The sequence below is a fragment of the Vitis vinifera genome, chromosome 15, assembly GCF_030704535.1.
Source record: "Vitis vinifera cultivar Pinot Noir 40024 chromosome 15, ASM3070453v1".
NCBI classification, from domain to species: domain Eukaryota; kingdom Viridiplantae; phylum Streptophyta; class Magnoliopsida; order Vitales; family Vitaceae; genus Vitis; species Vitis vinifera.
The window spans coordinates 17,346,682-17,407,629 of NC_081819.1; the positions used below are offsets into that span (position 1 = coordinate 17,346,682).

The following is a 60,948-nucleotide window of genomic DNA, read 5'->3' on the forward strand; positions in this document are numbered from 1 at the left end:
CATGGACCGCATCGAGCAGTGTATGAGGCAGATGAGAGTGTCAGATGGATCGGTTGTTTGGGATGATTTCGGGGGTATGCCGGTAGCCAGCTTGCCGGCTAAGTTCAGGATGCCAGATATTGAGAGGTACACTGGTATTGGTTTTCCGCGCATCCATCTCCGACTGTACAGCACCGTGATGAGGGCTCATGGACTAGACGAGCCTCAGATGATCACTCTTTTCCCCCTATCTCTGAGTGGGACGGCTCAACGCTGGTTTGCGTCTCTGGAGTCCTCGAGACGTCGTACATGGGATGACTTGGCCCAGGAGTTCCTACGACAGTTTTCGTTTAACACTGTTGTAGACGTATCGAGGAGAGAGCTCGAGGCTCTGAGGCAGAGGACAGAGGAGTCCGTTTCTTCTTTCATTTCCCGCTGGCGCGGGAAGATAGCTGAGATAGTGGATAGACCATCAGAGAGAGACCAGATTCAGATGGTTTTGAGGAGCCTACAGCCGAGGATCGCCAGACATGTGGTCGGGGTCCCGTTCACAGATTTTGGGTCTCTGGTTATGGCTTTATATGATGTCGAGGACGGCATCACGAGAGGTTTATGGGCAGATTCTTCCCCTAGTGATGTTAAGGGGAAGAAACCATTCATAAGACCGAGACCGACAGAGGTTGGCGCTATCAGTTCATCCAGTCAGAGGCCTTTCAGACGCCATCAGCCGATCCCACAGTTTTCCGAGCCTCATTCTTCCTATGCATCTCATCAGTACAGGCCACGGGCACCTCGTCCAGCTTACGATCAGACACACATGCCACAGACATTGGTTTTACCTTCTTATGCCACTCAGGGCATTGAGAGACCCGCGGTCTCCTACACAGCCACAGGGCAGCCATGCTACGCTGCTCAGTTCACCGCGAGACCTGCGGCGCCTTATCCCCGACCTGGAGCCCAGCAGACCTCTGCACCCTTTGCTTTGAGGACGCAGAGACAGTTTTCACAGATAGGCATGCCGTTGAGCCAGGCTCTTCGGAAGCTTACAGAGGCTGGTTTATTGACTGCTCTCACTCCTCGGCCACTACCTCAGCCGATTCCAGCTCAGTTCAGGATGGATTTACACTGTGCTTATCATCAGGGGCCTGGACATGAGACCGATCGATGCACTGCTCTGAGGCACGCTATTCAGGATCTGATAGACCAGGGTTTGGTACACTTGGGTCAGCCGAGTGTGACCACAAACCCGTTGCCGACCCACACCACACATGCAGTTCCTCCACCAGCTGGTGGTATTCATTTCTTGGACTTCGATGAGACTGATGATCATGTCCATATGTTGAGTTGGGATGATCTAGACCCAGAGCCTATCATGCCAGTTGGGATTTACGAGACGAGTGGGGTGACTCTAGAGCCACAGATGCCTGCTCCATTCCGATTAATTCCTGAGGCAACATTTGTACAGGCGGCCACTTCCGAGCCTCTGACATTCACACGCTATAGCGTTCAGGCGCCGTACATTCTGATCCCAGATGTTGAGGAGGTTCGAGCTCCACATGTTGATATTTCTCAGACTCCGGACATCTAGTATATCCTCCGAGGAGGGAGAGTAGTGAGACAGCCACCTCCCGCGGCAGCTAGGCCAGTTGAGGGTACATCTGCTTCCCAGGAGGAGGTCAGAGCAGAGGATGACGAGATTTTGAAGCAGTTGCAGAGCACTCAGGCTCGTATTTCTATCTGGAGCCTTTTAGCGTCCTCCAGTACCCATCGGGATGCACTGACTCGAGCTCTGAGCCAGATCAGAGTTGATACCACGACCACTCCCGAGGGACTCATTCATATGATGACGGCTGGCAGAGCCACTTGTATTGTCTTTTCTGATGATGACTTGCCACCGGAGGGCTCAGACCACACTCGCCCGCTCTACATATCTGTTGGCTGTTCAGGCCGTCGAGTCCCATCTGTCCTCTTGGACAATGGCTCGGCCCTGAACGTATGTCCTCTTGCCACTGCCATCGCCCTTGGATACGCTCCTTCTGATTTTGGTCCCTCTACTCAGACCGTTCGCGCATATGACAGTACTCGGAGGAAGGTCATGGGTACATTGGAGATCGAGTTGCTGATCGGTCCGGCCACTTTTGTCGCTATATTCCAGGTTTTGAGGATTCCTACATCCTTTAACCTGCTTTTGGGCCGACCATGGATCCACCGAGCCGGGGCCATTCCTTCTTCCCTTCATCAGAAGGTGAAGTTTATTCACGATGGTCAGGTCGTCGTGGTGCAGTCTGTGGGAGACATGTTCATTGCTGCCGAGCCTGTGCTCGAGATTAGTCACACTGATGACGATCTTTTTCTGACTGGATTCACCTTCGATGAGGTGCAGACTGTGGAGATAGAGGATTTCTGCCGGGATTTTGTGGCTATGTCCTTTGACCGGCATGGGAGCACAGTGGTGCTCGATATTATGCGGAGCATGTCCTATCTACCCGGCATGGGGTTGGGTCGACGTCAGCATGGACCGAGCGAGTTCATAGCCATCCCTGATCACGACGTACCGTTCGGACTCGGGTTCATCCCCACTGAGGCCGATTATCTCTACATGGCGTGTTTGCTCAAGGAGAGAGTGAGGGCTCGACTGACCCACACACCCTTCTACTATCCTCTTCGCCCATACACCAGGAGCTTAGCAGATTACTTTGTGAGGGCATCGGAGCCGCACGCACCATCTGATGGGATCGTCGGAGGACTTAGCACCACCCAGGAGGCCGAGCTTCAGTGCCTTGTCCAGCAGTTACGATTGAGAGATGGAGCCCCTGGTCCTTCGACTTCTGTGTTGATTGCTCCTTCTTCTCCGGATCGCACGAGCCTTATGACGCTTTGTTTTCCTGATGAGATCGATGAGCATGGGACCCTTGCTGAGGTCGGGGATGTAGTGGACTGAGCTGCCCCACGTGACGAGTACATCGACGAGATGCTCGCCCTGAGCCTGAGCCAGATTGAGGAGACTATTCAACCTGGACTTGCTTCATCATTTGATCTCTTCGGGGTATTCGTCATTGAGCTTGCTGAGGAGAGCCTGACTGTCCCTGCTCTGGAGTCCGTTGAGGACCTTATAGTTTTTGATGATTTGATTGATAGCCATGTTGGCATTGTTGAGGGAGCGTCCGACTTTGTGGACCCACCTCTTTCATTTGACGTTCTGTCGGGGTTCGTCTCCCATTCTGACTATGTTTCCGACTTTTCATCTATGGATTTGAGCATTTTTGAGTATCTGCCTGTCTCTTGTGATATTGATTTATCTGCACCATCTTCACCCACATCACAGATTTTTGATATTGATGATGAGATTGCACAGCATGACTCAGATGATGACTCATCTTCTGTTTCCGATTCGGATCCCGTTGATCAGAGGGTTTCACCTGCCATAGGAGACACAGAGATTGTTGATTTTGGCACTGCAGATCAACCTAGGGAGTTGAGGATCGGGTCAGATCTATCTACAGATGAGAGGGACAGCCTCATCCAGTTGCTCAAAGCATATTTGGACGTCTTTGCATGGTCCTATGAGGACATGCCGGGCCTTGATCCATCTATCGTCCAGCATCGTTTGCCACTTCTGCCCTATGCCAGACCGGTTAAGCAGAAGTTGAGACGATTGCACCCTCGTTGGAGCTTGCAGGTGAAAGAGGAGATTCAGAAGCAACTCAGTGTGGGATTTCTATCAGTGGTCGAGTACCCGGAGTGGCTGGCCAATGTCGTCCCTGTTCCCAAAAAGGACGGCAAAGTGAGAGTCTGTGTTGATTTCCGAGATCTCAACAAGGCCAGTCCTAAGGATGATTTTCCTCTCCCACACATCGACATGTTAGTTGACAGTACAGCAGGTCACTCGATGTTGTCCTTTATGGACGGATTTTCCGGGTACAGTCAGATCTTGATGGCTCCAGAGGACATGGAGAAGACGTCCTTCATTACCGAGTGGGGTACTTATTGCTATAGAGTCATGCCATTCGGACTGAAGAACGCAGAAGCCACATATCAGAGAGCAGCGACCACCCTCTTCCATGACATGATGCATCGGGATGTCGAGGTTTATGTAGACGACATGATAGTGAAATCCCGAGGTAGATCAGATCACTTAGCAGCTCTAGAGAGGTTCTTTGAGAGGATCAGACAGTTCAGATTGAGACTGAATCCCAAGAAGTGCACTTTCGGAGTGACTTCTGGGAAACTCTTGGGATACATGGTCAGTGAGCGAGGCATAGAGGTAGATCCGGACAAAATTAGAGCCATCCTTGACATGTCTGCACCGAGGACAGAGAGGGAGGTCAGAGGCTTCCTGGGCAGACTTCAGTACATCAGCAGATTCATTGCCAGATTGACAGACATTTGTGAGCCCATTTTCCGACTCTTGAGGAAGAGTCAACCTACTGTTTGGGATGATCAGTGTCAGCGCGCATTTGAGAGGATCCGAGAGTACTTGTTGTCGCCTCCAGTTTTGGCTCCGCCTACACCAGGCCGTCCTCTACTCCTATACCTATCAGTTTCAGACGTGGCTTTAGGTTGCATGTTATCTCAGCTCGATGATTCGGGCAAAGATCGAGCCATTTATTATCTGAGTAAGAGGATGCTAGATTACGAGACGAGATACGTCACGATTGAGCGCTACTGCTTGGCATTGGTTTGGGCCACTCGCCGATTGAGACATTACATGACCGAGTATTCAGTGCATTTGATATCTCGTCTTGATCCTCTGAGATATTTGTTTGACAGGCCCGCTCTAGTTGGTCGCCTCATGAGATGGTTGGTACTTCTGACTGAGTTTGACATTCATTATGTCACTCAGAAGTCCATCAGAGGGAGTATTGTCGTAGATCACCTAGCCTCATTACCAGTTTCTGATGCCAGAGCTATTGACGATGATTTTCCAGACGAGGATGTCGCAGCTGTGACTAGTCTGTCGGGTTGGCGCATGTACTTTGATGGTGCAGCCAATCATTCTGGATACGGGATAGGCATCTTGTTGATATCCCCTCATGGTGATCACATTCCCAGATCTGTTCGTTTGGCATTCTCAGATCGACATCCGGCCACGAACAACATTGTTGAGTATGAGGCATGTATCTTGGGGTTAGAGACAGCCCTCGAGCTTGGGATTAGACAGATGGAGGTGTTTGGTGACTCCAATCTGGTATTGAGACAGATTCAGGGCGAGTGGAAGACTAGAGATGTGAAGCTTAGGCCTTACCACGCGTATTTGGAGCTACTGGTCGCGAGATTTGAGGATTTGAGATATACACATCTGCCTAGAGCGCAGAACCAGTTTGCTGATGCCTTAGCTACTCTAGCTTCCATGATCGACATTCCCGTTGATGCCACTGTTCGCCCTTTGTTGATTGAGTCGAGATCTGCTCCTGCGTATTGTTGTTTGATTGATGATATGGAGATAGACGATGGTTTGCCCTGGTATCATGACATATATCACTTTTTGAGACTCGGCGTATATCCTGAGGCCGCCACGGCCAAGGATAGGAGGGCATTGAGACAGTTGGCCACCCGATTCGTGATTTGTGGCGAGACACTATATAGACGATCACCCGATGGGATGCTGCTATTATGTTTAGACCGCGCTTCTGCCGATAGAGTGATGCGAGAGGTTCATGCGGGAGTCTGCGGACCACATATGGGAGGGTATATGTTGGCTCGTAAGATCATGAGGACCGGCTATTTCTGGTTGACTATGGAGACGGATTGTTGCCAGTTCGTCCAGAGATGTCCTGAGTGTCAGATACACGGAGATCTCATTCACGTGCCGCCCTCCGAGTTGCATGCACTGACTTCACCATGGCCATTTTCTGTGTGGGGCATCGACATCATCGGGAAGATTTCGCCGAAATCTTCCAGTGGTCATGAGTTTATCCTTGTTGCTATTGATTACTTCACCAAGTGGGTGGAGGCCACCTCGTATGCGAGATTGACATCATCTGGAGTTGCCAGTTTCATTAGATCGCACATCATTTGTCGCTATGGAGTCCCTCACGAGCTTATTTCAGACAGAGGGGTGCCTTTTCAGCAGGAGGAGCGTATGAGAGAGGGTGATTTTTTTTAGAGATACCTGAGAGAAGGAGACTGGTTTTTCTGGGGAGTGAACTAAGAAGAGAACGAGAGAGAGAGAACAGAGAGGTTTTTTTTGGGAGAGTTTAGAGAGACATAGGAGGAGCGTATCTGCAGGAGAGAAGTGGTGCGTTTTTCTGGAGGTGGAGTGCTTTTCAGGTGGGGGCTTTTCCATTAAAGAGGGGGCTGCAGAGATCTTTTGAGAGGGAGGGCTTTTGTTTGGTTGTTTTTAGTAGAGGGAGGAAGGATTCCAGGGGGCTTCTATGGAGAGATTTTGAGCATTGCATCTTTTCTCGGGGGAGCTCAGGGGAAGCTGCTAGAGAGAAGCTAGGTTTTTGAGAGGGGACTAGAGAGGGTAGCTGAAGGAAACGGAGGAGTTTTTCTGGGAGTTTAGTTGGAGAGGGAGGAGAGATCCATAGAGGAGAAGATTAAAGAGGGCAGAGGAGATATTGTTTGGATGGAGGTTCATCTTCCTGAGGTCTTCGTTGTCATCTGGTGAGCTAGTTGCAGAGAGTGAGGCAGCTGCATTGAGGGGAGGAGCATGGATCTGAGGAGAGGAAGAACATAGTAAGAAGAGGAAACTTTCAGGTACGCATCCACTTTCACTTCGGTTATCCTCTATTGCATATTCTGATACTCATATGTGCATGATTGATTCGAGTATTCATTGATTTTATCATTGATTGCCATGTTAGCTTCATCTCATTAGTAGAGACCCGACTTTAGGGACTTAGAGGGGTGCTACGGTTTTTACCGTACCTTCCCGATAAGTAACCTGACCCCCGAACCCGATCCGGTTTTTCACAGACCGTCTTTTCCAAAATAAGGAGTCACACTTAGGGTTTTTCTTTCTTATTTTGTTTACCCTTTAAAAATAAAACAAAAATAAGTGGCGACTCCAAGTCATTTTTTCAAACAATAAATAAAATCAATTTTTCAAATAAAAATTCGAGTTTCGCCATTCGAGTGGGAAACGCATTCGAGCGATCGAAAATGCGGGGTCCACAATACCTCATAAAATTTTTTTTTTTCTAACTTGTAAATTAAACACATGGTGTTTGTTATTTCTTAAACAATGTAGACACTCACATGTGTGTATATATATATATATATAAAAGACAAATTTACCACATTTTCAATAATTTTATGGGTATAAATAGAGTAATTGACATAATTAAAGTTTTCAAGATATTCAAAGTTTCTCCATTCCAAAATTACTTAATTGCTCCTTACACTAATTCTAAATATTTTAAATAAAGATTTAAATATTTAAAACCATTAAAATAAATATTTTCTTATTAAAGCAATTTTTTAAAAGTAATAAGATAAAAAAATGAAATCTTCAAAACTATAATTACAACAAATATTTTTAATTTTAAAACTAATTTAATAATTGAAATTAATGATTTTAAAAAATAAAATGTTACAAAAATAATTTTTATTTTTATTTTTAATTCCACTTAAATATGATTTTGAAATTAAGTTTATAAGGGCAAAATAGTCAAAATATATATTTCATTTAGTTTACTTATAATGAACAATTCAAACATAATTAATTTTAATTTTAATTTTATTTACTATGTGTTAATTTTGGTAAGGAATGTCTTAATAACATAGTTTGGTAAAAAAAAAAAAACTATTAATAATCATCTTAATGTCAAGCTCAAGTTGTTTAAAAATCATACAAAACCTATTATGAGTTTTATACACCTTTCTACAGTTGGCACATTTCCATTGTACAGATAGAGTAATACCCTTGTACAATGGCTCAAATTCCATATCCCTCCTTAGTTATGTGTTTAGATAGGTATGTTAACCATATTTTCAATTGTTTGGTTGAGTAAAAGGTGGATGACTTAGGGTCAAAGTATTTTCCCCAAACATTATCATTGGGAAAGTATGCAAATTTTCATGTGAGAGTTAAATAAAGTGCATACCATGGGTGTACAATCCTTGGGTGACAAGGAAATTAAATGAGTAGTTCAAAATCAATTAAAATCTTTTAAAAATGGTAGTCTTATACACTCTTATACACTTAGTATACTACTATTATACAATGACACAAATATCATATCATTTCTAAGTTATATATCAAAGTGGGTGTGTTAACAATGTTTCAAATTGTTTGGTTGAAAAAAATGGTGGATAACGTAGGGTCAAATTATTTTCCCCAAACATTATCATTGGGAAAGTATGTAAATTTTCATGTGAGAGTTAAATAAAGTGCATACCATGAGTGTACAGTCCTTGGGTGACAAGGAAAATAAATTAGTAATTCAAAATCAATTAAAATCTTTCAAAAATGGTAGTCTTGTACACTCTTATACACTTAGTATACTACTATTATACAATGACACAAATATCATATCCTTTCTAAGTTATATATCAAGGTGAGTGTGTTAACAATGTTTCCAATTGTTTGGTTGAAAAAAATGGTGGATAACGTAGGGTCAAATTTTTTTTTCAAACATCATTACTAAAGAAAGTATTGAAATTTCCATGTGGAAATTAAATAAAGTGCATAACATTAGTGTACAATCTATGGGTGACAAGGAAAATAAACTAGTGGTTTAGAATCAATTGAAATATTTCATAAATGGCAACCTTGTACACCTTTGTACATTCAGTACGTTTCCCTTATACGGTTAGTTTACCCTCGTATAATGACACAAATTTCATATTCCTCCTAACTTATGTATTCACATAAGTGTGTTAACCATATTTCCAATAGTTTGATTGAGAACATGGTGGATAACTCAGGATCAAAATTCTTTCCCCAAACATCATTACTAAGGGAAATATTGTAATTTCCATGTAGCAATTAACTAAGTAAAGTGCATGACATAAGCATACAATCTATGAATGACAAATAAAATAAAAGAATTGTTCAAAATCGATTGAAATCTTTCACAAATAATAGTCTTATATACCTTTTGTACAGTTAGTGAATACCTTTGTATAGTGACACAAATTTCATATATTTGTAGTGAATGTATGCCTATAAATGTATTAAGCATGATTCCGGTAGTTTGGTTAAGAAAAGAGTAGAAAACTTAAATCCAATTTTTATTTTTATTTTTGTGAATATATTATATTTTTGTGAAAAAAAAATACACCATTAGTCAATTCCTTTATTTAATTGTGAACATATTATATTTTTTATTTTATTATTAAAATAGCTAATAGAAAAATAAAAAAGAATAATCAACAAATGAAATTTAATTTTTTGTTTATTATTTTCATATAAAAAATTAGTACTAAACAAAGTTTTCAAGTTTTATTTTTAAAAATAGTTTTCATTTTTTAATTAAACAACAATATAGCAAATAAAAAATATTTTTAAAAATAAATAAATAAATAAATAAAAACTAGAAAAATACTTTTAAACCAAACTCAAACATAATTTATACAATTTTTAACTACTTGTTTTTATCTAAAATGAGTAAATATACTGTTCAACCCTTTTATATAAGAAAAATTCATTCTACTTCTAAAATTAAAACATACGAAAATATTTTAATTGGATATTTAAAATAAAAACTCTTCATTCATCTTCTTTGTTTCTTTTTCTTTCTCTTATTTTGATAAATTTTCAACTAATTCAAATCATTAAAAAAATTCTTAATAAGCAAATTTGTAACATTTCATATAATTTTTTCCCCCAAAGTAGTGTTCAAAAAGTCATTAAAATAAGGAAGGAAGAAAATTAAAAGGAAATTTAAACTTTTTATTTTATAATAGTAAAAAAAAAAAACTTTAAAATAATTTTTAGCAAAATAATAATAATAATAAATATATTTATTTTAAATGGTGTTTTAATCATAAAATTATTTACTTCTAAAATATAAAAGTATAATTTTTATTTATTTAAATTAACATTTTTTTTGTATAAAGTATTTTCTAAAATAGTTTTTGAATCGTAAATATAATTTTTTTATTTATAATTTAAAAATAGAAAATAATATTGATTTTTCAATTATTTATAAAAGAGTTTAAAAAAACAATGATAAATTCAAAAATGAGTCAATTTGTTAAAAAAAAACCAAGTTAATTTTCAGTACAAAAAAAAAAAAATCATTTTTTTATCAGATTATGATCAAAAAGTTAAATCCTGTTATGTCATTTGACCACTAAGTTAAATGCCTAGTTTACAAAGAAAAAGAAAAAGAAAAAGGAAACCTCTCTTCAAACTTATTTTTGGATAACACTTTGACTGCCATATTTGGAAAACCAAAAATTTTTAAAATACTTTATCGGACATACTATTTTCAGTAAAAAAAATTATCAAACACATTTTTTAATTTTAAAAAGTATTTTCTGAAAATAATTTTTGGAATATGAAATTATTTTTAAGAACAATTCTCAAATAGAGCTTAGAAATCACTATTATTGCAATTTTGATTCATCTCCTTTTTGTGATATTTCTTCATCTCATTCATTCTAAATGCACTAAAGAGATTGTTAACGTAAAAAATAGAAAATATAAAGTAAAAAAAAAAAAAAAGAATTGAAGGAAAATATAAAGTAAAAAAAATAGAAAAAATAAGAAAAAAAAATAAAGTTGTTTCATTTTATATGGGATTTAAGAATTTGAAAATGTATAATTTTAAGTGATTGATTATATTTTTTTTATCTTTTTAGTTAAAAAAAAAATCTTTAATATATTTTTTCTCCTTTGCAATTTTTTTTTTTTTTTTTATATGATTCCTCCATACAAAATTTAATATGGTTGGATAACCGGAGATTTGAAAATGGGACCGTGAGCAGTAGATTGAGCCCCACCATCTCCCAAAGGGCCAAATTAATTTAACTTTAAAACATTTTATAATTGATGTATTAAAAAAAAGACAATCCTATGTAAAATTCATTGTTAAAGTAAATTACATTTTGTGGTTAATATTTTATCATTTCCTTTTATCACGGTTAATTGTGAAATCTCGACTACTCCATCATTAATATTGTAATACATTCATCATTCATTTTGTTATTCCTTTGACAACGATAAAGTAATGAAATTATGACTACTCGATAGTCAAATATCATGTTAAATCATAGGTAATGTTCAACACTAATTTCATGAATGAGATTGTTGTTTTAATTTTTCAAAGACTTTTAGCAAATATCAACACGATAGAAAATATATAGTGCACCATAGTCTTAAAAAAACTCATTTAATCTTAGTTTATTTGTTAATTCTTATTCTTCTTGTTCGAGCAAGTTCTTTTGTTTTCATGAAAACAAGTACAAAAATGAAAATAAAAATAAAAAACAAAATTGCACAAATTTTAAAAGACATAAATACTTTGCATTGGATAACCAACCCGAGTTGGTACAACAATTTTGGACAACATTGAAGCTTTAAACAACTCTTTCTAAGGGAAGGAACTTGTATCTTCGTGTATATAGCCAAATAGATGTCCACTCTAAATTGATGTTTGTTTTTTGGTTGAATAGAAAAAACTAAAATATTTGTCTTTTTCTATTCAGTTAAAAGTAATTCATTAACATCAACTAATATAATTAAACTAAATTTATTGATAATAAGTTCACTTTAATTATATTGGCTAATATCAACAAGGTACTTTTAGTTAAATAAAAAAAAACAAACACTATCTAAGCTTATATAAAAAAAAAATTATATGATTAAGAGGGGCACATATATATATAACATTAAAAACTTTTTTCTCCATTCGATATGGAATATTGTATTTTCATGGGAAAGGATTATAATCTATTTGACAGTATTTGTGTTAAAAAAAAAAATAATCACCATTAATTGGGAACTTAAATATGAAAAATAGTTTTCTCAACTTGTTTTTTAATGAAGATAATGTTCATTTATGGATAATATAAAAATTCTTAAAGCATTATTCATACTTTCAATTATTGTTCATAGCGCATTATTGAAAATAATATCTAGAATTTATTTTCAAAATAAATTATGAAAAATTTTGTTTCTTATTAAAAGTTTATGAAATAATTTTTAAATTAGAAAATTATTTCTTATTCTAAAAAATAGTAAGTGTGTTTAAGAATAGTTTCAACAGGAGCTTCAATTCCCTGCCCGGTCCAAAGCCTGCTAGGGCTGGCCCGATCCGCTTTCCCCTTGTCTTTGGTATCGTAACATTCACCAAGAATGGGAAAATAAAAATCAGACCAGAGGAAATTTCAATTATCATAATCACCCTGATTTTCTATGGAAAATCCATTACGCTGATACAAAAGGGAGCTTTTTGGGAAGAGGTAAATTTGTGTCTTATAGCTTAATCGCAATACTTTTAAAAAAAAATTTCCCCATTTCTGCGCTGTTTGGTTGCTGAGAAATATAGCGAAAGAAAAGAAAATCTACAATTTAGAGCAATCATTTCAATCCCAACTGCAAGTTCGGAAATTTGAAATTTTGGGAGTTTAGGGAGGTTATGTGGTTTTTGTGATGGGTATTTGTGTGACTTGGGATGTGTAGATGTGATTGAGCTCCCAAATAGGGTTTGTGGGTTAAAGAATGTTACGGTAAAATATGATCTGTTTGGTTGTTAAGAAAGTAATAGAATAGAATAGAAGAGGACTTGTAATATTAGTTTTGAAACTCTGTAAGGCTGTGTTTAGTTGCAGGGAATTTTGAATTAGTCTGGAAAAAGGCCCCAACCTGCAATTTGGAATTCTTGGTTCTATATATTGTTCATTAATTGCAGTGAAGACATTTTTTCTTTTTAGTTTGAATAAATTCCAAGGCAAAAAAATGATTTTTGAATTTTTCAGAATTGAAAGTCCAAAGAAGATTGGATTCTTCACAACCCAACGGACACTAGGTTTTTCATCATTTGGAATGCAAAGAAACTAAAACCTCCCCTCACCCTGGCCAGATACATCTACTTGGCTTAGTTGTTCTGAGTTTTTCATATTTGACACTCCCAAACGATGTAAAACATTAAAATTTTTGAATGAATTGGCTTTATGGATCAATTGGTCTGTTGTTTTTTAATGATGAGATCACTCACTCAATATAAGGATGTTGTTCACCTGTATTTGGACTGTTGATTTGATTGGGGTTGGATTTGGATGATTTAGATTTTCACCATAATGCATTGTGGTAAGTCAGGACTCACATATGAGGTATTGCTTGTTGGATCACATGTGGGTGTACAAATATTATTTCAAACTCTGATCCTTTTGTGGATCTAATTCCTAGAGCCATGCTTGGTGGAAGAGATCCACTACCAGCGTTCTTTTCACTTTTTCAATCTTATGAACTAACTTGATCTAACAGACTCTTGTTGGCATTGAATTAACAATCACTTTTACCTTTCTAGAGAACATTGAAATCCTTTATTGAGGGAGTCACTTGATTGTTGCTTCTGTTACCATAATCCGACAACTGATAGGTTGATGTCGGTGCACGGTCATTGATTTGTAACCATCTTGAGCTCTGGTGTCTTTACATCTTAAATTAATGCTTCCTTTAAGGAGTTCAAAGGAACCTTATATTCCAAGAGTGGTTAAGAATATCTGGGTCATAAGATTGTGGCGTCACAGAAATTTTCTATTGTTTGTGATATTCTTAGCACTGGGACAGTTAGTTCCATTCATATATATCCTTTCTTGGTTTGCATATGCTTTTTGATAAAATATTCTATCCATATATGAATTGCAGAAAATAAGAAGTGTAGCATCCATCAAAGCTGCTAAAGTTTCAAACGTGAACCAAGGAATGGCATCTTTAGCTCAAGCTCCATCCACTATGGCTTCTGTTACTGTTCCCAATGTCCATCATAGAGGCATGAAATTGTTTCAACCCTCAATTTCACTCCATGGATTCACCTTTCCTCATATTCGCATTAAACATCCTCCTGTTTGTTGTACAAAGCTGACTCCATGGGAACCTTCACCAGTCACATATTCTCCCACAGATGAAAAGGGTAGTGACTTCTTGAGGGGAACTTCCAACATATTTGAAACTCTAAATTCTGATGACACTGCTGAAGCACCCGTTACCAACACAGAAGAGCTTATACATACAAGCAATCAGTCATCTGGGCAGCTTCAGTTCCTTAAATGGCCTATGTGGCTTCTGGGCCCTTCTCTTCTCCTTGCTACAGGCATGGTACCCACCTTGTGGCTACCCATATCTTCCATATTCCTTGGCCCCAATATAGCCAGCCTGCTTTCCTTGATAGGACTTGACTGCATCTTTAATCTTGGTGCCACCCTTTTTCTCCTCATGGCAGATGCTTGTGCCCGGCCAAAAAACCTAGCACAGCCCCTGAACAGCAAGGCTCCTTTTAGTTACCAGTTTTGGAATGTGGTTGCAACTATAACTGGTTTTGTGGTTCCCCTGATAGTGTTCTTTGGTTCCCAGAATGGTTTCTTCCAACCCCAGCTGCCCTTCATCCCATTTGCAGTTCTAATGGGTCCCTACCTCCTTCTTCTGTCCGTGCAGATTTTGACGGAGATGCTGACATGGCATTGGCAATCACCGGTATGGCTGGTGACCCCAGTTGTATATGAGGCTTATCGAGTTTTGCAGCTAATGAGAGGATTGAAGCTTGGAGCAGAGCTCAGTGCACCTGCATGGATGATGCATACTGTCAGGGGGCTGGTGTGTTGGTGGGTGTTGATACTTGGTATGCAGGTCATGAGGGTTGCTTGGTTTGCTGGTTTCACTGCGGGAGCTTGGCCACAAAAGTCCTCTACTTTGGCTGATGGTTAATCGAATCTACCCTTGGTAAAATTTGAATGAAGGGTTGTGGTTTTAAATACAGACCTATGAGGATACAACTGAACCATGTCTGTGGAAATTGCCTAGGTGAGTCACCTTGTTCTTCACTATGTCTATAGCTATTTGTGTTGGACATCTACTTTGTTGAGTACAGAGATGTATATCATAAGCAAGTTATGTGTTGCAGTAATGGTTCATTAGTGTGATGATTGGATTCAGATTATATTTTCAGCCAGTCATATCTTGGCAAAAGCCTCAATGAGCTGGATTGTAGAGACTATGCGTGTTACTATTTTGATACTTGAAACATGACGTTTATGGATGGAACAAGAAAACCAATGTCAATTAGGTTGCACCCAGATCTAATGGAATGGAAGATTTCAAGATAATTTCTGCCATAATTGCCTAACCATCACCTTTAGGCTAAGGAATTGTATGATGAGAATCCTAGTCAAGTGAAGAGGACTCATCTTTTAGCTAATTTCAATTTCATTGCTTTTACATACTTTAATGTCTATTTGCTTACCTGGGAAGCCTTTCTCCAAATATGATTTTAATAGGTCTTTTGGTGTTGGGAATCGTACAAAATTGACAGCAAGAAAAGAAAGTATAGACTTTTAAGACGGGATCCTAAAAAGCACATGAACAGGTTCACCATTGACAACTACAGTGCATATCATTTCACCCTACTGTCATGCCTCATTCTTGCACTTCTAGCTGAAAATTCCGTGAACCCCTGTTGTTTGGTAGGCCATATCTACAACCAATTAACAAAATATGTTAAGAAAAGGTCTCATTATCACCTATCAAACGTTGATAGTACACAATGTCAAAAGAAAAAGTTACACTAACTTAGTGTCCCTACCATAATACCAAAGTAAACTTTTTCCATGAGATGATATCATATTTGATTTACCATAGATGAAATCTTAATACTTTATATATTGATCCCATTTGTTTTCGATGTATTATAGATGAAGTCTTCGTACTTTATATCTTGATTTCATTTGTTTGATCCGGGTATCGTATATTTATATCTTTTATCTTTTATCTTTTATTCAACCGCCTAAATTTCACCGTACACCATCAATGGCCTAAATTCTAAGTTACACGACAAGTGATGCGAGCATCTGATTATTCCATCTACTTTACATATCCTGATTTCAGACCTTGCTTGTGTATGTTCTCTTCACATGCATCTCTTCTTGCCATTAGAATCACACGCCAGTGATATTGGTCCCATGGGTTTCCAGTTTCTCCCACATATTGTCCAGATTGTTCAGAGGTTAAATCACCAACTAATCTTCCAATATACTCTCATTCTAAACCTAAAGGATTGTCAGCTGTTTACTCAACTTCTGGTAGATTATGGCTCTTGTCAAACTGCAACCAAGTTTAGGTAGAATCAATCCAGTTCAGATCTGAATTCGTTCTGCTCAATTACGGTTTTTGGTTTTTAATTTTAATTAAAATTTAAAGGTAAAGTTATAGTTTTTAAAGGATGGTACTGATATTATAAAATTTGTATTAAATATAGAATAATTTTATATGTAAATTAATAGAGTTTTTTATAATTTAATTTTATATTAATTTTTTAAATTATAAGTTCAACCATTATCTATAAAGTTTGTTATTTATAATTTTAAATTTAAATTAGTTATAAGTTCATATTTTTTTTCTTTTAATTTCATTTCATAAAGATTTAAAATTTACAAATATATTATTTAATACGACTTAGATATAATATTTTATATTTTTAAGAAATTAAAATATTTGATTTTTTTCTATTCAACCAAATAATAAATACCACTTAAATTAATTAGGTTTGACTTGAAAGAATAAAAAATCAATGAAAATCATGTATTTGAATTTATATGATCGTAAATTTATTGGGTTAAAAATGATCTATTTGAGAAAAAAAAATTAAATTATTTTTTGTTATTTTATTTTTATTTTTATTTTTTAATTAAAGAATTTAAGGATGAATAAGGTGGAGGAGTTTGTTGAGAAACAGGATTTGAAGACTTTGACAAGATAAGGCTAACACTATGAATTGGGAAGATGCCTCTTAGTGGAACCGAAGGAACTGTATGAACAAGTATCGTAGAGAAGCCGCAGTCTCAACGCTGAGCAGAGAGACAGACGACACTGTCCTACACTAGTCTCTCACGTTGTTGCCTTTTCTGCGGTCTATTTTTTTTCCACTCTCTCTCTAAATTCGAACCTACAACTCTATTCATCTCTAGATCCATCTCCTGGCCGGGAAAAACCAGATTCTCCGCCGCCGTTAAGTCACTTCTCTCTGCCGGAATCCCCTTTTTTTCACCGTATCCGGCGTTTCTCTCACGATCGAGTCGGAATGAGCACTGGAGAGCTCCTCAGTATCGAACCTCAAGAACTTCAGTTCCCTTGTAAGCTTCTCCCAAACATTTTGAGGTAGATCTATGTTTTTATTTTCTGTTGTTTTTTATTTGTTTGTGTTTTTGTTTCCGAAAAGTTGAATTGAGGAAGCAGATCTCGTGTTCTCTGCAACTTTCGAATAAGACCGATAATTTTGTCGCTTTCAAGGTACTATTTTTATGAGTCAGATTCATTTAGTTTTATATATTATTGATTTGATTTGAATGCTGAGGGCTGTGAAATTGGTGAATTGTTAGGTTAAGACCACAAATCCTAAGAAGTATTGTGTTAGGCCTAACACTGGAGTTGTGATGCCTCGCAGCACATGTGATGTAATAGGTATCGCTCCTCAATTTTGTTGATTTGTTATCATGTAGCTCATCCATTTTGTCTTGGAATTCTATGTTCATGTTTTTTCTTCCAACTGATTATCAGTTTTTTTATGGTTCAGTTACAATGCAAGCGCAGCGGGAGACGCCTCAGGATATGCAATGCAAGGATAAGTTTCTCCTTCAGAGCGCAATTGCAAGTCCTGGAGCTACCGCTAAGGACATTACTTCAGATATGGTAATAATATAACATCGCACTATATTGTCATATATGTTAGTTTTAAAGGATTAAATGGCACAATTTATAGCATCTACAAGCGGGTTTTAATTATTTATGATTTTATTTTATAGTTCAATAAGGAAGCAGGGAATCGTGTTGAGGAGTGCAAATTGAGGGTTGCTTATGTTCCTCCACCACAGCCACCATCCCCAGTGAGAGAGGGATCAGAGGAAGGCTCTTCCCCTAGAGCTTCAGTATCAGACAATGGGAACATCAATGCTTCTGAATTCACTGCAGTGAGTATTTGATATGTCTAGTGGTTTGAATTTAAAGAGAGACCTATTTAAATCTTTATATTGCCTTTTCACCTTTAATCTAGTGTTACATGCTTGTATGCTTATATGATTATGCTTGCAGGTCTCAAGAGCATATGTTGAGCCTCAAGATAACTCATCCGAGGTACTTGGTTTTTCTCATTTTTTGTCATTTTCAATTGTTGATTTTGGAAGATGCTTGCATATGCTTAACTTTAGTTGCAGATGCTTGCATGTACTTAATTTTTCTATTGAATGCTTGTCTTTACTTGCAAATTGAGTTTTCAAATTTTGTTGATTGTTAATTGGTTCATCTAAATTTTGTTGTTAATTTTACCTTGAATTATATTTGTTAAAGCATTCCATTTTGTAAACATTGAATAGGTCCAGGGCTTATAATTTTGTTTTTTTTTGTTTTTTTTGTTTTGTATTTTTGTCTAAAATCTTAACCTTTCTTTAACCACTGTCCTTGGTTGCTTCATAATACCAATGGGTGAGTTTGACCCCAACAGTTAGCACAGTTCTGCATATTTTCTTCCTTTCTTTTGGCTCACTTTATATTGTGAAATTTATCTAATCAAATCAATTCTTTTGGCCGTATTCAAATACTATTAGACACTATCTATCTGCTAGCTCTTTCTTGTCTTCACCTTTGCTAAAACAATTTTTCTCCAAATCTTTTTTAGCATCCATATCTATAATCCCTATTAACTCCATTTAGTTCTACATACCTCAGTGTCTCATCTTATAGATCCTTGCACAAGAATTTAACAATTGCTTTTACATTGGCAGTTGATGTGTGTACGGCATGCATGTACACATGTGCATGGGTGTGCACCGTCATTAATGGGTGCTTGCACATTTACTTTGTTGTTGAAAATTAACTGGTAATTGTAAAAATTAGAGAAGTTTTCTCCTACTAACTTGATAGCTTTATGTGTCTGAAATGATCACAGTGTGTAAACAGTTGAATGTCTAACATGCACCCCATATTTTTTGCTATCATGAATTAATTAGAGCTGTCAATGTTAATGAAATGAATAAAGATGGAAATGAAAAGGAATTTTTATTTGACTCTTTTATCATCTTAAATTGACTGTCCTACATAAAGCCATCCTAGAGTTCCATGGTGGTGTTTGTTTCCAGACAAAATCTGTTAGGTTGTGTGTCATCATTTTTCCTTTTTCAAATTCTGGTTACTTGCTGGATTTTTTTCAGTTCTAATTATAAGTAGGATCTCCCATATTATTTGTTGCTGTTATTGATTTTATGGTCATTTCCTTAGTATTGATTTGAAATCTTTTTGCTTTGCATTGGTTGCTAAACCACATAAACAGGACTTTCAAATGCACAGGACAATTTGCAATAGATAGAAATCAACATTCGTAATTAAACAATCTTATGTTTTTCTTTTCCTTTTTTGGTTATGAAGAGAGGTAAAATTTCTTATTGAAAATAAAAAAGAAGTACAAATAAGGATCAAGAAACGTATATGGAAAAAGAAAAAAAAAATCAAATTTCTGATTCATATTCCTACCATATTTTGTCCACAGTTCTCATCCATTATATGATAAAACTAATTTTGAATAAGGGTGGGTTATTTTTCTAGAACCAACTCCTGTGGCCCCTTGTCTCCTTTTAGTTACTGCTTATGTTCAATATATGTTCTATGACTTGGTGTTTGAGTATCAAATTCATTCAATGCCATAGGTGAACCTCTGAGGCTGATAAGTTGATTGTTAATTGAGGGTTGGGTTCTAGCCTTCTGCATTGCATTGCAATAAATGTTAATCATATACATGAAGAGATACTTTTTGTCAAATTTATTGGTTAAGACTGTTGCACCTTTGCTTTCTCAGAAAACAGTAAAATGCATTCTCTGGATGCTAAACGATTTTATTTTTTATTTTTTATTTTTTTTATGAGAAACAACAGAGTAATATATTAAATAATTAAAAGGTACAAAGGAAGAATGAGAAATCCTCCCAAAAACAAAGAACTAAACAAATGGCACATCCAAAATGCTAAATAAACCTATGCACCATAAGGGAAATACACAAAAGAACCTCTCCTTCCTGGCCCCCACCTTTGGACCTACACACCAACAACTAATCAAGTTGAATCACATTAAGGGGAATGCCCCTGAAAGTTGTGCTAAATCAAAATATTAGTCCTGAACAAGGATTGAAATGTCGAAAAATTTCGGCGATATTTCGGAGAAATATCGCTTATCGGTCGGCTCCGACACGATATTCGTCACCGATTATCGGTCGACGGATATTTCGATAATTTTTCAAAAATATCTCCGATATTTCGGTATTTATCGGTATTCTTACCGATTTTTCGGGAAATTTCCCGATATTTCCTACCAGTCCAGTCCCCGCACAGGTTGCTATTTGGTAATCTGATCATGATTTGCAGGCAAAGGTTGTGTTTTTCAGCATGGCTCAAAAATCGTGGATTTAGGGTTCATGAAATTTAAATCCAATGCCACAACAGCAAAGAGACCCTAGAACAGATCCAGAAAGCACAAGGAGCAAAAAAAAAGCAATTTTTTTGGTTTTCCTTGGGGGTTTTGCATGGATTTTCTCAGAAATCAAACGAGGATGAATTTTCCCGAAAATCGAATGAGGGATGGATTTTCTTGGGAATCAAACGGGGTTTGAAAAAAAAACATGATCAGATTAGTACCTGGCAACCTGCGAGGATTGAGAGTGGCAGAGGAAAATAGGCCTTTTTAGGGATTCTCTCGTCTGGAGAGCAACTTCAGAAAAGGGCTTCTTCATGCCCATGGCCCGAGTGAGAGAAGACGGTGCCCCTTTTGAATTTTTAGATTTGGTAAAAATAAAAATAAAAATAAAAAAACAAATCACGAGAACAATTTTCTATCTATATATAAATAATTATTAACTATCCATATTTATTTTAATTAAATCACTACCATATATTGAAATTTAGATTTTTATCCACAATATTTTATGAATTAAAATTAATGTAATAAGATAAATTATTAATAATTTTAATTATTGAAATAAATTAATACTAATAAAAAAAATTGTTACTACATATTTTTAATAAAATTTTAAAAATTAAATCTTAAATAAAATATTTTATATAAATTAATTTAATTTTTCATTTAAAATGTAATAAAATATATTTTAATAAAAGTTTTTAAAAATAAATATTTAAAATAAATATATTTTTAAAACTTTAAAATGTGTATTTTTACTTATTTTATCATTTTTAAAAGTTTTTTTAAGTATTTCTATTAATTTTAAATAATTTTGACTCTATCGATATTTGTGAAAAAATATCCACCGATATTTCTCCGATATTTCCGATATATCCGTAAAATCGAAGTCCCGATATATCCGTAAAAACCGATATTTCAATCCTTGGTCCTGAAACATTATGATGATCCAGTATTCATGTTTAGCTATGTGAGTTTTCTGATTCAATTACTGTTAGAAACCCCGGTGGGAGTCTATTAAATGGGGAATGTCTGGTTTGGTAGCAGTTAGTACCATGGTGAGGGAAATTCAAGGTGATATCGTCAAAAATGGAACAAAGCCTCTGGCAACCTTAGAAACCCTTATGATTTAGAAAAGATTCTTTTAATTGCACTTGTTGGATCATATTAACTGTATCCTTCGCATAGTGCAGTCTAGTCATCATTTTCCTCATCATCGGTTCTAAGGTGGCAATACACCATCATATTGGGCTTGGTCACCTCATCAGAGTTTTCTAGCCTTGTTTAGGTTTTCTTTGGTATTTGTCTGACATTGGCACATTCTTCCAATGGTGATCATCATTTTTAAGTAGATTAAAAAAAAGTTAAAAAAACAATCATTTGCATGCCCAGTGAGCTTAAGGGGTTCTTTAATTTGCATATGCAATTTGTTTAGTTGACCATTTTGCAATTGGTGACTGCAATTATATATTGATAGTTGGACTTTGTATTGTGTATCTGAGTGTTACTTTTGGTAATTTCAGGCAAGGGCTCTTATTTCAAAGCTGACCGAGGAGAAAAAATCTGCTATTCAACAAAACAACAAGCTTCAGCAAGAATTGGTAAGGGACTTTGCTTTTAATTTGTCTTTTAGCTTCTGTTTTGCATGAGCCCCTGAAACAATCTTACATCAGATACATCCTTAGTACTTGAGATTTTAGTTATGAAACGAACTATAAGAATTTCATTTTTCTAAACAAAACTAGAAAAGATACCAAGAAAATTTTGGAACAAATGTAACCATCCTATTGATATGCCATAGCCAGTGGAGTCTGACAGAACTGAGTAGTTTTGCTCTCTAAGTTCGATTAGCTTGTTTGTTATGAAGAATTAGCTAATCTTAAATATAATAATATGCTTAAAATAATGTTTCATAGATGTGATCTTATAGCGAAATTTGGCACAGTTTTTTAGAATGTAGGTTGCGAACACTCTACAACAGATACAATTCATTAAATGATAATATGCTTTGGTCCAACCTTGTTAAATTTTAGACCTTCATCATATCATCTTTCACAGCCATTCATTTGAAATTGAGTTCATCATTAATTGGTAGTGGTATTTTCCAGTGCTGTGTAGATGCTCAAATGCTTTTTGAAAAGGGATTAAGGGCTATGCTTGGGATCCCAAAGTGTGATTATGTATAGTCCCTGGTTAATGATGCCTGTAAGAAACAACAAGCAGCACCAGTCCTTTTGATCATTGTTTTACATAATGATAGATATCCACACCAAAGATCATGTGAAACATTACTTGGTTTCCACCCCCACCCAAGATTTTCACTCTGTTAAGAAGAATTTCCAACTTTCAAAACCTTTCCAGAAGAACATCTGCTGCACCATCATATCTGGATTCCCCCCAATTAGAATATTCCTCACCATATTTTTGCTGCAACTGTCCTTGATAAGTATTGCATAGGTCCAAACATCTGAATCCTTTGTAGCCCCATTCATCATAGAAGTTTGTCCTAATCTCTAAACATCAACAGCTTTACACCCCAGAAAAGGCAGCTTAGACCTTGGAAAATAAATTTCAAAATACTACCAGAAATACTAGGAGCTCTTTGAAACATTCAACTTACAATTTGATTTGGTGTTGTGCAGGAGTTCCTTAGGCGTGAAAGCAACAGAAGTCGCAATGGCAGTCTCTCATTTATATATTTTATTCTCGTTGGTTTGCTTGGCCTCCTTATGGGCTATCTTATGAAGATGACATGACCAAAGGAGTTGCCATTTTTTTCCATGTTTCACTCCCCCAGCTGTTTAAAAAAAACAAAAAACAAAAAACAAACCAAGTGTAGAATATTGAAGAAAAACAAATTTGTGACAGATATGAGGGAGCTGTGGGTCATTTGGTACCAGTCTGCAATGACAGAAGAAAACATGCTTTAGATTTGATGGGTTTTGTAATTTGCTAATGCAAGAATATTCTAGGTCATTCATTTGTGTGACTAACTGCTTTATTAACATTGCCTATTTTGGTAACTTAGAAAGATAATCTCATTTTTTTCTTTTGCCCTTTTCCTTATTTCCTGAACCATGCAAGAACTGCATGGCTTTTGAAATATGATTGAAGTCTAATAAGCAGTTTGTGGCAAAATACTGAAAATTAGACATAGAAGCTCCTATTTCTCTGTAATTTACCTAGAGGATTGGGTCTACCTAATAACTTTGAGTTTTATTTGCATTTTTCTTCTTCTTCCAATGTGCATTTTTCAATTTAGCTTGTCCAACATTATGGAATTATGAGACACACTGTTAAGGTTGTGTTGCAAATAGTGAATACCCTCTCAGTATTTTTAATATAGAGATCAATTTTTTAGAATCATCCAAATATTTCCTTGTTTTCTTCCATTTCCCGTCTTTTTCAAGCTAGGACAGATGCTTTCTTTGTGCCTGTTACTTAATTTTCCGAATGCATCCACATACATAGCCTGTCTGTATAAGCAATACTTACCCTTAGTCATTACAATAAGAGAACATTAATAATTAGCAATTGGAAGATACACAAGACACTATTGCCTGGTCATGACTTCGACCCCATTCCTGCATTATCAGTTTCGGATCTTTGTAACATGTTGCATCGACTAACAATCTTCTGAAAATCTTCCAGACTAAGCTGCATATGAACCAATCAGACATCGAATCAGAAACTCGAACAAACAAGGAACTTAAAACATAGTCCTTTTCTTTTTCATTCTGTGAGTATTCACACCTGAGGCCACACCAAATTCATCCTTTACCATTCCTTGATTCTGTGTGTATACACTAACAATCTATAATGAGACAAAATTAAATAGAAATGAGGTGCCAGTGTTAACCTTTCCATCTCCATCACTATCAAAGCAATGAATCATATCGGCCATTTCTTTGTCCGTCCATGTAAAATCATGAGTATAGGCCATTCTTTGTAGATCTCGCAAGGTTATGCCCCCCTTCCCTGCTTCTGCATGCCGGCATTTCACTTTGTCAATGGATAAAATCAGTAAATGAGGACTAGTTAATGAACCTTTCTTAAATAAAAATGTTCAGATGAAAGATAGGTTAGGGGATTCTCATGCAGATTCCATGATAGCATTTTTTCCTAAAAGAGCATATATGATTGCAGGAGCAAACCAACCAAGTTTCGCACTTCTCCAGCAGTTACTACTCACTCTTATTGACACATTTAAAACCTACTTTCTTCAAGTCTTTCCAGGTTCTTATGCTGACATGAAATTCAAACCCGAAATTCATACACACATCCTGATCATTTCCTTTCAAACCAGAGGAATATTTTTTCTTCAATAAATGTTCCCTTTCAAGATCTGAGGGGACTAGCCGGTCTCTGTTTATTGTGCTCTATGAAATGAACCTCTTGATAAACTAGAATGGCATTTCCTAACAGTGGATCAAACCCCCTATGAACCTCCAAAGGAATAGTTTTAGCAATTGGCACTTATTTAGTTAGACAGCAGGCAGTTGAGCAAATAACTCATTTGTTTTGGAAGAAAAATGTCCAAGATCAAAACAAAATCTGAGGAAGATAACATGTTTAAAGAGGACAAAAGCAGTAAGAAGGGCTTTTTAACTTATCGTGAAATGTGAACTGAACCCATATTTGAGACTGTTGCTTGAGAGTTTCACATGATAAGAGTTGTTTTTTTTTTTTTTTTGGAGGAAGGCCAATTTGTACTATAAAAGGCTTGATCAGAGAGATAGACAGCATTCTTCAGATTTGAAATTTCTTCTTTAATTTGACCAAGGTACAATATTCATAAACCTCATTCAAAGGCTTATAAAATCCTCATACTCTTTTCTTCTCTTTGTAGCAGAGAAAGCAAAATATGTTTATTATGAATTTATCATAGTATATGTAACTAACCTAATGCAGACACTGATGTGTAATGCGGCACAGGAGTTCACAAAAACTTTCAAAAATTTATGGAGACACAACTATCATGCTTGTTTATGCATATGTTTTGATAAAGGACAAGTAAAACACACATCCCTCTGCCCATACTTTCAGATAGACATGCCTAGAATCAACCAAGGTATATGATCCCAGCCCTCTGATTTAAGCAATCCTTTGAGATAATCAATGGGCACACACATACACATACATGTTTTTCATGCACAAGCAGTGGTGCTAAGGGAATTACCATCAAACTGAAAGAAGTGTATGACTAGTTCATCTTCAGTCATTTGCACTCGACTAGTGATCTGTCAACCACATAAAAAATGAGACAGAATAAGAGGATGGAAAACATGAGAAAGAAACCATTTCAACATAATATAAAAACCAACCCAAGCCTGAAACATACCGGTTTTTTTCTCTTCCTCCTTCCTGAACCCTCCTGGATTTGTGCTTTTCCCTTTCTTTCACTTTTGGTATCATCCAAAACACCCGCATCAGAGCTCTGAGAAGGTCCACTTTGCAGCCTATCTGTAGCCACTGGACAATCTTTTAGTGAAAGGGCAATCGCCTGCATATAAACACTAACCAATCAGTTAACTTCTTGTCATCCAATCATTAAGTATCCAACTGAGATTGATTCACCATTTGTACCACAAGGTTTATTCTTATCTCATCTAAAACTCAACCCACTGAAAGTCACCTGCTTTAAGGCATCATCATCATCCACAAACTCCGAGTTGCTTGAGATCTTCTGAACAGGAACCTTTTTCTTAGGTTTTGAAGTTCTATTCTTTACCTGAAGCAAACAAAAAGCAAGGAAATCATTCCTAAAAAATATGTTATTTCAATGCAATTCTTTCTCCCCATTCCTATCACAAGATAATTGGATGAATGAATTTGGCAACACAAGCATTACAACAGAAGTTGAATGCATTTGCCAGCCAATGTGTTAGTCTCAAAATCGTTGTCAGACAAGACTAATTTGCCTCATTGCTAAACCCTGTCTCCCAAAATTATAAGCATATGAGCAGCTCCTTTTTTGTAGAACACATTTACTAGAGAATGAATCATACAACTTAAAATAAATTAATAACAATTACTCCCAAATATTTCTTGAAAAATAAAAGGAAAAAAGTGTAGGACAATCAAAATTTTCATGAATTATGTTGGGGTGCAAGCCACATATGTAAACAAACAAAGCAACAGCTAGGTTTATTTAATTTCGATTTATTCTTTAAGAAACTGAAAAGATAAACATTAGACATAATACTGAAAATATTGTTTTCCTTTCCTTCAATTTTCTCGGTATCCAAACATTGGGATAGAAGTACCACCTTCTGAACACGAGCCCCAGAAGATCTACCACCCGCAAACTCCTTTTCGTCATCATCATCATCTCCGTTAGAAGAACTGGAACCCTCCTCTGCCACTGGCGGTGTGTAATCCTCGTCCTCAACCACCTTTGCTTTTCCCTTTTGTTTTTGCTTTTGCTTTTGCTTTAATTGAACCGAACCCATCAAAGAAGACGCCATTTTAGGCAGCCCCAGAGCCTCCAATCTCGCTCTGTTTTCTGCAATTCGTGAAAGCCTCTGTTTCTCGTACTCCGATATCGCTTGTGTTTCGCCATTATTGGGGTTTCCTGGCTCGTCTGAGCTCGAGTTCTCCTCAGTTTCGTCAGTTTCTGAGCCGGAGACGTCGTCACTCGCCATTTTCTGCAAATGGGTGGCTCGATTTTTCATTGAATTCGGGAACCGAATGTGAGGTTTGAAATGGGTCTGGATTCGACCCGGTTGGACCTGGCTCGTGTCTTGTGCCCAAAGGCAGTGGTGAACCCCAATGGAGACACAAATCTCTGAAAAAATTGCCACATGGCAAAATAGTTCAATCCACTCTTTTAATACGGTATACACCTGACTTTAGCCCAAGGCCATTTTGGGAGTAGATTTTGAGAGCAATCTTAGAATGGCTTGTGAGGGTTTGTTAGAAAAGTGTTTTTCGAAACGGTTGTGAAAATTTATTTTTAAAAATTGTTTTTTCTATGTTTAATAGAATAAAAGCTTATTTGATAACTTAAAATATTTTTAATTATATATTTTTATATTAAAAAATAAAAAATTATTTTAAAAAACAATTATCATTAGTATTTGAAGCCTTTTCAGTAAATTTTATAAAGTTTTTTAAAATTTTAAAATAATAAGAAGTTCTATAACAAAAAATCATAATTTTTTAAACAATACAATAATTTCTCTAATAAACTTTATAATTTTTTAAAATAACTAATATGAACCAATTGAAACTCTTTGTTCAAAAATCATTTGTAATTTGATAGTTAAGTGTCATTGTAAATTCATCATTATTTAATTAAATATTAAAATTCAAAATGTTTAAACATCCCAAAATCCATAACAACCCACCATTAAAAAAAATCCTTTAATAAAATATTAAAAATAAAATTACAAAACTTTCAATCTATCAAAGAAAAATTTATAGAAAAACCAAAATTTTACTACAAATGAATTTTATTTTATTTTTTTGTCAATTTGATGAAATTACTTTATTATCCATTATACAGATTTTAGTCATTAAATATTATCATTACTGATTAACGTTAATTTTTTTACCAGCAACATTTCATTACAATTATTTTTATTTTTATTTTTTAAAATTAACTTTATATTTTTTTAAATAAGCATTAGTTTGAATACATTTCATTACAATTATATTCTCACCCTATCCAAAAAATATAATAATAATAATAATAAACACGATGGGGATGAGTAAGAGAATTTTCTACATCCCTTCTACCACACCCCACTCTACTTATTATTATTACTTTTTTACTTTTAAAATTTTATTTATATTCCAAGTAAATACAATTTATAGATAAATATTATAAATTATTTCCATGAAAAATAATATTTTATATATGTTACAAAAGTTGAAAAATGCAAAAAAACAATTAAAACAATTTTTATTTAAAATTATATATAATTATGTTGGGTGGCATTGGATAAAGTCATACCCAAATCTAACCCTGAGGTTCAAAAATTTTCATAACTCTATCTTGAACCCACTTGTATTTTTCTCAAATACATCCCTACATCCCATTAAGTACAAGTACCTAAATTCCACTTCCCATAAGTTAATGTCTTTCGATAGTAGACCCACATGATATAATGATTATGGAGCTTTAAACTTTCGATCGATGTTGTTTTCTATGACGTGAAGACTCTTGGCTTTCAAAGCTTTTAGAGTTTGTGGTGCGAAAGTGTGTAAGAGCTCTATTAATCACCTTTCCTTAGAACAATCCTTTTTCTCTTTCTAGCTTCGCGAGGACTTCTGCGAGTACTTTCTACGTGCTCATTATTAATTTGGTAGCAAAAGTGCTCACACTCCTTCGCATATCTGCAAGTCTATTAGGATGATAAATTTAAAAAGCGTAAAAGAAAGAAAGGTAATCACTTGATAAGCAAAAAAACACCCACCTAGTTGATTGTATGTACTCAAAATATTCCACAACTTCACCTCATCTTTGGAGTCAAATTCCCAGCCCTTGGATACGTTGACATAACCGTCCTCCGAACCTTTCTTTTACTTGGGAAAATTGAGAACCAAGGAGTGAGGAAGTAGGTTTTTGTTTCTTCTTAATCAATCCGACATGTAGGTTATGTTGATGATTGACTACTAGGGACCAACAAAAAAGCCAACAACCTGCCCAACTATTCCTCTAGGTGGGCTCTCTATAGGTGGTAATGATAGTGTGCATTGGGCTTATGTGGTGTTGAGATAAGGTGGTAATGATAGTGTGCATTGGGATTATGTGGTGTTGAGATAAGAAATAATAAAAATTTACTCAACTCAAAAATCACCCGTTACAATAACTGGGTAGAAATATAATAATTTATAACACAACAAAAATAATATGATACGATTTATTTAACTCATTTAATAATTAAATTAAATTAAATTAAATTATATGTGAACCCATAAAATAACTTATTAATATAATTTTAAATTATTAAACTTGTTTAAAAATTTTCACATATTAATTTTTTTTATACCATCTATATATATATATATTTATTTATTTATTTATTTATTTTAAAATAGAAAATGGAAAGTATAATATGGAAACAATCACCAAAGATGTAATATTTGACTTTTGTATCATATATATGAAGTATTATAAAAGTCATATTATTTGAAGGAAAAAAAAAAGGAGAATTGTGTTTCCACCGATTCAGTTAAGGTATGATCCTCCAATCACTCATAATTAAACTCAAAACTCAATGAAAGAGTAGAAATTGAGATGAATGATATTGCCTTTAAAAATTCCACAAAAGACGTTTAACTATTAAATGAAAAAACTACTGGTCACTCCTATCTTTACCCTTCTCTCACCTATTTATTAATGGGACAAAGTTGAATGATTTACCAATCATTTTTTCCAACAAATTGAATATGAAAGATAAATGGTTAAAAATTATTATTATCAAATGTATTTTTGAAGTAAATAATTTTTAAATATTTTATCAAATATTTTTTTTTTCAAACTTACATAATATATAATAAATATTATTCTTTATTTCAAACTTACATTATTTCTCATATATATTAAACAAATTTTAAACACCTCATAAAATATTAGTATTCTTTATTTGTTCTAACTTACAAATTAGACATCATTAAATGTTTTTTTTTTCAAACTTATAAAATATATAATAAACATTTTTTAAGTACCTTAGCAAATATTTTTTTGTTTCTTACTTACAAAATAATAAATATGTTGTCTATTATTTCTCATTGGTCTTAATGAAATAGTTTGGTAAAAAAAAAAAATCGATAATCGTTCTAATGTCAAGCTCAAGTTATTTAAAAATCATACAAAACCTATTAGAAGTCTTGTATACCCTTGTACACTTAACACATTTCCCCTGTATAATTAGTATAATATTATACAATGGTGCAAATTTCATATCTCTCATAAGTTATGTATCCATGTAGATATGTTAAACATGTTTTTAATTATTTGATTGAGAAAATAATGGATGACTTATGGTCAAAATTTTTTTCCCCAACATCATTATTGGGGAAAGCATTAGAATTTTTGTATGGGAATTAAATAAAATGTATGACATAAGTATACAATTCTTGAGTGACGAGGAAAATAAAGGAGTGATTCAAAATCAATTTAAATTTTTCACAAATGGTAGTCTTATATATCCTTGTATACTTAGTATATTTTCCTTGTACAATTAGTGTAATACTTTTGTACTGTTAATGTAATACTCTTATAGTATAAATTTCATATCCCTCCTAAATTATATGTCCACGTAGGTGTGTTAACCATGTTTGTAATTGTTTGGTTGAGAAAATATTGGATGACTTATGATCAAATTTTTTTTTCCTAAACATCATTACTTGGGAAAGGATTGAAATTTTTATGTGAGAGTTAAATAAAATATATAACATGAGTGTACAGTATATGGGTAACAAGGAAAATAAAATGGAGTAGTTCATAATCGATTGAAATCTTTCACAAATGGTAACTTTATATACCCTTATATATTTAGTACATTTTCATTGTACAGTAATTCACTTCTAATGATTTGGTTGAAAAAATTGTGGATGACTTAGGGTCAAATTTTTTTCTCGAAACATCATTACTATAAAAAGTATTGAAATTTCCATGTGAGAGTTAAATAAAGTATATAACTTAGGGTCAAACTCTTTGGAGTCTTTTTATTATTTTCATGAAAAATTAGTACTAAACAAGATATTTAATTTTCATTTTTAAAAATAGTTTTCATTTTTTAATTAAACGCATTTTCAAAAAGAGACCATATAGAAAATAAAATTTATTTTTAAAAATAAAAATAAAAAATAAAAAATAAAAACTAGAAAAATATTTTTAAACCAAACTCAAACACAATCTATATAATTTTTAACTTTTTGTTTTCATCTAGAATGAGTAAATATACCTTTTGACCATTTTATTTAAGAAAAATTCAATATATACTATATATATATATAGATATAATTCACTTCTAAAATTAAATCATATAAAAACATTTTAATTGTATATTTAAAATTAAAACTCTTCATCCATACTATTTATTTCTTTTACTTTTTTTTTTCTTATGTTATAAATTTTTAATTAATTCAAATCATTAAAAAAAATCTTTATTAAACAAATTTATAACATTTCATATAACTTATAACTAAAAGTTATATTCAAAAAGTTATAAAAATAAGAAAGGAAGAAAAAAAATTTTGAACTTTTTATTTTATAATAGAAAAAAAGAAAAATTTAAAATATTTTTTAGTATAAATGAAAATAAAATAGTGAATATATTTATTTTAAATAGTGTTTTAATCATTAAATTATTTACTTCTAAATTATAAAAGATAATTTTTATTTATTTAAATTAACATTTTTTAGAAAGTATTTTTCAAAATAATTTTTAAATCATCAATATAATTTTTGTTTATTTATAATTTAAAAATATAAAATAATATTGATTTTTTAATTATTTATAAAAGAGTTTTAAAAAAACAATGAAAAATCCAAAAATTGTTAAATAAGAGAGAATGTGTTAATAGGAGCATGTAAAGAGTGTTAGAATAAGGACAAAAATGAGTGAAAGGGGTATTTGTGTCTATTACCATCTCATATCCTTGTAATTATCGGGCTCAATTAGGGTGAAAACCTAATTCTCCCAAAATCAGTTAATAAATATTAGATATTTTATTTTATTTTTAAAATTACTAGAATACTGGAAATTTTAATTTTTAAAAATATATATATTAGAGAGGATCGCGAGAATTGGATGTGACCCAAAAACCGGTGGGAAAGAGAATGTAATGGACAATCAGATATACTCAGACTCTTTGGACAAGTGTTTTCTTCGATTTTGATGGCATCATACATCGAAATCGATCGGTACGGTCTCATTCCTCTTGCCGTCGCCCCTCTCCCTTGCCGTCGCCCCTCCTCGAAAACCCTAGTTCTCACTCGCCCCTCTTCCAAATTCAGTCTCGGACTCGTTCTTCATGGGCCCAGAACCGTCTTTCGCATCAACAGCCGCCGGTTCATTACGGCCGTGGCGAGGACTGAACCGGACCGGCGCGGTGAGGACAGTGCCAGGGAGGTACTTCAATTTTGTGTGTTTGACAATTGATTTGTTTTTTTTTTGGTGGTTGAGAAAAAATATTGGAAAAGATGTAAATTCCTGAATCCTTTTCCCAAAAGAAATGGGAGATTTTTTCTCCGGGAGGTGCACATGGCGTGTTGGGTTCAGTTGGGTGGATTTTCTGGCAAACCAAACGGGAACCTGAAGTTCTGAAACTTAAAGTTTCATTGTTTAGGAATCAAATATACATAAAGAATAAAGACAAGAATGAAAATTCTGTATTCTTTGCATTTCCTCAAGTTTTCTCGATGGACAGGTGGAGTTTAATTGATGGTAGTTACTTTCAGGTAGTGGTTCTAATAGAACCATCTGGATGGATATTTTTACGTGTGATTATGCCTTTGGGCTGTATATTCTGGTGATGAAATTGATTTTGGATTAAAATTTCACTGCCCAATTCAGTATTACTTGTCATTGGAAAAGCTGGGACTAATTCTATAAAAACTCATATATGAAAATAAGAAAGATGTATTTGCACTACGAAACCATTCAGAATAGGATTTTCAAGTTATTTGCAAATTTTGGGATATGAAGGAATGAGCATGGAATTTTGAAAATGCAAAACGCAATATTTTCCAAGTCATTTGTCCTAACTCCACGTCTACACTCATTTGGTAAGAGCACGTCAAAATATTGGATTGCGGTTGCCCCTTTGGAATGGAAGGGAAGGGAGAAATGAAGGTTATGTTAGTTGGGATGTGTAGCACTGCACCGTTAAAGTAGAAATGATAAATTTGGGTTTCAGCTGTTGGAGATATAAATTAGAGTAAATCTGGAAGGAGTAATGAAGAAGCTTCATGAAATGAGAGTACTTGGATTGCTTTTTTTATTTTATTTTTATTTTCTGTTTTCTAGTTGTTGTTATTGTTTTGATGTCGGAGGGATTTATTGAATTGAAATGCTGAGATGGGTATGTTGTAGGAAGTTGACAAAGGCCTTAAATTACCAATCAACGAAGATTTGGTTTCTGAGCATCAACAAAAAGAGAGTCAGTTTAAGAAAAGGGTTGTTTTTGGACTAGGCATTGGAATTCTAGTTGGTGGTGTTGTATTGGCTGGAGGATGGGTTTTCACAGCTGCCCTAGCTGCTGCTGTTTTTATCGGTGCACGTGAATATTTTGAGTTGGTTAGAAGTCATGGAATTACTGCAGGAATGACACCTCCTCCTCGATATGTGTCACGAGTTTGCTCTGTTATCTGTGCTGTCATGCCGTTACTTACACTGTAAGATTCATTAATAATATTTATTCTTATCGGAACAAAATGTAGCTCCTGTTATACCCTGTAATTTCATTTCTGAATTCTTATCTTTCACTACTAGAATGCTGTATGATGCAAATACCATGTATTATGTGAGTATATTGTATCTTTAATAACTGATTGCCATTTTATCTGGATTATGTCGTTAAATTTAAATGAGCATAGACATTATACTGACATGTTTGTCTGAGTGATATGTATTGCCTGGGTTTTATTTTTAATTAATTATCTACTTTTAATCTTTTGGGCTAGCAAATAAGATAACACTAGAAGCAGTAAAAGGAGGTCAAACTTGAGTACACAGGGAGTATGCAGGAACCCTTTGAAGCAACTAGGGAGTAAGAAAAATGAAAACAATTATTTTTTTTGATAGGAAAAAATGAAAACGATTATAACTAAGAGGTACTGAAAAAATGAGAACGATTATGATTAAGTGGTCCAGAAAGTCATTGAGAACTTAAGTTGCCCATAAAGTGGAGGAAGTATCATCTTCTCTTGGAACTAGATTTGACTCTTTGACATTCCCTTCCCTTAAAAATTTTTCTATTCCTTCTTTCTAAATGCACCAGGTTAAGCAAAGGGAGCTTCCTGCCATGCATGCCTTAGATTTCTTGGGACAAATTTACTAAGTTGGAAAGCACTCACCTCAAGGAATGAGGAAAATCCTAATTATACTAAAAACCACAAACCATAAGAACCAAATGGTTTGGGCTGTCGGACAATTGATGTAGGATCGTAAAAAATTCCTGCATTATGGAAGTTTATTTCCTTTTTGTATAATGAAATGAGAAATCAAAAATGAGAAAAGCAAAGGAAAGAATAGATAATGGAATTCTAGGCAATCATACAAAGACTCCTAGGCAATCACATCTAGTGTCTAAAAGCAATCACACTTTGGGAACATTGTTGAATCCATCATAATGTCTTAATATATCATCAAGGTCATATATTGAAAACTTGTATTTGACTGTAATTTTGTTTATAACAGGACCATATGCATTCGCCAATTAGCATCCTTTTTCCTAGGTGCAAGTAAAGCTGGTGCAACATACAGGCTAAAGCTCCATCTGCCTCTAGTTGCCTTAGTGTGGTTCATAGGCTCTGATACCAAATATGATGGCGGAGCATAAAAAATCCAACATTATGGACATTTTTTCTTTATTGTATAATGAAATGAGAGATCAAAGAAGACACTAAAAAAAAAAGGGAAAAAGAAAAGACAAGGGGATAGAAATGGAGGTTCAGCCAGGAGGCGAGGGTAGGGCACAACGTTGGCGGAGGAGTCGCTCCATGTCACTTGTTCTGATGTTAGGTGTGGCCTCTTCCTGGCTACTGAGAGGTGTGAGGGGGGTAGTGAGCCTCTTCCAATGGCATCGTTAACATATGACCTTGTTTAATAGGACAACTTTCCTAGTTCCTTATCTTTCCTTCTAAGAATAGGCATAGGAAATGAACACTATTGTAAAAACTAAAAGAAATAAAAACTTAGTTAACATAACAAGAAGACTAAAAGAAATAGAAAACTTATCAAAAAAAAAGAAGACTAAAAGAAATAAAAACTTGACTAAAAATAAACCACCACCTAAAATAGAAATTCAATATACACTAACTACAATAAATCCCTGGAGGAACTTAAATCATAATTGACATGTCAAATTAAGGCTTGGACATTGAGATTGGGCTTTCCCCTTTTCTTGTAAGTTCTCCAAGGATATTTCTGGCAGTGTTCCCAATCATTTGAACTAGTAAGGCCCTGTTTGTTTACACTGTTTTCTGGTTTTATTTTCAAAGGAAATAGAAATCAGTTTGAAAACATGCTTGGACATTGAGATTGGGCTTTCCCCTTTTCTTGTAAGTTCTCCAAGGATATTTCTGGCAGTGTTCCCAATCATTTGAACTAGTAAGGCCCTGTTTGTTTACACTGTTTTCTGGTTTTATTTTCAAAGGAAATAGAAATCAGTTTGAAAACATGCTTGGACAGTGTTTTCCCATTTTCATTTTTTAGAAAATGAGGTTCAAAAAATGAAAAAAAATGCAAATAAAAACATCAATTGGTGTTTTCAAAATTTTCTTAAGAAAAGTGAAAATCATTTTCTAAAAAGTTGAAGAATCTGTAAATCATGTCCTTATTCACTGTATAGTGACTAGAGCCCTTTGGGAGTTAGTCCTTGGGCTTGTAGGTGTTAAGTGGGTCTTTCCAGAATCTGTAAAGGAGGTCTTGTTTAGCTGGAGAGGTCACTGGGTGGGAAAAAAAAGGAAAAAGATTTGGAAGACCATCCCGTTATGTATATTTTGGACGGTTTGGAAAGAAAGGAATAGGTTAGCCTTTAAAGGGGGTGTGATACATAGACAGAAGCTAAAGAATTTTCTTGTTTGTAATTTGTGGGGTTGGGCTAGATTGGATATTGGAGATAACTCTCTCTCCCTTCTAGGCTTTCTAGAGTGGCTAGCTGCCACTTAGGGGAGGTGAGGTCTTCTTGGTCCCTTTTGTTTTTTGGTTGTGAGGCTTTAGTTGCCTTGTATATCTCCTGTATACTGTGTGGCTATTGGCCTCTTTTTTAATATACATTGTCTTACTTATCAAAAAAAAAAAAAGTTGAAAATAAATAAAAGATAAAATCACATAAAAGACCTTATAGGAGCCACAATATAAAAGGAATACGAATATTACAAATATGAAAGAATATTAATATGAATAAACATTATCTCATATATATTTGAAAACAAATATTATCTTAAAAGTATGGTATGGGTGTTTTGTTTAGTTATTAGACTATGGATTGTTTTTAGTGAACGTATTTTTATTTTAGAATAATTTAGTTGATAATGCTGATTCATTATAAGTATATAAGAATATTTTATTAAAGCGTTTTAAAATAAAAATAAAAATATAGTTACAAATAAAAAAGATAATGAACAAATGCAATAGAATAATGAATTATAGAATATGTATAAAATATGATATATAATATAATAATATCACATTATATGCATCATGAAAAGGTAATAATATTATACTTTATAATAATAAATCTCATAATATGAGATATGTACTATGTAAAATTTCAATTATATTTCTTCTCACAATTTTTTTTACACTAGTGAAAATTCAAAACCAAATACAAATTTTGTTTTCTAAAAGCAGTTCACTTTTCTTAATTAGATACATTTTTCAAGAAAAGAAAAAATAGGAAATAAAAATTGTTTTCAAAAAATGACAATAGGAAATGAAAACTAGAATGTGTTTTCCAAAACAAACGTGACCTAAATTGTCAAACATCTCATCCACTGTCATGTCTGTATGGAATGAATTTACAAAACACCCCCTCCCCTCTCCTAAGGCATCTAGTGGTCAATGCAGAAAAGTGTAATCTCCATAGGAATTCTTACACCGGATTGTTAAAATAACTTTTATCTAGTTGATGTTATGCCTCTTATTCTAAGGATTTGATATCCGCAATGTAGAATCTCAGTGGTTGTCCTTAAAATATCCATACAAACACACACACAATAGGCACTAACTAGGTAAGTGAAAAGATGAGAGAACAACAAAAAAGAAGCACCCTTTCTTTATTTGGAGCTAAGCCAATCAACAAAACCTATTATGATCAATGAATGATCATATATGTACACTCTGACCCATTCCAAAGAAGCACCCATTCCATGCAAAGAATCCCAACTTCATAGGTACCTAGGAATTCCAAATTATCCGTATGGAAAAAGACTTTTCATAGAACTAGGGAGGAATAGAAGGATTTGACAAAGAAATGTCACACTTGGATTCCTTACAACCAATTATTTTTTCTTTTAATAGGTTAAAGCAGTTGTATTAAAAGCGCCGAACAAAGGGCATGCAAAAGTATCCCTTCCAACCCATTCTGTCATCCTCATCTCTCCTAACTCAGTTCATTTGCAGTCTTTATAAAAAGTCATCACTCTTTCAAGTTCCACATCTTGGAATTGTCTTAATAAGCACGGAGCTTGCTCCCGCACTTCTGCTACCCATCAATCTTTAGCAGTGGTTATGGGGAATCATGTTGGGAAGGACTCTTTCAAAGGTAAGTCCCTTCACCATCTATCTTTCCAAAATCTAACTCTTCTTCCATTGGCAACCATGAAATGAGATTTACTTTTAAAGACCTTTCACCCGTTTCTAATTACCTTCCATAAATTCACCCTATAACTATCCCTCACACCCCTTGTGCACCATCCCTTTTCTTCTTCCTCAAAAACTTTTCTACTATAACACGTTTCCATAAGGACTCTCTTTTAGTTGTAAATCTCTAGCTCCACTTGCCAGGGAGAGTCTTGTTTAGACCAGAGATATTTCTAATATCGAGAGTACCATAATTTTTGTTCGGGTGGGCAATGGACCACTTTCCTAGATGGGGTTTCTTCTTAAGTGTGGCCCCACCCTAGAGAAAATTTCTTTGAATCTGTTGTAATCACAAACTCGCCGTTTTCATGTTGTCCTTAAATAAAATTACCCATAAATGTATTTGGAAATTCTTTAGATTGGAGAAGGTTTAAAGCTTTTTCTTTTCTCAAATCTCCAATGTACATAGTATAAACTCTTAGGAGTGGCTTTGTTTTCATTTTAAGTCTGATTTCGATGCCTATAATTCTGGGGTTAAGTGTGACATTCCAAGTATTAAGATCAACATGGTTTGCTAAGTGAGCTGCTCTCACTCAAGTTTGTGAGCCATCATTTGGAAGGCTGATGTTGGTCATCATATTCAAAATCTCTCTTCAATTTTCTGTTGTTTTTCCACCAGCAGTTCTTTTAGTAGGCAAGAAAATAATTTGTTTAAAGCACCTTGTACATGTCTCTACAGCGACTTGGAGCCAGAATGGTATTCAAATCTTATTCAAAATAATACCAATACTCAGAACCAGAATGAGCTGCAAAAATTTGATGTCTTGTGATTGTGGTTCTCTCTCTCTCTCTCTCTCTCTTCATCATATCTGTGCTCTATTCTTGTGCAAGATCCTCAGGTTTCTGTGAACATTGGCATCAACTAACTGGTTTTTGGTCGCTTATTTATGTTTACAGTTCTTCTTTGAGTACCAAATGGAATTTATTTATTTTTTAAAGCAGAGTACTTTTATGGCACTTCTGTGCTTCTTTTGGGTAATAATTGTCAAATTATTTAAAAAGCCAATACATTTGCCTGATATGATATATAGTATACTAGCAACAAAGAATTCGCAAGTTTGATTTGTGAAAGGATTTTTTTGGAAGATCGGTTTTTTCATCTATGTTTTGCGCATATATAACTCTAGGTTTGAGACTCATTTATGTTGGCTTCTAGTTTCTTTATTTCTGATTACTGTTTCACTTGTATGGTCAGGTACTTTGGTAACATTGATGTTTCCGTGACATCTGCTGCCTTTTTTGTTGCTATGGCATTGCTTTTGCAGAGGGGAAATCCTCGTTTTGCTCAGCTTAGTAGTGCCATGTTTGGGCTATTTTATTGTGGTTATCTTCCTTGTTTCTGGGTTAAGCTTCGATGTGGTTTAGCAGCTCCTGCCTTAAACACCAGTAAGAAGTGCTTCTTTTTTTCTCTTATCTTCTATAAATTTGAATATTCAAAGCAACCTACATCTGAGCAAATTTTATCTAGGCATGAATTGTCTTTAGTAAATGCATCTCATGAAGATGGTTGTACAGGTTGTACAGAATGGTCGATATCAGGCAAACGGATCTTTTTCATTTTTGCATCCCTAGCTTCTCTACCGGGGAGGGCAATCATAATGACATTTGGTTGAAATTTATTCTACTAACCATTATTCTCAGCATAAAAATCCTTCGAATATTTTATAGCTTAGGCAATTTAGATGTTTAGGGTGGTTGGTTATTTAGCCAGTATTGAAATAATTCTCTATATGTATTCATGTGCTATGACATCCATGCATCTGTTTACAAATCTTATTTATACTGAAAATCCACAGTTTTTGTCTAAATTGACTCGGGCCATGTTAGCATGCACAGTGACTTTTGGTAGCTATTTTGGAATCTATATATATATGTGTGTGTGTGTGTGTGTGTTGTTGATTTGGTTACTGGGATATGCATCCATTGGCAGATAAGTCACATGCCACTTTTGATTTCTCTAGGAATGGCATCATTTTTTTTTCAGTCTCCTTTTTGGTAACTTATTGTACCTTATCAATAGAGGTATCTAAGACATTTTTTTAATATATAAGTGGGAAAGATTACTCGTGCTAATCAGATGAAGACAAGTGAAAGGGTTTCTATAATCAAGGATGAAAACTTTTTGAGTTAGTGGCATATAATTCTAGCTTGTGCTATGTCCTTGCTCCTGGAAAATTTGAGGAGTTTGAAGCAGTTAATATCGTAATTTTTCTCTAGTTGGGATTCCATAATTCTTGGTACAACTGAAATGTCTTTGATATGTATTTTCTGCTTATGAATTTTCCTACTCAATTCATTTGTCTGGATTCATGAACATAAGAATATTGAAAAGGCTTTAAAATGGGGAAGCACAACCCAAGTAAAAAATTATCTACTCACTTGACCGTATATAAAATTATTAGCAGTTTCATGACTAGTCTAGGAGTATCTCTTCAGTCAGTGCTTTGATCATCTCAAGTTTTCTGATCAATTCATCAAGAAGACTCTATTGAGCATTTGAGGTAGCTCGGGATTTTGGGTTTGAACAATGAAGAGGTCTCTATGTTTGAAGGATTAATTTGGATAGAAGTGTCTCGAGAAGCCAAAAAGAAGGCGAGTGCATAAAAAGTCCATGAAAAAACAATGTGGTTTGTCCGAACTATATCTAAGCTAAGTGCATTTGGGGCTTGATTTTGGCAGTGTGGTCTGGACCTTTGCATATATGTTCCAGACTTGATGTACACAATGTTTTTTGCCAATGTGATCTAGGCCTTGACTAAAGAAGTTCAGACAATATCTAAGCCAAATGCTCATTTTCTCAACGTGGTTTGGACCTTGTTTAAAGAAGTTTGGACTATATTTGGCAGAATGCCTTTTCTCCTTGTTACTTCATTGAAGTCCCAACCTTTCACTAAAGAGGTCCAGACCATGTCAAGCTGAAGGTGAATTTGTGGGTGTTTTGGGTATGGTAGAGAATTGGTCTTCAGGCAAAGGTTGTTTAACATTGGTCTTGAGTCTTTTTACATGGGAAGGTTCCCAAAATCCCAACTGAGATTTAATCTATAGATTGAATGTTTTGATTTTGGTAAGAATTCTTGGAAATTTTTGAAGTGTTTTGGGAGAATTCTTGAAGGAAAGGTTTTGACATTTGACACTTCAAGTTGACTATGATTTCATCTTTGATTGGGAAAAAATTTCAAAGAATATTCAAATTGTGTTAACATGTTGAAGATCTTAAGCAAGGAAAGATCTTTTGGTGAATTTGGAAGTTCATTTATGGGGAAGATTTTGGAAAGTTTGATTTTTACTTTGGGATATTTGATTTGATCTCTTAGGTTTCAAGACATATTATTATGGAAAGATTATGTTTGACTTAGGTTTCAAGACATTATTATGGAAAGATTATGTTTAACTTTGGAAGATTTGACATTTTAGCATCAAGTATAGAATATTTGAAGATGAATATTAGGGAAGATCATTCTTAATTGATGTTTGCCTATGAATATGGGTTGATATTTCAATTGGGAGAGATCTTGTGCTTGTCTAGGAATGTTTTCGAAAACAATTCTCAAAAAAGTTTTTGAGAACAATTTTCAAATATTTTTCGGAACAAAAGTCTGTTTGAGGACTTGGAATGTTTTTCAACCTGTTTTATGTATTTTCAAATATTTCTTATAAATAACTTTTATGTGTGGTGTTTATTTTCAATCATTCTCCATATTTATACAATCATTTTTTAAAATAGGCTCCAAAAAACAAGTGAAAACAATGAAAATTTGTTCTCAAAAAAGACTGTTTTCAAAACAAGTTCACATAAAAACTATTTCTGTTAAAAAGTTGTCAAACGTGTTTTCGAATCTGGAAAACAGTTCAGAAACAGGATTCTTAATTCTCAGAATTTTATTGACGAAATTATTGAGAGGGCATTCATCTTTGAGATCTGGTTGCTGATCCTTCTCATCTTGGAATTAGTATTAAAGATTGATTGAAGATCTACAGGCTGAGATTGATTAGTTGAAGCTGTTGTTGATGAGAAAATCTCAACCACTGCTTGAGTGCTTTGGTGAGACACCAGGGTAGCATCTGTAAGTTCCAGCAGATCTTAGTGGGAGAACTGAGAGCTGTGCTTGTTGTTTGCAGAATAAGGTTAGAAGTGAAGAGGCTTAAGGTGGCACAACCAAATAGAGTCAAGGGGATTGAAAGCTTAGGTTAGTAAGACTAGTCTTGTATTCGTATTTTCAATAGTGGAATGCTCATAACCTTGGATAGGCTCATGGTTTTCACCTCAAGTTGACGATTCCGCGTAAATCTGTCTTGTGCGTTTGTGATCTGATTTCTTATTATTTGCATCACATAACCACCAATATTACAGCACACATAAAGCTGTATATAATTAAGAAATATAAAGGAAGATTAATTTTAAGCAAATCAAAATCAGCAAAGAGTCAAGAAGATTACACTGCAGAAGAGCATGAAAATCCTTATATTAGAATAACCCCAAGATTTTCGTAAATTAATACAACCCATTTCTTATTTTAAAATTATTTTTATTATTAACTTGTTTTGGTTTTTTGCATCTATGGCCCCTCACTTGGGACCCTTATGAATGAGACTGAGAATCTGAGTGCTTTACTTTTCGAGTATTCATTTTGGTTTCTGACGCAAGTAGCCACCAAAAAAATGCTCTTATTTTCACTTTTACTAAACCATATGGTGTTCTGTGTGATATCCTGTGAATTACCCACCCATTTTTTATTATTATATTCAATTTTCCCTCTCGTATGAAATGTTAATTTGTAGTTCTCTAGCTTGCTGATTTTGTGGATTATGCAACAGCTTTTGTTTGCTTTAGATGAAACTTGACCATTGGATGTTTTGTATTGAACACCTGCATGTGGGCCCACAGCTTTGTGTATATTCTGAGCCTGTGGATCTGCTTTATGCTTTGCCAGCTGTTTCCTAACCAGGGTTATTTTTGGTAGGAATAGGAACGGCTTGGCCTTTTCTTCTTGGTGGTCAAGCTCATTGGACAGTGGGTCTTGTGGTAACCTTGATTTCTATCAGCAGTATAATTGCAGCAGATACATATGCTTTTCTTGGGGGCAAGGTATTGATGCACCTAAATTTGCCAGGTTGTGTAACTATCATACTGTACTATTATATTATATGTTCTAAAAAGGAATGCTTATCATATTTGGCATCTTCTTATAATTCTTTTGGAAGTGTGACCTTTTAAAATCTGCATTAATTACAGAAGTTATAAATTGGCCATGTTATGTAATCTTTAACTAGGTGTTCCATTAGCTATGGCTTATAATTGACTAGTCATTACTATACTTACTTCCTTGGAGAAAAAACCACTCGTCACTAAACCATGAAAATGGAATTCCTCCAGTTTGATCTGTTTTGTCACAAATGAAATTAGTTACCAAGTTCCTTACAAAAGCATTCTAGGTTATGTGCTAAAGCCTGTTATTTATCTTCCATACTTGTCCTTTCAATAATTGATTAGTTTTTAATCTTTTTATTAACCTTTTTTTTTCTCTGTATTTAAGTGGTAAGTTAATACTTAATTCCTTCAAAATAGATGAGTGATTTTGGTGGAATTTCTTATTATTTGAATATTTGGTTTAAATTGAATTTATTGGTCTTTTAACTATTTCTCCTTAACGGTTGTTTTTTATGATAAAGTTTTAGAAATTGGATAAGTCAACAATTAAGATAGTTTTTTTTTTTTTTTTTACCTTCCCCCTTTGACCCATATAATGAAGTATTTAAATGATATAAGCTTCCCCATTTCTCTTGATTTGTGTTATGAAACGTATAGAAACAATTTACTAATTTTATAAGGTTGTAAGGCACAAGAACTTTGTATTGCTCAGCTGTTGTGCAGCTGCAAAAAAGAGTTATAGGATGCATAACTTTCTAATTTGCTGTTAATTTCCTTCCATTCATTTCATTCTTTATGCCATTATTAGAACTTAACTTGGATGACTTCTTAAATTCATAATGTTCTCTTTACCAACATGAACTGAGATTATTTTGTTTTGTAATGCAGGCATTTGGTCGAACACCACTCACCAATATTAGTCCAAAGAAGACATGGGAGGGAGTTATTGCAGGCTTAGGTGGTTGTATAGCCACTTCTGTTATATTGTCAAAGATTTTCCGCTGGCCAACATCTTTATCAAGGTATCTAGTCTTTTAGCAGACTTGAAATGGCTAACTCTCTCTCATATAAAACTAACAAGCTAATGCTCTTTTTCTTGACAAAAAAAAATAATAATAATAGAATTAAATTCCTACAGCTATTTATGCCAAAATCATTGCTAACTTGTCCGAAATTTGAAAATAATATGTATAATCCCCATATCAATGAGGTCATCAGCCCCAGGAATCTTCAAACCATTTTCTGTTATGAACACTCTTTATAGACTCTATATGGTAAGTTTAGTAACAATAGTACCTTTGCATTTTGACACCAATCCAAGTCATTTACTTAATCGTGACTTGTGCTTTCCATTTGCAAACTGAAATGAACAATTTTTAGCTTTATTTTCTGTCTAGAGACATTTGATTCAGGAGTTAGGATGAACCCATCCTATCTGTTACAAGGATGCAAATATTGTGATATATCACCAAAATTTTGGCGAAAAATCATATGTATCAGTGTGCCCAATGTGATATTTAGGGAAGAAATTTGGTCCAACCGTTATTTTTGTGATTTTTTTCTTTTTTTCCTGATTTATCGCTGATATTCTGGTGACTTTCCACACTTCTCCATGCCATGCGCTGCTCCCACACTTATCCACTCCATGTGCCAAATGAAAAAAATTAATAGCATGTGAGTGACTCAAACTTGAGGCCCATAATTTGGAATGGTGGCAAGGTACCACCAGGGCAAGACTGCCCTTGTTAAGATGTGTACAAATAATGTATATATAATGTTTGTTTATGACGTATGTAATTTTAAAATTCCATTTAAGTTATTATTTAAAATATAAAAAACCATTTGTAAATAAAATTATAAATATTTTAAATAAAAAATAACCATACAAATATAACTATATTTTTATATCCTTGAATATATCTAAATTAGATACATCATTATTTTAGCATTAAATATATTCTTAAGTTCTGTATATTATTGTCGAACACAAATTTTTTCTTATATATATATATAATAAAATAATATTAATATATGTATTATTATTATTTATTTTATCATTTATTAGAGTTTTTTTTAAATTTCTATAAGTTTTAATCAATTTTCATCCACATGGGATATTTCTATAAAATCTAATCACCCATATTTCTGCAATTTCCGACGTTCTAATCCTTGATGTGTTGTAGTGAAGCATTCATCATTTGAATGGTCCCATTTCAGAGATTTTTTGGGCTAGAAGCTTTATTTGTTTGATGATCCTGTTTCTTATTGATCTTCTCATATTTAGATTTCTTTGGGGTCCAAATACTTGATTGGGAGGTGTAAATATTCATAACGCGTGCAATAAAGTGTACTTTTATATTGCATTTTCATCATAGTTATTAGTGTGGAAGAATACTGTTGGATTAGATAATTAAAGTAACTTGTTTGAGAAACTGCTAGTTCTCTTCCTTCTGGTGTCCAAAGTGGAGTCTTTTTCCTCCTTTTGCTTTCTGGATCTTTTTCATATGAAGTTGATTCAGGTCTGTTTTGAACTTTTACTTAATGTCCAAAAATGAAAAATTTTGTGTTGACTAGCATTTAACTCATCTTCTTTGACTGCTGTCAGTGCAATAGCTTTTGGATTTCTGAATTTCTTTGGATCTCTTTTTGGGGACCTTACTGAGTCAATGATCAAACGTGATGCGGGTGTCAAAGACTCCGGGTCTCTTATTCCTGGGCATGGTAATCACCTTTTACTCGTATAATTGATTGCTGTGATGAGGCACTGAACCATTTTTTGACTCTTTGTTGATGTACTAGCTCCTGTTCTAGTAATTAAACAAACTGTTTTGCTCATTTCTGATTGGGAAAAGAATGTTCTGTTTTGCCACCTGATCTTTTCCACTGGGAGTTTGGTATTTGGCTTAATATTTTGTTTACGTAAATGTTCAGATTTTCTGTATATAATTCTCATTATCTTATTTATTCAATACATAAATTGTCAACTTCTGCAATTTCTTGCTCTGCTATTGGAAAAAGGGAATAATAATAATAATTATAATATGTTACATACTTCATTTTCTCTGTTGCCTCATTGTCTGGCCTAAAATTTTTTCATCATTTTGCAATTTTGAATTATATCTTTCATCCTGGATTCAGATAGAGTGTCTATTCACCAGAAAATGCAGCGAGGAAAGAGAAAGGAGTAGGAGAGTGGGACTGGGACTTATTGAGAGGAGAGGAATGGGAGTAGAATGTAAATTTTTTTTTATTAAGGGCCTCCTTTGTCCAAGTAAATTCAGAGACACCTGTCACACCCTGCTCCAAATGGCCCTCCCTTGAGTTTATATAGGGAGCAGGAAGCTTCTAGAACCTCTTGGAGCAATCCACACTATTGCAATGTCTCCTAGCCTAGTATAGAGATGTGTGGACATCTCTAGGAAGATGAAGAAGTGGGCTGACAAGAAGAGGCAACATGGGGAGTATCGAGTTGGAGACTTGGTACTTGTCAAGCTCCTTCTTCAACAGTTCAAGTCCCTAAGGCCAGTACATAAAGGCCTTGTGAGGAGATACGAAGACCCCTCTACTATCTTGGGACGAGTTGACAAGGTGTCCTACAGGGTCGAGTTGCCTTTGAGGTTGAAGATTTGTCATGTCTTTCATGTGAGCTACTTGAAGCCCTACCATGAAGACAAGGATGATCCAAGCCAAGGGTTATCAAAAAAGGTACCTACAACCGTTGTGACCTTTTACGACGCATATCATCGCACACTAAGTTATAAGGAGATGAGGTGTGCCTCCTGCTATGAAGTAGTGAAATGGAAGGGACTACCAAAGAGCCAGGCTAGCAGGGAGCATGCGGACGCACTATAGCAATTCCAAGAGCAAATCAAGCAGTTCTGGGTAGAAGGAGCAATGAGGACATTTGCGACATAGGTGGGGGAGAGTGTCACACCCTACTTCAAATGACCCTCTTTGGAGCTTATATAGGCAGCAGGAAGCTTTTGGAACTTCCTGGAGCAATCCACACTTGTCCATTGGTGGAAGAATGTGGAAGACTCTAAAGAAGCTTAGAGATGTCTACACGTCTCTACACTAGGCTAGGAGACATTGGAATAGTGTGGGGCATTCTAGAATATTCTAGAGTCCTCTTGTACATAGACTTATGTAGGATGTTTTAGAAAATTCTTGATTTGTAAGAAACCCTCTAAGGTTCTACAAAGTTCTTAAGAGAGAGTTCCTAAGGTGCCTATAAATAGGTGAGGGTCTCATTTGGTCAAGACATCAAGCAAGTGAGATTCGAAAGCATTGTAAGCATTCTTTTAAGCAATAAAGCTTCCTTTTCTTTAAGTGTTGCCTATGGTTTTCTTAGCTTCCAAGCCGTGTGCATACTTAGCCTAGGTAGCTAAGTTCGTGAGGGAAAGGCTGACTTAGCAACATCGAGCGGGTTGAAGTTGTCTAAGTGCTGCACATGAGCTTAGGAAAAGCCTAAGTCCGTGACACACTGCTAGCTTACCCAAGTGATGGGTATGTTAGAGCACCTTTGAATTATTATTTATTTATAAGACATGTATTATCGAATAATTGAGGTGGAACTTCTTTTCTTTTTTTTCTTTTTAATTTTTTTTTATAGGTAATACATGCATTTTATAATTACAAAAGGGTCTTAAATATAATGTGACATCCACATTGCTTGGGAAGGTGAGAGTTCCTGATAGTCATAAGGGGTGATGCCTCTAAAACAAGTGGATGCGCATTAGAGCCATGAGGGTATTGGGCCCAAAGCCAACAATGTCCATACCAAGGTTTTCAAAGGCGTATCTCAGGTGCGCCTTAGGGCGAGGCGAGGCAAAAACGCCCTGACACGTAAATAATAAAACGCAATGCGAGAAAGGCGTACGCCTTTTCCACCGAGGCGTGTCTGAGGCGCGCCTTGATTGCGCCTTTTACGCTCTGAGAAGAAGGCGCACGCGTTGTAGAAGCTGATGTGGCCATGAAGAAATTTAAAAAAAAAAACCCTAACTGATCCCTAAAGCAAAACCCGAGTCCTGATTGAAGGCAAACAAAAATTGGGAGAAAAACTCCAAAAGGAAACCCTACTTGAATTGGTAGCGACCAATCCAGAGCATCTTCTCCGACAACGACCAATCGCAGAGCATCTTCTCCGGCGGCGATCCTTCTCGTTCATCTCCAGGTATGTCGCGATCTCCCTTTCTTCGTGTCTCCGATGCTTCCCCCTCTCGGCTTCATCTTGTTCTCCATCTGCCATGGTTTTCTTCATCTTCCATGGCAGTCGACTTGACGCAGAGAGGCTGGCTCTCTCTTGGCAGTCGGGGTCTCCTTCTCGTTCTTATTCATCAAATTTTTTTTTTTTTTAATCAAATGCCATCCAATTTAAAAAATAAAATGGTGCGTAGTACACACACCCTCAATATAATGCGGCCGTTTGTGACTCCTCTTTCACATGTTGAAACCGAGGTGCGATCGCCCTCCTCTTCTCAGTTCCCACCCGCCCAACCAATCGGCAATCACCTCTTTTTTTTTTAATTACAAAAATATAATCATATTTCACAGGTGAAAAACCTTTCTTTCCTTGATGGTGTGTTTGGTTCACGAAATATTTATTTTTTTATAAAAATAAATAAAATTAGTTTAAAATATACACTTAATTTAATAATTATAAATTTATTTTTTATTTCTTTTTTTCTATTTTTCCAAGGTATTCACTCTTATATTTTGTCTTCACTCTTATAAGTATATTTTTTATTTCTTATTTTTTTTAAAATGAAATATAACATTCATTTCCTTATTAAATGGAATTTAGATTATAAAAATATCTCTTCCCTTTTATGTGTATGATTTTAAAATTCTTCTAAAACAAATATTGGTTTTTTAAAATTAAAACCAATTAAATTTTGAATTTCATTTTTAAATTCCTTTCAATTATGTCTTGTTATTATTTTTTAGTCAATTATATTATTATATAGTGTTGAGAGAGAGAGAAAGAAGAAAAACCTTAATTCTCATTCATGTAATGTCTACTTACAATTGAGAGATATATATATACAAGGCTAGGAGTCCTAACTACCATACATGTGACCTATATTAACAAGGAAAGATAATATACTATATATACATTATATTCAACACTCCCCCTCAAGCTGGAGCATATACGTCATATGCACCAAGCTTGTTACAAATATATTTAATCGTAGGACCTCTGAGAGATTTAGTGAAGATGTCTGCTAGTTGATCATTTGAATTGACAAAACTTGTAGCAATACATCCTGATGCGATCTTCTCTCTAATAAAATGACAGTCAACTTCAATATGCTTGGTCCTTTCATGAAAGACTGGATTGGATGCAATATGTAATGCGGCCTGGTTATCACAGATGAGTTTCATCTGTTCATCCTTTCCAAATCTCAACTCCTGAAGAAGATGTCTCAACCATATGAGTTCACATGTTGCCAAAGCCATAGCTCGATACTCGGCTTCAGCGCTAGATCTGGCCACTACATCTTGTTTCTTACTCTTCCAAGATATTAGATTACCTCCAATAAAAACACAGTACCCTGAAGTGGAACGTCTATCTGTGGGTGAGCCAGCCCAATCTGCATCTGTGTAACCAACAACTTGAGTATGACCTCTATTCTGGTACAATACACCTTGGCCTGGTGTACTTTTGATATATCGAAGAATACGGATTACGGCATCCCAATGGCTATCACATGGTGACTGTAGGAATTGACTAACAACACTCACAGGAAAAGAAATGTTTGGACGAGTAATGGTGAGATAGTTCAATTTACCTACGAGCCGTCGATATCTCCCGGGGTCTCCTAAAGGCTCCCCCTGTCCTGGTACAAGTTTGACATTCGGATCCATAGGTGTGTCTACCGGTTTACAGTCTAACATACCGGTTTCTTCCAGGATGTCTAAAGCATACTTCCTTTGGGAAAGGACCACACCAGAACTGGATTGAGCTATCTCAATTCCCAAGAAATACTTGAGTTTCCCCAAGTCTTTGGTCTGAAAGTGGGTAAAAAGATGTTGCTTTAGTTTCTGAATACCATCCTGATCACTGCCTGTAATGACGATGTCGTCCACATAAACAACCAGATAAATACACTGCCCCAAGGAGTTATGATGATAAAAAACTGAATGGTCTGCTGTACTGCGAAGCATGCCAAACTCTTGAACAACAGAACTAAAACGGCTAAACCATGCTCGAGGAGATTGTTTCAAGCCATATAGAGAACGGCGAGGAGATTGTTTCAAGCCATATAGAGAACGGCGTAACCTGCACACTAAACCAGACTCCCCCTGAGCAACAAAACCAGGAGGTTGCTCCATATAAACTTCCTCGGCAAGATCACCATGAAGGAAGGCATTTTTAATATCCAACTGATAAAGAGGCCAAGAACACATAGCAGCCATGGAGAGAAGCAAACGGACAGAAGCAATCTTGGCAACAGGTGAGAATGTGTCACCATAATCAGAACCATAAACTTGAGTATAGCCTTTAGCAACTAAGCGGGCCTTAAGGCGATCAACCTGACCATCAGGACCAACCTTAACTGCATAGACCCAACGACAACCAACTGTAGATTTACCAGAGGGTAAAACAACAAGATCCCAAGTGCCATTAGAGTGCAGAGCAGCCATTTCATCCACCATTGCCTGTCGCCAGCCTGGATGGGAAAGAGCTTCATGGGTGCTCTTTGGAAGAGAAACAGAGGATATAGCAGAAACAAAAGCAGAATAGGGTGAAGATAATCGATGATAACTCAAAAAATTGTAAATAGGATGAGGATTATGAGTAGAGCGAGTACCTTTCCGAACAGCAATGGGTAAGTCATTAGGAGAAGGCAGAGCCGGGGCAGGTGAAGCCGAAGGGATAGGAAGTGAGTCAGCAGGTGCCTCAGGAAAAGGGAGAGGAGCAACGACACGAGGGCGACGATGATAAACCTGAAGTGGTCGAGGGGGCATAGCATCAGGTGGGGAGACAATGGGAATGGGCAAGACTTCAGAAACAGGAAGAGACTCAGAAGTGGTGGAAAAGAATGGTGAGTCCTCAAAGAAGGTGACATCAGCGGAGATAAAGTATCGATGAGTCTCAAGGGAATAACAACGATAACCCTTCTGAAGTCTGGAATATCCCAAGAAGAGGCACTTCATGGCTTTGGCGGAAAGCTTGTCCTGTCCAGGAGTGAGAATATGAACAAAGCAAGTACAACCAAAGACACGAGGAGGAAGGAAATAAAGTGGTTGGTCAGGGAAAAGAAGGGAGTGAGGAATCTGATCGTGTAAGACAGAGGAGGGCATACGATTAATCAAATAACAAGCGGTAAGAACAGCGTCCCCCCAAAAACGAAAAGGAACGTGACTATGGAGGAGGAGAGTACGAGCTGTCTCAACAAGATGTCGATTCTTGCGTTCAGCTACCCCATTTTGTTGAGGAGTATGAGCACAAGAAGACTGATGAAGAATCCCATGATGAGACATAAACGAAGTAAATTGGGCTGAAAAATATTCCCTGGCATTGTCACTGCGTAACACACGAATAGAAATATTGAACTGGGTTTGGATTTCAGTATAAAATTTCTGGAAAATAGAGAATAACTCAGCTCGATTTTTCATTAAAAATAACCAAGTACATCGAGAATAGTCATCAATGAAAGTGACAAAATACTGAAATCCTAAAGTAGATGCAGTCCGACAAGGACCCCAAACATCAGTGTGGACAAGCTCAAAAGGAGACTTTGCCCGATTATTCAAACGCTTTGGGAACGAGACACGAGTATGTTTCCCAAGCTGACATGACTCACACGGAAGCGACGACAAAGTGGAAAAACGAGGAACCATCTTCTGGAACTTGGAGAGACTAGGGTGGCCCAGACGATTGTGAATGAGGAGAGGAGCATCAGTGGAAATGCAAACTGCAGGAGATGAATCTGAGGTGAGGTGATAGAGGCCTTGAGACTCACGTCCTATGCCAATCGTCTTCCCCGTACTCTGGTCCTGCAAGGTCACAAATTTATCAGAAAAGGTAATAGAACAATTAAGAGTACGAGTGATTTTGCTGATGGAAATAAGATTAAAAGGACATTCAGGAGTATAAAGGACAGAAGTGAGAGGTAGAGAAGGCAGAGGAAGGGCCAAACCAATACCTTTAGCCACAGTTTGAGAACCATTAGCTAAGGTAACAGTAGGTAAATCAGAGGTAGTAGTAATAGAGGAGAAAAGATCCTTATTACCAGATAGGTGATCAGATGCTCCAGAATCTAGAATCCAGGGTCCAAGAGAAGATGTGTGGGTAAGGCAGGCAGAGGCATTACCAGGCTGGGCAACAGAGGCAATAGAAGCCTGAGATGTCTGAGATGCGGAGGAGCTCGGAGGCTGAGGCAGCGGAGAATCAGAGGACTGGGCCATATGGGCAGTGCGAGGAGGTCTTCCATGTAACTGATAGCAACGATCGCGAGTGTGGCCAAGTTTATTGCAATAGGTGCAATGAGGACGTTGGCCTCTCCCTCGGGTACCACTGCGTCCTCCTCGAGAGGTAGTTTGAGAAACTAGCACAGAAGAATTTGAAGCGCTATCAGATGGCAAAGTCTGAGTGGACGAGATACGGAGGAGGCGAGCAAACACATCATCCAAGGACGGAACTGATGAACTACCAAGAATCTGATCACGAATAGGCTCAAGATCCGGACTGAGGCCAATAAGAGTAAGGACCATGAAGAACTTGTCAAGCTGTGTTTGTTGAGCCCCAACATCAGGAGTAAGAGGCATCACAGTCAAGAACTGCTCTTTAAGAGAGGCAATCTGACCAATATAAGTAGATAGATCCAAGTCCTGTTGGCTGAGATGGACAATAGCAGAAGCCACCTTATAAAGACGCTGGATATCATTCGTGTATAATCCTTTGGCCTGAGTCCAAAATTTAAAACAAGTTTTATAGGCCTGAAGATGAAGAAGAATCCGGGGATCAACCGATTGCCATAATACACTACATAACTGTGCATCTATCTTCCTCCACTGTACGCGGTCAACCTCAGGGATATCTGCCTCCTGGGTAACCAAGTGATCCTCATATCCTTGACCCATAAACCAAAGTTCAACAGAGGCAGACCAGGAAAGATAATTTTCACTACCAACCAATTTCTCTGAGGTAATCATAGGAGATCCAGAGATAACAGAGGTAAAGATCTGATTTTTGGTGGTCATATTCACGTATTTGGATCGAAGAGAGCCCTAATACGGCTTCAGATTGCGGCGTGGCACCACCGAAAAAGGGAGACGGCCTCAGATCGCGACGTGGTACCACCAGAAAGGTAGAAGAACACTTCCCAAGGCACGTGCAGGGATTGGGGTGGAGAGAAAGTAGCCGGAACTTCGCCGGAAAGGCTGTTTGGAGGGCTGACGGAGACAAAAATCCCCAAAAGAGGTACGTGCAGGGCTCGGATGGGAGAACCAGGTAGGTAGGGATGCTGGTCGGCGGCAGACGAGGCTGGAGGAGGAGGCGCGTCGCCGGAAAAGGCCTCACGCGCCCTCACGCGCCGGCGCGTGAGATGCAGTCGCCGACCGGAAAATGGCGCGTGGCCGGCGCGTGGATCCTCTTTTGGTGCCGGTGCCTTCACAAAAGTTGGAGATCTCCTCCAGGCGCTCCTTCTGGTATGGTCGGTGTCGGAAAAATAGGTCGCCGGAAAAGTTCGCCGGAAAGTTCGCCGGAAAATTTTGCCGGCGGTGAGTGGTTTCTAACGACGTTCCGACTGACCGGAAAGTATTGGGAGATGGGGAAGGTGACCGGAATGAAACACGGTCACCGGAAGGTTGCCCGGAGTTGATGACACGGGAAACAGGAAAGAATTAGGTTTTCTTCCCTAGCTCTGATACCATGTTGAGAGAGAGAGAAAGAAGAAAAACCTTAATTCTCATTCATGTAATGTCTACTTACAATTGAGAGATATATATATACAAGGCTAGGAGTCCTAACTACCATACATGTGACCTATATTAACAAGGAAAGATAATATACTATAAATACATTATATTCAACATATAGAAATTTGAATATTATTATTGGTGTTTTTTTTTTTAGAATGAGTTCCTCCGATTTGAAAAATTCAAGAAAAGATTTTGTGTGGAAGTATGTTATTGAAGTTGCCGGGGAGTAATATTTAAGATGTAAATTTTGCAATCAAAGATGCACGGGAGGGGTGAATAGACTCAAGCATCACTTAGCCGGAACTCATCATGGTATGAAACCATGCAACAAGGTTAGTGAAGATGCTAGATTGGAATGCAAAGAGCCAATTTTAAGGATCAAAAAACGAAAAGAAATGAATTGCTCCAAGAAATTGGTACGGGTCCAACTTCAATGCATGAGAGTGCCTTGTCTAAAACAATAGGGACATTAGGGAGTGGGGAACCTATGGATAAATTTACCACTTCACAACCTAGACAAACTACTTTGAATTCAAAGTGGAAGCAAGAAGAAAGGAAGGAAGTGTGTAGAAAAATTGGTAGGTTCATGTATTCAAAAGGTCTCCCATTCAACACTGTGAATGATCCTTATTGGTTTCCTACGATAGATGCTGTTGCAAATTTTGGGCCCGGGTTTAAGCCTCCATCTATGCATGAATTGAGGACATGGATTCTTAAAGAAGAGGTGAATGACCTAAGTATCATTATGGAAGATCACAAAAAAACTTGGAAACAATATGGATGTTCAATTATGTCAGATGGTTGGACAGATGGAAAGAGTAGGTGTCTTATCAATTTTTTGGTGAATAGTCCTACTGGCACTTGGTTTATGAAATCAATTGATGCTTCTGATACAATAAAAAATGGGGAATTGATGTTCAAATATCTTGATGAGGTGGTTGAAGAAATTGGAGAGGAGAATGTTGTGCAAGTCATCACTGATAATGCCTCTAATTATGTGAATGCTGGAATGAGGCTTATGGAAAAAAAGGAGAAAATTGTGGTGGACTCCTTGTGCTGCTCATTGTATTGATTTGATGTTGGAGGATATTGGAAAGCTAAATGTTCATGCTACTACACTATCTCGAGCTAGGCAAGTAGTGAAGTTCATATATGGGCATACTTGGGTTCTTAGCTTGATGAGAACATTTACAAAAAATCATGAACTTCTTCGTCCCGCAATTACACGATTTGCTACTGCATTTCTTACTCTCCAAAGTCTTTATAAGCAAAAGCAAACTCTTATAGCAATGTTCTCATCAGAAAAATGGTGTTCAAGCACATGGGCTAAAAAGGTAGAAGGTGTGAAAACTCGAAGTACAGTGTTGTTTGATCCAAATTTTTGGCCTCATGTTGCTTTTTGCATAAAGATCACTGTTCCATTAGTTAGTGTCTTGAGAGAGGTTGATTCAGAGAAAAGACCAGCCATGGGTTATATTTATGAGTTGATGGATTCAGCTAAGGAGAAGATTGCATTTAATTGTTGGGGTGTGGAGAGAAAATATGGCCCAATTTGGAGAAAAATTGATGCAAGATGGACTCCGCAACTTCATTGACCTTTACATGCTGCGGGTTATTATCTTAATCCTCAATTGCGGTATGGAGATAAGTTCTCTAATGTTGATGAGGTGAGGAAGGGATTATTTGAATGCAATGATAGGATGTTGGATTATCAAGAACGTTTAAAAGCTGACATTCAGTTAGACTCATATGACCAAGCAATGGGTGAATTTGGGAGTCGTATTGCAATTGATTCTCGAACATTAAGAAGTCCTACAAGTTGGTGGATGCGTTTTGGGGGTTCAACACCGGAGTTGCAAAAGTTTGCTATTCGAGTCCTTAGCCTTACTTGTAGTGCTTCAGGATGTGAAAGAAATTGGAGCACATTTGAGTCGGTAATACTTCTATTTTTGTAAATTTTTTTACATATATTTCTATGTCAATGTTAGAGAACCTTATTTCATTTTAACACATAAATTTGATACTTTTATTATTTGTAGATCCATACAAAAAAAAGAAATAGACTTGAACATCAAAGGTTGAATGCTCTAGTGTATGTAAGATACAACACTAGATTGAGAGAGCGAAGTTTACAAAGCAAAACAAAATGTTGATCCGATTTTGGTAGAGGAGATTGATTCGGATGATGAATGGATTTCGGAGAAAGAAGATCCCCTCCTCTCCCTTGATCTTTGTTGGCTTCAAGATAATGAGTTATTCAGTGTTGATGCCATTAGAGCTGTGTCATCCGACTCCCAAGAGACTGAAACATCATCGGATCACATGGTTTCTTCACATTCCTACAAAAGGAAACATAATGAAGTACCAAGTAAGTACTCAAAAATTGAAGTCATAAATTTGATTAAATTTAATAAAAAAACTTATAATATTTACACTTAATTAATTCTTTATGCTAGGTACAAGTGGAGGCAAAGGCAAAGAGAAGGAGTTGAATTTGACACCAATTGATGAAGATGAAGATTTACATGAAATGGAGATACATGATAGTGGACATTTTCCTACTATTGATACATTGGATGAGGATGATGATGACCTTGAGGATGAGGATTTAAGTTGAAACAATTGACTCTAGTTGTTATTTTATGACTTAGTTATGGATTTTTTGTAAAAGTTTAGAACTATTATTATGGTTGACTCTATTTTCTATTTCATGACTTAGTTATAGTTTTTTGTTAAAGTTTGAAACTATTAGTATAGTTGAATCTAGAATCTATTTTATGACTTTGTTATGGTTTTTTTGTGAAAGTAGGGTACTAGTATGCTTTTTTTATTATGATTCTAATGAATTGTTTTCATGTTTCTATTTATGCTATTTTATTTTATATATTTAAAAATATTAATTAATTATATAATGTGAGGCTTAAAAAGCTTACGCCTCAACACCTCGAGGCTTACGCCTCGTCTCACGAACACAAAAACGCCTCGCCTTACGCTTTCGCCTTTAAAAACTTTGGTCCATACATGATGGTAGGTCAAAGCCAATTCTTAAGTCGGAAAGTATTTAGAGTCAAGAGTTTGTGAGCTGTAGGCTCGCATGGACATTGAGCCTGTATGTTTTCATATGTGATGCTTCTAAAATATGTGGACATGTTTTAAAACCGTAGGAGTGGTGGGGCCTAAAGTGATCAATATTCAAACATGATGTCTGTTCATGACATAAAATAGATTATCATGGGTTCGTTAATGTAGCCTTGAATGAAAAGAAGAATGCTAATTAGAACTATGATTAAAATGAAATAGTGTGATATTCTTCAGTATTTTTTGTAATGACATTCCCTTGATGTTTGTGATAGTAGCCTTTGATAATCTTAGAATTGGCTTCTCTAGATAATCTTGAAACACCATGTACTACGTTTTGGATTACGTTTCTCATCTATTTCTGGGTACATGGTGTAAGTTGTAGATCAGCACCTCAAGTGTGAGCTACTGAAATTAGTCTGCATTATTTTAAACTTCAGAAGTATACCAAAAGACAATCACATGCTAAATTCTGGTACTTAGGCCAATGGAAGACAAGAATTGGGATGCTAGAAGGGAAGAAAAGATGGAGATGGTATGGTAATATGTGCTCCACATGGCTGGGCAGAATTTAAAACATTTGTTGCATTCTTTTTCCAGCCTTTAATAGTTTGCCTTTAGGAAAAGGTGTCTTGAATCCAGTAATCTTCCATTTTGCATAGGGATTTTTTTGCAGTTTCTTTCTGGAGTCGTTTTTATGAATGGCATATCAATTCATCGCATAAGGCACTCATCTGATTAATACTTTGGACCATCATTATCTCTTGTTTTCATTCGGGTGTTAGAGTTTGGAACTTTTGTCTTGCATCTTAGAAATAATCATCATTTGCTTGTTTAGATTCCAGCAATTCTTTGGGAATTCCCTTGTTCGTGAAAAACTGATAAGGTACTTATTTACAGGTGGAATACTTGATAGAGCGGATAGTTACATTTTCACTGGTGCACTTGCATACTCCTTTGTCAAAACCTTCCTGCCACTTTATGGAGTTTGATTTTCAAAATTGTGACCATTGCCAAAGGGGAAAAATACAAATGAAAGTGGGAAATTTCTTGTTATCCATCTGGAAACTGGAGCAAACACAAGCATTTATGCTTGATAAATGTGGAGAGGTTCGCAGGCAAAAGAAACATGATGTAAAATGTATCACAGATTCACAATAGCTGTTTTCAACTCAAGCAGACTGTAATTCTTTCCTGAATCCCAGATTGAGCAGTAAGTACATTCTTTCTGTAAGCTTTTTGTGAATGACATGAGATATACTGAACCCTGCCATGTTCCATTGATGTGGGACTTACGCGTTAAGATGATGCAACTAGAGCCGGGTGCAGATATTGTAATTGTTTGCAAGGCCAATGCCAGCTTGCTTGTAGAGATTTATGAAGTTCATTTTGTTGGAATGGAAATGAGTTATTTATCTTCTTCTGAGATGATAGCTTCAGCCATTTTCTCCAATGGTGCCCTAAATTTTCTGTGTTGGTGGTGTAATTTTTCATTGAGTGTGTTGGTTTGGTCATGGAAAGTGGAAATATTTTTAATATCCAATGTTGCAGGACGTAAGAAAACTTCTTATCTCCTGAAAGAATTTCGTTCAAGGCTCTATGTGCTTTCAAATAGATGCGAGTATGAGATGCAAACATCAACATGAAAACATTTGAGAGTAGCTCTTAAAAAATGGTTTTTGAGAATCTCTCATATTTTTTAGAACAAAAGTTTGTTTTAGAATTTGAAATATTCTCAATCTGTTTTTTATGCTTATAGATTTTTTTAATTATTCTTTATACTTGTACAATTATTTTTTAAAAACAATGTAATCGCTTTTAGAAATTATGTAAAAATAATTAAAATATGTTTTCGAAAAGCATTTTGTTTTCAGAACAAATTTTCAAAAAATCATTTACAATTAAAATATGTTTTTAGAAATAGCTCATTTTCTAAACAATTTCTCAAAGAATCAGTTGCTATTAAAAGGTTATTAAAGGTGTTTTCAAGTTTAGAAAACAGTTTTCAAACAGGTTTGGGTCTTATTGAAATGATCAGTCAGGTATAACAGTGGTGGAGGCCCATTCACTGGCTCATTGGGTGTTGTAAAGCAAGCCCCACGCCTTCCAACCACTCCCTTGTATCTTTTTCAATTACAGGATGCATTCCCACCTACAAAATGAAACAATTTTTTTAAAGCCAAATCACCAATGTTCAACATGCCATTTGCCATCAGTTTCAAAGCCATTCCATTTTATAATTTTGACTCTGACCTCACTTTGATCTCTCATCTCATTCTTATCTTTCTGGTGGTTACACCAACAACTGGGGCTTCCATTCAACTCCCAAATATCATGAACAGGGTTCCATGCCCAACAACAACGACTACCAATTGCCTATACACATAAACAAATAAATAACTTTTGTTTTCATACATTGATTTGAATTTTATAAGGTTGACCCACATATGATCTTTCAATTCTGCAATAATAAAAAAGGCACACATATCAAAAATTGTACCATAATATATGGAATTTGAAGAGGGTTCAATGCATGATGAATAATGTTGCTCATTGACTCGCTTGGCTTTATTATTAGTTGTTATGTGAGAATGAAAGGGATAGGCCTTGGAACAAGAGAGACAAAGAGAGAGACCTCTTCAACCCACCAATCATCACAATTCATGGCACAACGCATGGTAATAATAATTATTTTTATAAGCTCTTTGTGCAGGCTCAACTACAAATAATAATACAAGATAGGAGGGCATTATCTTATCCCATAACCGAAAGGCAAAATAATTTTCAAAATGGTCTCACCCAATTATTTCCGAGCGCAACAACCACACAAGACTTGGCCCAAGATGAGACTTGAGAGGTTGTTAATTTCACATGGATTTGTCTCTTTAACTTCTCTCCTTGGCCTTTCATATTTGTCCATTTTCATGTTTGCTATATTGACAATGAAATGCACCCATTTCAAATCCCATTTTTTTTAGTTAAAAATTAACTCATTTTAACTTATACTTTAATTACTTTTCATAAATTACTATTTTCGATGTCGTTATCGGGATTTTTTGTGTACTTTTATTTAATGATTTAAATTTAATTATATATGTCACAAGGGTGGTATAGGTTAGTTGAAAATGTTTTAATTAAGAATAGTTGAATAATTGTATGGAATTTGATGCATCCCAAGTCAAGGAAGCAAAAATACAAAATTGTTTTATTAAATTATGAGAGCATTGACCAGGGAAAGGAAACGAAACCAACCATATAATGAGACTTGAGAAGGAAATAAAACAAACATAAGAGAGAAAGAAAGAGAAAGAGAAAAGAAAAAACAAGAAAGAGACATGAGTGAATGTTGGGTTGACCTTGATGAGAGCATTCATGGAACACAAAAGATATGGAGATAAGAGAGGGAGAAGATTGGGATAGAGAGAAAGGAAACCCTTTGATTTGGAGGGAGGATGGTGTGGAGCCAAATGTCCACCAACTTGTATAGAAAGAGGGAGAGAGAGAGACTTGAGTTTGAAGAGAGCGTAGTGAGGGGTGTGTTGTTATTGGAGGGGGTCCTACCAAATTAGTGGGCTTTTGACATGAATGAGTGCTTCCTTTTGGGTTTTGGTATAAAAAGAAAATGTGTGGGAAGCAAAGAAGGCGTTGTTTCTAAGCTGACTAAGAAGAAAATTTAAGAAAGTGAAGTGAGAGAGAGAAAGAAATAAAAA

At 35.6% G+C, this 60,948-nt stretch overlaps 3 protein-coding genes and 1 long non-coding RNA gene across 6 annotated transcripts; 3 read left to right on the forward strand and 1 right to left on the reverse strand.

The window, feature by feature from the left end:
• Positions 1-12,119: 12,119 nt before the first annotated feature.
• On the forward strand, positions 12,120-23,562 carry LOC100257387 (vesicle-associated protein 1-2). Of its 2 annotated transcripts, XM_002274858.5 has the most exons (9): positions 12,151-12,333; positions 13,742-17,217; positions 17,304-17,374; positions 17,464-17,545; positions 17,658-17,773; positions 17,887-18,051; positions 18,173-18,214; positions 22,063-22,140; positions 23,182-23,562. In XM_002274858.5, exons 2-9 carry the CDS (start codon positions 17,166-17,168, stop codon positions 23,293-23,295), a joined length of 720 nt encoding a protein of 239 aa, XP_002274894.2. In that variant the 5' UTR covers positions 12,151-12,333; positions 13,742-17,165; the 3' UTR covers positions 23,296-23,562. The 2 variants fall into 2 exon arrangements, with proteins under 2 accessions (XP_003633924.1, XP_002274894.2); XM_003633876.4 differs by lacking the exons at positions 17,304-17,374; positions 17,464-17,545; positions 17,658-17,773; ... (2 more) ...; positions 22,063-22,140; positions 23,182-23,562 and having other exon boundaries at positions 12,120-12,333; positions 13,742-14,996.
• A 378-nt stretch (positions 23,563-23,940) lies between these two features.
• On the reverse strand, positions 23,941-27,428 carry LOC100262506 (uncharacterized). Its single transcript, XM_010663379.3, has 6 exons — positions 26,809-27,428; positions 26,175-26,270; positions 25,881-26,042; positions 25,719-25,779; positions 24,399-24,523; positions 23,941-24,196 (listed from the first exon to the last, which is right to left on the reverse strand). The coding sequence occupies exons 1-6, from the start codon at positions 27,211-27,213 to the stop codon at positions 24,104-24,106; spliced, it is 942 nt and encodes a 313-aa protein (XP_010661681.1). The 5' UTR covers positions 27,214-27,428; the 3' UTR covers positions 23,941-24,103.
• Positions 27,429-32,268: 4,840 nt separating this feature from the next.
• Positions 32,269-58,664, forward strand: LOC100248919 (phosphatidate cytidylyltransferase 4, chloroplastic). Its single transcript, XM_010663378.3, has 7 exons — positions 32,269-32,625; positions 33,589-33,890; positions 39,278-39,468; positions 43,044-43,168; positions 44,120-44,253; positions 45,837-45,952; positions 58,139-58,664. The coding sequence occupies exons 1-7, from the start codon at positions 32,392-32,394 to the stop codon at positions 58,228-58,230; spliced, it is 1,194 nt and encodes a 397-aa protein (XP_010661680.1). The 5' UTR covers positions 32,269-32,391; the 3' UTR covers positions 58,231-58,664.
• On the forward strand, positions 51,189-56,949 carry LOC104881875 (uncharacterized). Of its 2 annotated transcripts, XR_787784.3 has the most exons (3): positions 51,189-56,094; positions 56,200-56,528; positions 56,617-56,949. It is a non-coding gene; the product is annotated as an uncharacterized LOC104881875 (long non-coding RNA). The 2 variants fall into 2 exon arrangements; XR_002032017.2 differs by lacking the exon at positions 51,189-56,094 and having other exon boundaries at positions 56,102-56,528.
• Positions 58,665-60,948: the final 2,284 nt, after the last annotated feature.

What these genes read in the sequence shown, in the direction of transcription:
- LOC100257387 (XM_003633876.4), top strand. Translation starts at nt 13,799, where the DNA reads ATGGCATCTTTAGCTCAAGCTCCATCCACTATGGCTTCTGTTACTGTT.
- LOC100262506 (XM_010663379.3), bottom strand. Translation starts at nt 27,213, where the DNA reads ATGAAAAATCGAGCCACCCATTTGCAGAAAATGGCGAGTGACGACGTC. An exon ending in ATGATGATGCCTTAAAGCAG is followed by an intron (nt 26,043 to 26,174) that starts GTGACTTTCAGT and finishes GTTTATATGCAG; the next exon opens with GCGATTGCCCTTTCACTAAA. An exon ending in ACACTTCTTTCAGTTTGATG is followed by an intron (nt 24,524 to 25,718) that starts GTAATTCCCTTA and finishes GCCGGCATGCAG; the next exon opens with AAGCAGGGAAGGGGGGCATA.
- LOC100248919 (XM_010663378.3), top strand. Translation starts at nt 32,392, where the DNA reads ATGGCATCATACATCGAAATCGATCGGTACGGTCTCATTCCTCTTGCC. An exon ending in ATGCTTTTCTTGGGGGCAAG is followed by an intron (nt 43,169 to 44,119) that starts GTATTGATGCAC and finishes TTTGTAATGCAG; the next exon opens with GCATTTGGTCGAACACCACT. An exon ending in TGGCCAACATCTTTATCAAG is followed by an intron (nt 44,254 to 45,836) that starts GTATCTAGTCTT and finishes GACTGCTGTCAG; the next exon opens with TGCAATAGCTTTTGGATTTC.